The sequence below is a fragment of the Triticum urartu genome, chromosome 6A, assembly GCF_056163025.1.
Source record: "Triticum urartu cultivar PI428250 chromosome 6A, HENAU_Tu73, whole genome shotgun sequence".
Taxonomy (NCBI): Eukaryota; Viridiplantae; Streptophyta; class Magnoliopsida; order Poales; family Poaceae; genus Triticum; species Triticum urartu.
The window spans coordinates 410,008,816-410,080,904 of NC_141878.1; the positions used below are offsets into that span (position 1 = coordinate 410,008,816).

Genomic DNA, 72,089 nt, shown 5'->3' on the forward strand with positions numbered 1-72,089 from the left:
TTGCCTCTAGGGCATATTTCCTTCAGTCTCCCACTTGCACTAGAGTCAATAATCTAGCTCACATCGCCATGTGATATAACACCAATAGTTCACATCACCTTGTGACCAACACCCAAAGGGTTTACTAGAGTCAATAATCTATTTCACATCGTCATGTGATTAACACCCAAAGAGTACTAAGGTGTCACATGTTTTGCTTGTGAGAGAAGTTTAGTCAACGGGTCTGCCACATTCAGATTCGTACGTATTTTGCAAATTTCTATGTCTACAATGCACTGCATGGAGCTACTCTAGCTAATTGCTCCCACTTTCAATATGTATCCAGATTGAGACTCAGAGTCATCCAGATCGGTGTAAAAGCTTGCATCGACGTAACTCTTTACGACGAACTCTTTATCACCTCCATAACCGAGAAATATCTCCTTAGTCTTCTAACGATAATTTTGACCGTTGTCCAGTGATCCACTCCTGGATCAATATCGTACCCCCTTGCCAAACTCATGGCAAGGTACACAATAGGTTTGGTACACTTTCATTCTCTCTCTATTTTCTGTCGTGGTTGTGTTTTCAGTTTTACTCAACTTTACACGTTGCAATACAGGCAAGAACTCCTTTGACTGTTCCATTTTGAACTACTTCAAAATCTTATCAAGGTATGTACTCACTGAAAAAATCCTATCAAGCGTCTTGATCTATCTCTATAGATCTTGATGCTCAATATGTAAGCAGCTTCATCGAGGTCTTTCTTTTAAAAAACTCCTTTATGTTTTCCAGAAAATTCTACATCATTTCCAATCAACAATATGTCATTCACATATACTTATCAGAAAGGCTGTAGTGCTCCCACTCACTTTATTGTAAATACAAACTTCACCGCAAGTCTGTATAAAACTATATGCTTTGATCAACTCATCAAAACGTATATTCCAACTCTGAGATGCCTGCACCAGTCCATAGATGGATCGTTGGAGCTTGCACACTTTGTTAGGACCTTTAGGATTGACAAAACCTTCTCGTTGCATCATATACAACTCTTCTTTAAGAAATCTATTAAGGAATGCAGTTTTGACATCCATTTGCCAGATTTCATAAAATGTGGCAATTGCTAACATGATTTGGACAGACTTAAGCATCGCTACGAGTGAGAAAATCACATCGTAGTCAACACCTTGAACTTGTTGAAAACCTTTTGTGACAATTCGAGCTTTGTAGATAGTAACACTACTATCAGCGTCCGTCTTCCTCTTGAAGATCCATTTAATCTCAATGGCTCGCCAATCATCGGGCAACTCAATCAAAGTCCATACTTTGTTCTTATACATGGATCTCATCTCAGTTTCATGGCCTAAAGCCATTTCGCGGAATCTAGGTTCATCATCGCTTCCTCATAGTTCGTAGGTTCATCATGGTCTAGTAACATGACTTCCAGAAAGGATTACCGTACCACTCTGGTGCGGACCATACTCCAGTTGACCTATGATACGTCCATTTTGCATCACGCTTTTATATCGATATTTATTGCATTATGGGCTGTTATTACACATTATGTCACAATACTTATGCCTATTCTCTCTTATTTTACAAGGTTTACATAAAGAGGGAGAATGCCGGCAGCTGGGATTCTGGGCTGGAAAAGGAGCAAATATTAGAGACCTATTCTGCACAGCTCCAAAAGTCCTGAAACTTCACGGAAGACGTTTTCAGAATATATAAAAAATACTGAGCGCAAGAAGTTCACCAAGGGGGCCACACCTTGCCCACGAGGGTGGGGGCGCGCCCTACCCCCTGGACGCGCCCCCTGCCTCATGGGCCCCCTGGTGCCCTCCGATGGCCATCTTCTGCTATATGGAGTCTTTCGATGAGAAAAAATTAGAAGCCATCTCCTCGGACGAAACTCCGCCGCCACGAGGCGGAACCTTGGTGGATCCAATCTAGGGCTCCGGCAGAACTGTTCTGCCGGGGAAACTTCCCTCCGGGAGGGGTAAATCATCGCCATCGTCATCACCAACGCTCCTCTCATCGGGAGAGGGCAATCTCCATTAACATCTTCACCAGCACCATCTCCTCTCAAAACCCTAGTTCATATCTTGTATCCAATTCTTGTCTCCAAAGTCCGGGATTGGTACTAGTAGGTTGCTAGTAGTGTTAATTACTCCTTGTAGTTGATGCTAACTGGTTTATTTGGTGGAAGATCATATGTTCAAATCCTATATGCATATTAATACCCCTCTGGTTATGAACATGATTATGCTTTGTGAGTAGTTACGTTTGTTCCCGGGGACATGGGAGAAGTCTTGCTATTAGTAGTCATGTGAATTTGGTATTCGTTCGATACTTTGATGAGATGTATGTTGTCTCTCCTCTAGTGGTGTTATGTGAACGTCGACTACATAACACTTCATCATTATTGGGGCCTGGAGGAAGGCCTTGGGAAGTAATAAGTAGATGATGGGTTGCTAGAGTGACAGAATCTTAAACCCTAGTTTATGTGTTGCTTTGTAAGGGGTGGATTTGGATCCATATGTTTCATGCTATGGTTAGGTTTACCTTAATACTTTTGTTGTAGTTGCGGATGCTTGCAATAGAGGTTAATCATAAGTGGGATGAGTAAGGACAGTACCCAAGCACCGGTGCACCCACATACCAAATTATCAAAGTACCGAACATGAATCATATGAATGCGATGAAAACTAGCTTTACGATATTCCCATGTGTCCTCGGGGGCGCTTTTCTCTATATAAGAGTTTGTCCAGGCTTGTCCTTTGCTACAAAAAGGATTGGGCCACCTTGCTGAACTTTATTTCGAGATTAGGATTTGTCACTCCGATTGTCGGAGAGGTATCACTGGGCCCACTCGGTAATACACATCACTTAAGCCTTGCAAGCATTGCAACTAATGAGTTGGTTGCGGGATGATGTGTTACGGAATGAGTAAAGAGACTTGCCGGTAACGAGATTGAACTAGGTATTGAGATATGGACGATCGAATCTCGGGCAAGTAACATACCGATGACAAAGGGAACAACGTATGTTGTTATGCGGTCCGACCGATAAATATCTTCGTAGAATATGTAGGAGCCAATATGGGCATCTAGGTTCCGCTATTGGTTATTGGCCAGAGAGGTGTCTCGGTCATGTTTACATAGTTCTCGAACCCGTAGGGTCCGCACGCTTAACGTTCGTTGATGATATAGTACTATATGAGTTATGTATGTTGGTGACCGAATGTTTTTCGGAGTCCGGGATGAGATCACGGACATGACAAGGAACTACGAAATGGTCCGGAGATAAAGTTTGATATATGGGATAATAGTGTTTGGTCACCGGAAGGGTTCTGGAATTCACCGGAAGGGGTTCCGGATGTTTCCCGAAATGTTTGGGTACGAGAACACTTTATTTGGGCCAAAGGGGAAAGCCCACAAGGTTTTTGGAAAGCGCAAAAGGAAGTTTTGCGAAGTCCAGGGGCCAGACGCCAGGGTCCCTGGCGTCTGGGGCCAGACGCCGGGAACCCTGGCGTCTGGCCCTGGAGTCCGAGAAGGACTCTTGCCTTTCGGGTGAAACCGACTTTGTGGAGGCTTTTACTCCAAGTTTCGACCCCAAGCCTCAACATATAAATAGAGTGGTAGGGCTAACACCCAAGACACATCAAGAAACACCAAGTCGTGTGCCGGCTACCCCGTCCCCTCTAGTTTATCTTCCGTCATAGTTTTCGTAGTGCTTAGGTGAAGCCCCGCGGAGATTGTTCTTCACCAACACCGTCACCACGCCGTCGTGCTGCCGGAACTCATCTACTACTTCGCCCCTCTTGCTGGATCAAGAAGGCGAGGACGTCATCGAGCTGAACGTGTGCTGAATGCGGAAGTGCCGTACGTTCGGTACTTGATCGGGACGGATCGTGAAGGTGTACGACTACATCAACCGCGTTGATAAACGCTTCCGCTTACGGTCTACGAGGGTACGTAGACAACACTCTCCCCTCTCGTTGCTATGCATCACCATGATCCTGTGTGTGCGTAGGAAAATTTTGAAATTACTACGTTCCCCAACACTTTCGCCTATATATACTCTTATACCCTAGATCGATCGCAGGGAGCCACGAAACCACTTTTCCACCGCCGCAACCTTCTGTACCCGTGAGACCCCATCTTGGGGCCTTTTCCGACGATCTACCGGAGCGGGAATTGATCACGGAGGGCTTCTACATCAACACCATTGCCTCTTCGATGAAGCGTGAGTAGTTTACCACAGACCTTCGGGTCCATAGTTATTAGCTAGATGGCTTCTTCTCTCTCTTTGATTCTCAATACAAAGTTCTCCTCGATGTTCTTGGAGATCTATTCGATGTAATACTCTTTTGCAGTGTGTTTGCCGAGATCCGATCAATTGTGGATTTATGAATAAGATTATCTATGAATATTATTTGGTTCTTCTCTGAATTCTTATATGCATGATTTGATATCTTTGCAAGTCTTTTAGAATTATCAGTTTAGTTTGGACTACTAGATTGATCTTTCTTGCAATGGGAGAAGTGCTTAGCTTTGGGTTCAATCTTGCGGTGTCCTTTTCCAGTGACAGTAGGGGCAGCAAGGCACATATTGTATTGTTTCCATCGAGGATAAAAAGATGGGGTTTATATCATATTTTTTGAGTTTATCCCTCTATATCATGTCATCTTGCTTAATGTGTTACTCTGTTCTTTTGAACTTAATACTCTAGATGCATGCTGGATAGCGGTTGATGTGTGGAGTAATAGTAGTAGATGCAGAATCGTTTCGATCTACTTGACACGGACGTGATGCCTATATTCATGATCATTGCCTTAGATATCTTCATAACTATGCGCTTTTCTATCAATTGCTCGGCAGTAATTTATTCACCCACCGCAATACATGCTATCCTGAGAGAAGCCACTAGTGAAACCTATGGCCCCCGGGTCTCTTTCTTATTATGTTGCATCTCTTTTATTTACATCGCATCTCTTTTACTATTTTGTAATCTTTACTTTCAATCTATACAACAAAAATACCAAAAATATTTACTTACTATCTTTATTAGATCTCACTTTTGCGAGTGACCGTGAAGGGATTGACAACCCCTTTAACGTGTTGGTTGCAAGGTTCTTGATTGTTTGTGCAGGTACTAGGTGACTTGTGTGTTGTCTCCTACTGGATTGATACCTTGGTTTTCAAAACTGAGGGAAATACTTATGCTACTTTGCTACATCTCCTTTTCCTCTTTAAGGAAAACCAATGCATGCTCAAGAGGTAGTAGAAGGCGGAGCAACAGGCCATCCTCGATTCCCTTCGGTTGGAGTCGGTTGCGGAGCCCTCCTACCAACCCGTCCAGCTGGCGCCCGACGTCGTTGTCATGGACATTTCCGACGACGAAGAGTAGCTAGGGTAATACGCCGATGTAGTACGTAGGATTTCTTTTTCATGCTTTGTATGGATCTTTTTTTGTGGGAGAAAAGGAGATTCTCATTACTCACAGAGGCTTCTCAACCAATGCCAAGTTTACAACAAAATCTAATCCCGAATGCAACCATACTGCAGTACGGGGAGTGCTACGGCCATACGCGGCAAGTTCATGACTAACTTTATTCTGCGATCGATAACAGCGAGTAAAAGAAATCTCCCTATCTCAGTTGAGGCCAGATTCTGAATCTCCTTAACCAACATGCGATGTATCGATCGATCCTCGGAGTGTGTTGTGATCAGTGACACCGCCTCCGGGCTATCAAGCTCGACCAAAATGGGCAACACCGCACGATGGAGGGCCAGATCCAGCTCCTCCCGACACACCGCTAGCTCAGTGTCCAACGCGTTATCACATATACAAATTTCCCGACAAGCGCTATAGATGATATCACCATGTGCATCCCGTAGGATCATACTACCTCCTGCCATACCTGTGGACAGAATGAAGCTTCCGTCCATATTTAGCTTCGTCCAACCTGACTCAGGAGGCGTCCAGCGCAGCTCTTCCTTAGGCTCGGCGTTGGCCTTATAGGGTGGCGGAAGGGCATTGAGCACCATTTTTCCTTTGACAACATCACCACTGGGGTACTGGTGGAGGCATAAAAGCGAGCTAATATATCCATGTAGGAACCGACGAGAAGATTCAGTAGGCGGAGGCCTTTTCTCATGCGTTATCTCATTCCGCATGTACCAAATCCTCCACATGGTCATCAGTACGACCATACGCGCCGTCTCATCTAGTGGTTCGAGGAGCGTAAAGAGCCAGTCCGGGCCCGAGTTGTAGATTGCTTCGTCCCTCGGGATGTGCCAGTCAAACGCCATTGCATGCCATAGTTCCTTCGCTAGGGGGCACCTGCATAATGCATGGAACACATCCTCTCGTTCCACACCACAAACGGGACATATGTCAGATATCTCAAGGTGATGAGTAAATTTGTTAGCCCAAGTAGCTAGTGAGTTTGTCACAATCCTCCAAGCGAACACGCATACATTCGGGGGAGCAGGGCACCCCCATATGGTCTTCCAGATGGCGCGATGACCATCTGGTGCCCTGCTCGTGGCGGTGGCCAATGGACGCTCGCGCTCGTCCATGGCAATCCGATAGGCGGAACGAACGGTGAAGATACCGTTCTTCTCCGGCGCCCAGGCGATGACGTCATCGGTGACACGAGGTGATGTGCGAATACTGGATATCGCGGCGACATCCGCCGGCAGGAAGTATCGACGGAGGAGGTCCATACGCCAGGACCCGCCCGCCTCCAAGAGTTCGGCCACTCTCCTCAGCCGACATGTGCCCTGCAGTGTGATAGGTTGGCGTGATGGTTCCCTTGGCACCCAACGATCGCGCCAGATACGGATATTTTGTCCATCCCCCACACGCCATATGATACCCTTCTTCAGGAGGTCGAGGCCATATTGTATAGCCTACCAAGTCGGGGACGCGTTCCTCGAAAAGGCCGTATCTTCCAGGCATCCATCTGGATAATACCGAGCTTTTAAAACCTGCACACATAAACTGTTAGGCTTAATTAGCAGGCGCCATGCCTGTCTAGCAAGCAGAGCTTGGTTGAAGATTCGGAAGTCTCTGAACCCCAATCCTTCCTTTGTTTTGTGTGAGTTTTCCTCTTGCCTTTCGCCGAACCCCACCAGATGTTCCGTACCATTCTGTTCAGGTCATCATAAACAGATATAGGTAGCTTGAAGACACCCATGATATAAGTTGGAATGGCTTGAGCAATTGCTTTAATCATGGTTTCCTTCCCTGCGAGAGAGAGGTATCTCCCCCTGCAATGATTCGCTTCATTAACCGAGACTGCAAATTCTGGAATTTCCCACGTGACATACGGCCTTCAGGAGTTGGAAGCCCAAGGTATTTTTCCTTAAATGTTACTGTGCCAATACATAGGATGGCTCGTACCTTCTCCTGTTCTTCCACCGAGCATGAAGGCCCAAACAGTGCGCTGCACTTTGCCGGGTTGATGCATTGCCCAGTAGCTCTCTCGTATGTGTATATCACTCATGATTTTTTCAGCCTGTTCCCCCTACGCCTTAAAGAACAACATAGTGTCATCTGCGAAAAGCAAATGGGACACCCCCGATGCTCTGCGACAAATTTTCAGCGGCGAGTAATCCCCTTTTCCCTCTCCATTTTCAACAATGCAGACAGTCCATCAGCCACAAAAAGGAATAAGAACGGGGATAGCGGATCATCTTATCGTAGTCCACACGACTGTGCAAATGACTCCAAGAGGGTTCCATTAAATTTTATAGTGTATCTCACCGAGGTGACACAAGCCATTATCCAATTCATCCACCGGCGAGCGAAGCCCATCTTTTGCATCATTCGCTTCAAGAAGATCCAGTCCACCCTGTCATAAGCCTTAGACAAATCCAGCTTATACGCACAAAAACTCTTATTAGGATCCTTTTCATGTTGTATATAATGAATGCACTCGAACGCAATAAAAGCATTATCTGCAATCATCCGTCCAGGAACAAAAGCACTATGTTCAGGGGAGATAATATCATCTAAAATAGGTCTCAGTCGATTTATCAGACACTTTGCCACCACCTTATAGATGACGTTACATAAACTAATTGGCCTGAATTCCGTGAGCATTTCCGGGCTGTCCACCTTTGGGATGAGAACAATGACGGTATTGTTCACTCCCTCTGGCATTATCCCCGTCCGGAAGAAATCCTTCACCCCTGCAATAACTTGCTCCCTCATTACCGCCCAGTTCCGCTGAAAAAAAACGTGCAGGAAAACCGTCTAGTCCTGGTGCTTTTAGTGGCCCAGTCTGAAACAAAGCGTCAGCAATCTCTTTGTCTGTGAAATCTGCACAGAGGCCATCGTTCATGCGGTCAGTAACACGACAATTAATTAAGTCAATAACTGGATCCATACTTTGTATGGATCTAGATGATGAAATCTGCGCAGAGGCAATCGTTCATGCTTTGGATGGATCTAGATGATGAAATATGAGAGAGGCGGATACAAAGTCACTAATTTGTGGTGTATCCGGTCAGTGCCCGCAGACGCGTTCAGTCGCGTCCGCGGATGTTTGAGGGGCCGGATTTGGCCAGTCCAGCTATAGATGCTCTTAGCATTCTCTATTGTAGAACCTTCACGCATTGTACAATTCTTTCTGCACAACTGAAACTGAATGTGCTGAGAGAATGCGAGCAGGTTGACAACATAAGAAGATCACCAGAACAACAATCGCTTAGTTGTATTGTGCATAAGAAAATAATTTATGCTAGGAGTTCTTGACGTTCCTTGCTAATTGACTGCAAGGGAAATAAGCCAACAAGTAGAAAGATCAGTAGCTAATTGACGGGGACCCGCACAACACCAGCGTCTGTAAACTAGGGATAAATGAATATAAACAACGCATCTCAAAATGCAACAAGTAACTTGTCCCGCTCGAGCGGTTAGTACGTCCATAGCAGCAGAGCGGCCTATGCGTGAGGTCTCGTGTTCGCGGCCACTTTCCATTTTAGTTTTGTATTTCTTTCTCTATGACACTGACAAGTGAGCCTGTTTCCACCCTGGCGTACCACAAATGCGGGTCATAACGGCCGGAGACGGTGCACCGGAAGAGTTGACGGAACTGCACTGAAATGTTCTGTTAGGAAATTTTGAAGGACCACTTTTGTGGGTCTTTTTTAGTTTTTTATGATTCTGTTCCCATCACTACAAATTTCTGTACTATTATGGTATTAGAGCAACTTTAATGGAATGACCCATTTTGTCTGCTGTCATCCGTTTGGGTCAGCCCGGACACAAAAGGCGGCCCAACGCGCCGACCCAAACGAACGCGCGTCCGCTATTCGTTCGCGGACGACTCATTCCCGGTTCATTTTTTAGCCAAATTTGCGTCGGAGCAGACACGAGACGGACGCGCGCGCTCTCTCCCCTCCCCGGGCCCGTTAGTCGGTGGCACATTGCTCTCTCCCCATCCAACAGCGCACCCTCACCCGCCTCTTTCGTCGGCCGCCGGCCAGTTCAACATAGATAGTACCAAGGATCAACTGTTAAAAGAAAAGATGAACTACTCGCCAGCCAGTTCAACATAGATAGTACCAAGGATCAACTGTTAAAAGAAAAGATGAACCACTCACCAGCCAGTTCAACATAGATAGTACCAAGGATCAACTGTTCAACATAGACTGTTAAAAGAAAAGATCAACTACTCGCTTGTCCTGGAAGTCCCAAGAGGACGCTTCTCCTAGCTTCATTTTTAATTGAGCGGCTGCTTCCACGCACGTTTGTCTTCCCGATAGGCGGCTCGCTCCGTCCTCCTCGCCTCCCTCTCAGTCCTCCTTTGCTTGTAGAACTGGCGCTCGTCGACGATGTCCTGCGGGAAGCGTTCGCACCACACCACCATGGCTTCCACGTCCATCTTGGCGATGGTGAGGCGACGCTGCCGCCTCCGGTGGTCACGACGATCCTTGTCGGTGAAAAGCCGCGGGAGAGGCGCGAGATCCTGCCACCGCTGGCTCGACATGTCGGGAAAATTCATCTCCCGACGAGGCCTCAGGAGGCGCCACGACGCCGCGTCGTGCGCGCGGGCCGCCTTCTCTGCAGTGTCAAAGGTGCCGCGAATGAGGCGTTTCTCGCCAAACCAGATCTCGGAGGAGAAGGCGTGGGAGCGGCGCTCGCGTACGCCGCAAAAATCCGAAGCCCCGGGCGGCGCATCGATATGGTGGCCCAGAGGCGGCGAGGCTAGTGAGAGGGGGCGAGACGAATGGGCGGCGGACAGAGTGTGGAGGAAGCGCCTTCTTAATAACGAGCGTCGGCCATGACGCGCCAAAACCAGCGCACGAACCTTTACCGCGCGCTAGGCCGATTTTTTCCCGCGCGCTGGAGCACCAAAACCAGGTCGGCGACATGGCAGCTGGCATGATCTATGCGCGCGCGGTCATGAAATGGATCGGCGTTGGGCGCACTGCCGATCTAAATCTAAAAGAGGACGGACGTCGGGCGGGCGGCCGATCCAAATAAATAAAAAACAGACAAAAAGGTCGTCCATTTGGATCGGCCCGTTGGAGTTGCTCTTAACTCGTGATTTTTTTTTTTTGCCATGCCCCTGATTCATTTAAGCTTGAGGAAGATTCGTGGAGCACAACCCAGGTTGCTACGACCGAACGAAGCAAGAGAGGAAAGGCTTTCTTGTTTGAAAAACAAAGGTGATCCGTTTGCATGCTACTCTACTCCGGCAGACGGCGGCAAAAACGACAAATTTGACTTGTGAACAAAAAGAATTCATAAAGTAAACTGTTAACGAAAAAATTTCACCCAGCTGACTTTTTTGTGTAGTACCTGACTGTCAGACGTCACACTACACTGTGCAACGCCTGACCGACAGGCGCTACACATCTGACCAGCGTCGCGTTTCAAACTACCTAAAAATTGCTAAGTCAGTGTGCAACGCCTGAGAGTTAGGCGCTACACTACACAGTGTAGCGCCTAAGGCTTAAGCGTTGCACAATCAAGGGTTTGTCTCACTTAGATTCTGTACCATGGAAGAAGGAGCCTGTCAGGGATTAGCTAGCTACCCCATGTTCAAAATATCTGAGCACTGTCTGAATGCATATAAAACTGGGCTGCACTATGCATAGAGATTACTGTTGTGTCAACCGCAATAAATCTGAATTAGCAGGGCAGGTACAAGCACTGTCGTGTCGTGTCTCTCCTAGGCTGCGCTACGGTGAAAGAAGCTCTCTTTGGTCTGTAGAACGCTAAAAAAAGTTACGTCTTAATCTTTCTTGTTTCACTTTTTTTAGAATTAATCATTTTTTGTATTCTCTTCCAGCTGATTGTATGGTTTAGAGACGTGCGTACACATGCACGCACTAATTCTTTCTTTGCAAAAGAACACAGGGCCGCCTTTAGATGCGCTGTGATTTAGCTAGCCAGTTAAAAAAGCAACCGATCCCATCCCACGTTGATTTTGAGATGGATTCATGGGTTCATATCATCATATGGTAAAAATCCTGAACTGAAAGCGCTAGCTCCTGAAAGTGTCAGGAACATGCAATGTCAGTTAGTCAGTCACCCAGGTGCAACCTGCTGGGTTAAACATTTGCCAAATCTTCCGGAATCCAAAGCGATCGATTGGCACCACCGTAGCAAGATCGCATCAAGCTGCAAGTGCAGTATGTCACGAGCTGTACAGTAAGCAGGTGAATATTTGGAAGTGTGGGAAAGGCGTCTGCTTGCGAGCTGACTTTAGTCCAAGAAGATGCAACTACTATGACCGACTAACACTGGCCCTAACGAGACACGAGATTCCATTCCAAAGCCCACTAGTGCAGCGCCTAGCTGTTAGGCGTTGCACACTAACTTAACTATTTTTAGGCAGGAAGATCATCGGTACAGCCTGCGTCGCGATCCTGCCCTGCCCACCCCTTGTGTGTCTTTCCGAATACCGAGAGAAGCTAGGAAGAAAGGGTGCATGCATGCATGACCATCCGGTGCGAACGGCGATCAGCAGGTACACGCCACCCGATGCGAATGATTCGGCGCAGGGCAGGGGCACGGGTGCGGGATGAAGTGCGAGTCCTGGCCCGGTGGTTGCTGGTGCTGCTGGTTGCGGGATAAACAAGCAGAGAACGCAGCCCCAAGGCCCACAAATCAGCCGCGGTGAAACTCGAGATGCCTGAGCGCTCGCCTGATTAGCCACGCTTAAACTTTTTTTTTTGAAAGGACGCAGGAGAGCTGCGCATTTCATTTAGAAGAACGCCACGCTTATGTTGGAAATATGCCCTAGAGGCAATAATAAATTAGTTATTATTATATTTCCTTGTTCATGATAATCGTTTATTATCCATGCTATAATTGTATTGATAGGAAACTCAGATACATGTGTGGATACATAGACAACACCATGTCCCTAGTAAGCCTCTAGTTGACTAGCTCGTTGATCAATAGATGGTTACGGTTTCCTGACCATGGACATTGGATGTCGTTGATAATGGGATCACATCATTAGAAGAATGATGTGATGGACAAGATCCAATCCTAAGCATAGCATAAGATCGTGTAGTTCGTATGCTAAAGCTTTTCTAATGTCAAGTATCATTTCCTTAGACCATGAGATTGTGCAACTCCCGGATACCGTAGGAATGCTTTGGGTGTACCAAACGTCACAACGTAACTGGGTGACTATAAAGGTACACTACAGGTATCTCCGAAAGTGTCTGTTGGGTTGGCACGAATCGAGACTGGGATTTGTCACTCCGTGTAAACGGAGAGGTATCTCTGGGCCCACTCGGTAGGACATCATCATAATGTGCACAATGTGATCAAGGAGTTGATCACGGGATGATGTGTTACGGAACGAGTAAAAGAGACTTGCCGGTAACGAGATTAAACAAGGTATCGGGATACCGACGATCGAATCTCGGGCAAGTATCGTACCGCTAGACAAAGGGAATTGTATACGGGATTGATTAAGTCCTTGACATCGTGGTTCATCCGATGAGATCATCGTGGAACATGTGGGAGCCAACATGGGTATCCAGATCCCGCTGTTGGTTATTGACCGGAGAACGTCTCGGTCATGTCTGCATGTCTCCCGAACCCGTAGGGTCTACACACTTAAGGTTCGATGACGCTAGGGTTATAAAGGAAGCTTGTATGTGGTTACCGAATGTTGTTCGGAGTCTCGGATGAGATCCCAGACGTCACGAGGAGTTCCGGAATGGTCCGGAGGTTAAGATTTATATATAGGAAGTCCTATTTCGGCCATCGGGACAAGTTTCGGGGTCATCGGTATTGTACCGGGACCACCGGAAGGGTCCCGGGGGTCCACCGGGTGGGGCCACCTATCCCGGAGGGTCCCATGGGCTGAAGTGGGAAGGGATCCAGCCCAAAGTAGGCTGGGGCGCCACTTCCCTTATGGCCCATGCGCCTAGGGTGAAGGGGGAACCCTAAGGAAGAGTCCCAAGGAGGGAAGGCACCTCCTAGGTGCCTTGGGGGGGAGGGAAACCTCCCCTGGCCGCCGCCCCCTAGGAGATTGGATCTCCTGGGGCTGGCGCACCCCCCCCCTTGGGCTCCCTATATATAGTGATGGTAGGAGGGCCTCTTGAGACACCCCTTATGCCTTTGGTGCAGCCCCTCCCTCTCTCCTAAGTCCTTCTCCTCTCCCGTGGTGCTTGGCGAAGCCCTGCAGGATTGCCACGCTCCTCCACCACCACCACGCCGTTGTGCTGCTGCTGGATGGAGTCTTCCTCAACCTCTCCCTCTCTCCTTGCTGGATCAAGGCGTGGGAGACGTCACCGGGCTGTACGTGTGTTGAACGCGGAGGTGCCGTCCGTTCGGCACTTGGTCATCGGTGATTTGAATCACGACGAGTACGACTCCATCAACCCCGTTCACTTGAACGCTTCCGCTTAGCGATCTACAAGGGTATGTAGATGCACTCTCCTTCCCCTTGTTGCTGGTCTCTCCATAGATAGATCTTGATGACACGTAGGAAAATTTTGAATTTCTGCTACGTTCCCCACAGTGGCATCATGAGCTAGGTCTATGCGTAGTTTGTATGCACGAGTAGAACACAAAGTAGTTGTGGGCGTTGATTTTGTTCAATATGCTTACCGTTACTAGTCTTATCTTGATTCGGCGGCATCGTGGGATGAAGCGGCCCGGACCAACCTTACACGTACTCTTACGTGAGACCGGTTCCACCGACTGACATGCACTAGTTGCATTAGGTGGCTGGCGGGTGTCTGTCTCTCCCACTTTAGTCGGATCGGATTCGATGAAAAGGGTCCTTATGAAGGGTAAATAGCAATTGGCATATCACGTTGTGGTTTTGCGTAGGTAAGAAACGTTCTTGCTAGAAACCCATAGCAGCCATGTAAAACATGCAAACAACAATTAGAGGACGTCTAACTTGTTTTTGCAGGGTATGCTATGTGATGTGGTATGGCCAAAGGATGTGATGAATGATATATGTGATGTATGAGATTGATCATGTTCTTGTAATAGGAATCACGACTTGCATGTCGATGAGTATGACAACCGGCAGGAGCCATAGGAGTTGTCTTAATTTATTTATGACCTGCGTGTCAACATAAACGTCATGTAATTACTTTACTTTATTGCTAACCGTTAGCTGTAGTAGTAGAAGTAATAGATGACGAGACAACTTCATGAAGACACGATGATGGAGATCATGATGATGGAGATCATGGTGTCATGCCGGTGACGAGATGATCATGGAGCCCCAAGATGGAGATCAAAGGAGCTATATGATATTGGCCATATCATGTCACTACTATTTGATTGCATGTGATGTTTATCATGTTTATACATCTTATTTGCTTAGCACAATGGTAGTAAATAAGATGATCCCTTACAACAATTTCAAGAAGTGTTCTCCCATAACTGTGCACCGTTGCGACAGTTCGTGTTTCGAAGCACCACGTGATGATCGGGTGTTAGATTCTAACGTTCACATACAACGGGTGTAAGACAGATTTACACACGCGAAACACTTAGGGTTAACTTGACGAGCCTAGCATGTACAGACATGGCCTCGGAACACAGAAGACCGAAAGGTCGAGCATGAGTCGTATAGAAGATACGATCAACATGAAGATGTTCACCGATGTTGACTAGTCCGTCTCACGTGATGATCGGACACGGCCTAGTTGACTCGGATCATGTAATCACTTAGATGACTAGAGGGATGTCTATCTGAGTGGGAGTTCATAAGATGAACTTAATTATCCTGAACATAGTCAAAAGATCTTCGCAAATTATGTCGTAGCTCGCGCTTCAGTTCTACTGTTTAGATATGTTCCTAGAGAAAATTTAGTTGAAAGTTGATAGTAGCAACTATGCGGACTAGGTCCGTAAACTGAGGATTGTCCTCATTGCTTCTTAGAAGGCTTATGTCCTTAATGCACCGCTCAGTGTACTGAACCTCGAACGTTGTCTGTGGATGTTGCGAACATCTGGCATACACGTTTTGATAACTACATGATAGCTCAGTTAAACGGTTAGATTTGAGGCACCGAAGACGTTTTTTGAAACGTCGCATATGAGATGTTTTGAGGACTGAAATTGGGATTTCAGGCTTGTGCCCACGTCAAGAGGTATAAGACCTCCGACGATTTTCTTAACCTGCAAACTAAGGGAGAAAAGCTCAATTGTTGAGCTTGTGCTCAGATTGTCTAAGTACAACAGTCGCTTAAATCGAGTGGGAGTTGATCTTCCAGATGAAATAGTGATGGTTCTCCGAAGTCATTACCACCAAGCTGCTAGAGCTTCGTGATGAACTATAATATATCAGGGACATATATGATGATCCTTGAGATACTCGCGATGTTTGACACCGCGAAAGTAGAAATCAAGAAGGAGCATCAATTGTTGATGGTTAGTGAAACCACTAGTTTTAAGAAGGGCAAGGGCAAGAAGGGATACTTCATGAAACGGCAAATCAGCTGCTGCTCTAGTGAAGAAACCCAAGGTTGAACCCAAACCCGAGACTAAGTGCTTCTGTAATAAGGGGAACAGCCACTGGAGCAGAATTACCCTAGATACTTGGTAGATGAGAAGGCTGGCAAGGTCGATAAAAGTATATTGGATATACATTGTGTTGATGTGTACTTTACTAGTACTCCTAGTAGCACCAGGGTATTAGATACCGGTTCGGTTGCTAAGTGTTAGTAACTCGAAATAAAAGCTACGGAATAAACGGAGACTAGCTAAAGGTGAGCTGACGATATGTGTTGAAAGTATTTCCAATGTTGATATGATCAAGCATCGCACACTCCCTCTACCATCGAGATTGGTGTTAAACCTAAATAATTGTTATTTGGTGTTTGCGTTGAGCATAGACGTGATTGGATTATGTCTATCGCAATACGGTTATTCATTTAAGGAGAATAATAGTTACTCTGTTTATTTGAATAATACCTTTAATGGTCTTACACCTAAAATGAATGGTTTATTAAATCTCGATCGTAGTGATACACATGTTCATGCCAAAAGATAGTAATGATAGTACCACCTACTTGTGGCACTGCCACGTAAGTCATATCGGTGTAAAACGCATGAAGAAGCTCCATGTTGATGGATCTTTGGACTCACTCATTTTTGAAAAGTTTGAGACATGCGAACCATGTCTATTGGTGTGTATGCATGAAGAAACTCCATGCAAATGGACCGTTTGGACTCACTTGATTTTGAATCACTTGAGACATGCAAATCATACCACATGGGCAAGATGACTGAAAGCCTCGTTTTTCAGTAAAATGGAACTAGAAAGCAACTTGTTGGAAGTAATACATTTTGATGTGTGTAGTCCAATGAGTGCAGAGGCATGTAGTGGATATCGTTATGTTCTTACTTCACAGATGACTTGAGTAAATGTTGAGTATATTTACTTGATGAATCACGAGTCTGAATTATTGAAAGGTTCAAGTAATTTCAGGGTGAAGTTGAAAGATCATCGTGACAAGAGGATAAAAGATCTATGATATGATCATAGAGATGAATATCTGAATTACGAGTTTGGCACAGAATTAAGACATTGTGGAAATCGTTTCACAACTAATACAGCCTGGAACACCATAGTGTGATGGTGTGTCCGAACATCATAACTGCACCCTATTGGATATGATGCATACCATGATGTCTCTTATCGAATTACCACAATAGTTTATGGGTTAAGCATTAGAGACAACCACATTCACTTTAAATAGGGCACCACGTAATTCCGATGAGATGACACCGTATGAACTATGGTTTAGAGAAACCTAAGCTGTCATTTCTTAAAAGTTTGGGGCTGCGACGCTTATGTGAAAAAGTTTCAGGCTGATAAGCTCGAACCCAAAGCGGATAAATGCATCTTCATAGGACAACCCAAAACGGTTGGGTATACCTCCTGTCTCAGATCCGAAAGCAATAAAGGATTGTTTCTAGAATCGGGTCCTTTCTCGAGGAAAAGTTTCTCTCGAAAAAATTGAGTGGAAGGATGGTGGAGACTTGATGAGGTTATTGAACCATCTCTTCAACTAGTGTGTGGCAGGGCACAGGAAGTTGTTCCTGTGGCACCTACACCAATTTAAGTGGAAGCTTATGATAGTGACCATGAAACTTCAGATCAAGTCACTAGCAAACCTCGTGGGATGACAAGGATGCGTACTACTTCAGAGTGGTACGTAATCCTGTCTTGGAAGTCATGTTGCTAGACAACAATGAACCTACAAGCTATGGAGAAGCGATGGTGGGCCCGGATTCCGATAAATGGCTCGAGACCATATAATCCGAGAGAGGATCCATATATGAAAACAAAGTGTGGACTTTGGAAGAACTACTTGATGGTCGTAAGGCTGTTAGGTACATATGGATTTTAAAAGGAAGACGGACAATGATGGTAAGTATCACCATTAAGAAAGCTCGACTTGTCGTTAAGATGTTTTCCGACAAGTTCAAGGAGTTGACTACGATGAGACTTTCTCACTCGTAGCGATGCTAAGAGTCTGTTGGAATTATATTAGCGATTACTGCATTATTTATGAAATCTTGCAGATAGGATGTCAAAACATTGTTTCCTCGATGATTTTCTTGAGGAAAGGTTGTATGTGATACAACCGGAGGGTTTTGTCGATCCTGAAAGATGCTAATAAGTATGCAGAGCTCCAGCAATCCTTCTAAGGACTGGAGTAAGCATCTCGGAGTTGGAATGTATGCTTTGATGAGATGATCAAAGTTTTTGGGTGTATGCAAAGTTTATGAGAAACTTGTATTTCCAAAAAGGTGAGTGGGAGCACTATAGAATTTCTGATGAGTGTATGTTGTTGACATATTGTTGATCAGAAATGACGTAGAATTTCTGGAAAGCATATAGGGTTATTTGGAAAGTGTTTTTCAATGGAAAACCTGGATTAGGCTGCTTGAGTATTGAGCATTAGGATCTATGAGGATAGATCAAAACGCTTAATAGTACTTTCAAATGAGCACATACCTTGACATGATCTTGAAGGCGTTCAAGATGGATCAGTCAAAGAAGGAGTTCTTGCCTGAGTTGTAAGGTATGAAGTTAAGACTTAAGGCTCAACCACGGCAGAATAGAGAGAAAGGACGAAGGTCGTCCCCTGTGCTTAAGACATAGGCTCTACAGTATGCTATGCTGTGTACCGCACCTGAAATGTGCCTTGCCATGAGTCAGTCAAGGGGTACGAGAGTGATCCAAGAATGGATCACAGGACAGCGGTCAAAATTATCCTTAGTAACTAGTGGACTAAGGAATTTTCTCGATTATGGAGGTGATAAAGAGTTCGACGTAAAGAGTTACGTCGATGCAAGCTTAACACCTATCCGGATAGCTCTGAGTAGAGATACCGGATACGTATAATGGAGCAACAATTTAGAATAGCTCCAAGTAGAACAGTTATTTGGAATAGCTCCAAATGTAGCGTAGTAGTTGCATCTACAAGATGACATAGAAATTTGCGAAGTACATACGGATCTGAATGTTGCAGACCCGTTGACTAAAACCTCTCTCACAAGCAACATGATCAAACCTAGAACTCATTGAGTGTTAATCACATAGTGATGTGAACTAGACTACTGACTCTAGTAAACTCTTGGGTGTTAGTCACATGGCGATGTGACCTGTGAGTGTTAATCACATGGCGATGTGAACTGGATTATTGACTCTAGTGCAAGTGGGAGACTGTTGGAAATATGCCCTAGAGGCAATAATAAATTAGTTATTATTATATTTCCTTGTTCATGATAATCGTTTATTATCCATGCTATAATTGTATTGATAGGAAACTCAGATACATGTGTGGATACATAGACAACACCATGTCCCTAGTAAGCCTCTAGTTGACTAGCTCGTTGATCAATAGATGGTTACGGTTTCCTGACCATGGACATTGGATGTCGTTGATAACGGGATCACATCATTAGGAGAATGATGTGATGGACAAGACCCAATCCTAAGCATAGCACAAGATCGTGTAGTTCGTATGCTAAAGCTTTTCTAATGTCAAGTATCATTTCCTTAGACCATGAGATTGTGCAACTCCCGGATACCGTAGGAATGCTTTGGGTGTACCAAACGTCACAACGTAACTGGGTGACTATAAAGGTACACTACAGGTATCTCCGAAAGTGTCTGTTGGGTTGGCACGAATCGAGACTGGGATTTGTCACTCCGTGTAAACGGAGAGGTATCTCTGGGCCCACTCGGTAGGACATCATCATAATGTGCACAATGTGATCAAGGAGTTGATCACGGGATGATGTGTTACGGAACGAGTAAAAGAGACTTGCCGGTAACGAGATTGAACAAGGTATCGGGATACCGACGATCGAATCTCGGGCAAGTATCGTACCGCTAGACAAAGGGAATTGTATACGGGATTGATTAAGTCCTTGACATCGTGGTTCATCCGATGAGATCATCGTGGAACATGTGGGAGCCAACATGGGTATCCAGATCCCGCTGTTGGTTATTGACCGGAGAACGTCTCGGTCATGTCTGCATGTCTCCCGAACCCGTAGGGTCTACACACTTAAGGTTCGATGACGCTAGGGTTATAAAGGAAGCTTGTATGTGGTTACCGAATGTTGTTCGGAGTCTCGGATGAGATCCCAGACGTCATGAGGAGTTCCGGAATGGTCCGGAGGTTAAGATTTATATATAGGAAGTCCTATTTCAGCCATCGGGACAAGTTTTGGGGTCATCGGTATTGTACCGGGACCACCGGAAGGGTCCCGGGGGTCCACCGGGTGGGGCCACCTATCCCGGAGGGTCCCATGGGCTGAAGTGGGAAGGGATCCAGCCCAAAGTGGGCTGGGGCGCCACTTCCCTTATGGCCCATGCGCCTAGGGTGAAGGGGGAACCCTAAGGAAGAGTCCCAAGGAGGGAAGGCACCTCCTAGGTGCCTTGGGGGGAGGGAAACCTCCCCTGGCCGCCGCCCCCTAGGAGATTGGATCTCCCGGGGCTGGCGCACCCCCCCTTGGGCTCCCTATATATAGTGAGGGTAGGAGGGCCTCTTGAGACACCCCTTATGCCTTTGGTGCAGCCCCTCCCTCTCTCCTAAGTCCTTCTCCTCTCCCGTGGTGCTTGGCGAAGCCCTGCAGGATTGCCACGCTCCTCCACCACCACCACGCCGTTGTGCTGCTGCTGGATGGAGTCTTCCTCAACCTCTCCCTCTCTCCTTGCTGGATCAAGGCGTGGGAGACGTCACCGGGCTGTACGTGTGTTGAACGCAGAGGTGTCGTCCGTTCGGCACTTGGTCATCGGTGATTTGAATCACGACGAGTACGACTCCATCAACCCCGTTCACTTGAACGCTTCCGCTTAGCGATCTACAAGGGTGTGTAGATGCACTCTCCTTCCCCTTGTTGCTGGTCTCTCCATAGATAGATCTTGGTGACACGTAGGAAAATTTTGAATTTCTGCTACGTTCCCCAACAGCTTAAACTTAGAGAGTGGTTTTTTTTGCCATGCTCCTGGTTCGTTTAAGTTTGAGGAAGATTGGTCGAGCAGATCGCAGGTTGCTGGTGCTACGACCGGACGGAAGCAAAGGGAGGAAAGGAAAGGCTTTCTTGTTTGAGAAAAAAACAGGGTGGTCCGTTTCCATGCTACTCTACTCCGGCTGTGCGCGTCATGGCCATGATGGCCTGACCTGGTCATGGCAGGCCGACAGGAGATCACCGGAAAGACCTGCGTCGCGATATCCTGCCCTGCCCACTGCCCCTTCCGTGTCTTTCCGAATCCCAAGAGAAGCCACGAAGAAAGGATGCATGCATGACCATAGCGAATAGCGATCAGGAATGATTTCGCGCAGGGCAGGGGCACGGGTGCGGGGTGCGGGATGCACTGCGAGGGAGACCGGGCCCGGCGGTGGGGGTTGCTGGCTGCTGCGTTCCCGTCCTGTGCTTTACTTGACCGCCAAGACAACTCTCTCCTCTCTCTCTCTCTCATGCCCTTGTCCACTGTCGTCTCTGCGTGCCTCCTAGGGTTGCAACCAGTGTCTGTTGGATTCGTGCCGTCCATCTAGCTAGGTAGCTGCGGTGCGGTGCATGCACCCAAGGACGTGCAGCGGTGCAGATTGTATGCGCAGGCTGTTACGTAACCAATGCTCGTCAAATCATGCGCCCGTGTACGCCACCTCTATCTCTCTCTCTCTCTCTCTCTCTCTCTATCTCACTTCCAGAGATAACTAATTTACGATTAGTAAATTAAAGACCATCGTGGTTAGTGTTGTAATGAATTTTTGTTGTTGTCGCTAAATTGATGGTTATATCAAGAAGTTAGCTTGAAACCATTAGTGTGAACTTCAAATTGCTAAGTATGACATCTGGAAGATAATCTCCGAAAGGGAGTAGATCTCGTAGCATTAGGGAGTATAATATGATGAAATCAGTAGATACTCACTCATAATGTCTTATGTTATGACTTAGTAAAATGCATGAGAGAGCATAATGTTGTGCAATCATAATGTTAAATATGACAAAATATAGGCTTAAACAGTAGTGGTGATAATCTGCAAAGCAGTAGATCTACACACTACCTTGGGATCTCAATACATCAATTTGAAGAAATCACTAAGAATTTTGCATATGTATTTGCAAGAAATTGAAAATCTCAATTGCAAATAAACGTATTAATCTCGACACATGGTGAACATAGAAAAAATATACATCTTAGAAAGATTCCGGAATGCATCGTACTCCGTAGAAAAACAGTACTATAAATGTACTGAATATACTTTGCAAGAGATTAAAAATCTCAATTGCAAATAGTGAAGGTAAATAATTTGAACATGTCATGAACATGGAAATTATTTACATCACAATCTTCTTCTGGAGTACACATTACTCAACAGAGATTACAGTATTTGAAGGCACAAATACTGAAAAAGGTCTAAAACAAATCAATGCTAGTAAATAGCACTGTTAACAGAACCAATTAGCGAAATATTTGAAAGCTGGGCAAATATTGGCCTGGACCATTGGCCGTTGCCACCGCAGGAGGGGGCGTGCCGTGGGCGATGTTGTGACATGCCATGGACGGCCGCGGGTGACCTCAGGCAGCGCTGAGGTGCGCCGAGCGCTCGGGGTCATAGCACCGCCGTATCGCGAGGATGCAAACTATGGTTGCTAGGGCCGCCACCGGGACGTCGAGGACACGGCACCGCGAGCTGAGCACCGGAGGGCGTCGCAGCCTGTGCCGTACCTGTGACTGTTTCCACCGTCAGCCGTATACCGCCTATAGTGGCGCTGGGGGTGTCGGCGGTATCGCGTGCTAGGAGGCACTGCCGGTTGGAGCCGACTGCCGTCGCTCCCTCGCGCCGGTTTACCAGGGGGCGGCACCGCTCCATGCAGACCGTTGGTCGCCGCATGCGCCAGACACGTCACCGCCGGGAGCAGAGGCATTGACGCCAGGGGCCACCACACGCACTGGCGCTAGCCGTGCCTCCAGTGGGTCGGTGCCGTCAAGGTCACCGTCGCGTCAAGGGCATCGTGCGTGCGTGTGCCGGAGGGCAACGCTGACGGGTCAGATGAGGGCCATTTCCTCGAGCCCCGCCGATCTGCGCGGATGCGAGCCGAGGGCCGCGTCGTTCGCTCGGGAGCGTCACCGGCCTCGGTCTTCCATGCCGCATCGTGGTTGGAGGCAGTCCTCACGGTCGCCGAGGCGGCCATCTGCGGCATGCGCAGGGAACTGTGGGAGGGCCAAGCCGACGGCCATGCTCGCGCAACGCCGGTCGGGAGGACCGGTGCGCGTTGCGTTGAGGCCGCCGCTTCCACGACGTGCTTACGGTAGCATCCATCGCGATGGCTCGCCGTACCGGTCGGCAAACAACCAAGACTAGTACTCCCTCTGTTCGAAATTACTCGTCCAAAAAATGAATGTATGTAGATGTATTTTAGTTGTAGTTACATTCATTTTTGTGACAAGTAATTCTGAACGGAGGGAGTACTCCGCAATGGTTAGTTCATCCATTCAAAACTAGTACGTGGTCAAAACCAATCAATTCATGCATTCATTTAGTGAGTGGATATGCAAACCGGGTCCACTTGACGGATCTGATTCCGCATCTCTGTGAGGAGATCGGCCGTGCTTGCCGCCATCGCCGATTCCCAAATCTGGTGTGTAACTGCCGCCTCACCCTTTTTCCTCTTGATGTACGCCGATCGAGTCCGGAGCCGTGCCTGAGTCGCCGCCGCAGCGCACCGGCCGCGTCCGGGAGGGATCGCGCCCAGCGCGTCGCACGCCGATGTCGATGCATCCGTGCTGCTGCGTGCGATGCAATGGCGAGAGCCAAAAGTATACTAATTCCATTGCTAACCGCCGCTGGCCGCAAAGGGCCTGTGCATGAACGAGTACCTGTTCACTTCGCGTCGAGGATCGCGCAGCGCCGGGCTTCTTGTCGAGGGCTGTGCCGTTTCCAGTTCTTTCATCTTCGCCGAGTCGCTCAGGGAAGAGCGTGCTGATAATGTGTTGAAAAAAAACTAAAGATAAGGAGACACACAAGTAAAAGTGAATAGTTGTTCTCATTGATGATGACATTTACACACACATATATATAGCCCCCGAATAGGTACGACCAGAGGGATGGGAGGCAACCGCCTCGGTTAGAAAAAGCAGGGATTAATAGAATTAATTAAATCCTAACAGACTCATTGTCCTCTTTCCATTCACCATTGTCATCCAACAGTCTACGAATATAGTTCCTTTTCTTCTTCTTTTTTCGAACTTTAGTTCCTTTTCTTCTTGATACAATAAGGAGGAATTTTACAACGCTTGGAAATATTGACAGCCGTTCATTGGTTCGGATCCAATGGTTAAATATTCAAAAATAACTGTTACACGGAACCTAAATAGTGGGCCAGGAACTGATTTTGAAAATTAGTCCGGGGATATTATGATGAAAAAAAATGCATGTAAAGGTTGAAGTGCTATCCAGCGAGGGAAAGCTGATCACAAACCTAAGGAAATCAGAGTTTAGACCAGATTAGCGAAAACGAAATCAGTGACTATGGATAGTCGCTAAATTAGCTCCCAAATCAAATCAAAATGCAGCGGTATGCTGTCCAACTATGAGCTTTAGGTGCACTTAGCCAACACCATTTCTAACAACGTTGCCTGATTGCTACTCACTCCGTTTTTATTTACTTCGCATTTAGGGTTTTGTTAAAGTCAAAATTTGTCATGTTTGACCAAAAATAGAGGAAAATATATAGCCATTAATTAAGGACTCTTGATTGCTGAGTAATGGTAGCATGCAGTTTCACAATTATTTTCTCTAAAATTAATTGCAATGGCTTATTAGAATTACTAATCACAGTACATTGCCGAATATAAATATTCACTAATGAATACGAAAGACTCTTTTACTATTCTTGGTTTCCCACTCACCCAAGTTCAGTTCAAATAAAATGGCATGAATAGATCAAACACAAGGAAATAGATAATATGATCTGGCAAACATAGACAAAGTTCCACATGTGGCACATGCCTTCCTTCACTTATTTCGCTTCTAGCTCCTTTCTTAGACGAATTTTTCTAGGATCTAGAAGAATTTTTCTAGGACCCAGATGACCTTCACTTCAACTTGATCACCATCGAATTCTCTTTTTTGAGTCCTAATTCTACGGGGTAACTCTAGACGTTCTTCATTCCTAATTCTACGGCTGCAGTCTAGACAGAATTTCAAATTCTTGTCCTCTTCTTGGCTGTCACAGGTTGTGATTACTCTTAGGTCCACCTCTATGTGGAGTTTGTACTTGCTACGATCAGGCAATGCAATCATGTGTGGTCCCAGTGGAAGAATGCACGTGGAACCACAGGGCAGGGACAAGCTACTGCCTCGTTCAAAACTGAAGAGATTGACACTTTTGCTCCCATAGTCAATGGCAATTGCCTTGACGCTACCATACACAGAGCGGCTTCTCGAACCGAAGTCTTTGAGGTTCAACCTGACCTCAATATAGGTCTCAACTGCTTCCGGAATCACCAAGTATGTGATCTCCAACTTGCGGCCAAGGCCTCCATAGATGGTTTGTGTGAATTCCTCAACTTCATCAGGCTCAGTAACATCCCAGCCTCGGCGGAAATGACCGCCACAAGACCCCTCATCATCAGTAGAAGACCCCTCATCGTCTTCTGTGAAAACCTCCAAGCAAAAGGCACCGTAAGCCTGTAGTATCCCACATGGTTCAGTGAGTGCCAAATCCATTCCTTCCTACACATGAAAGCATGAATGTGAAGGATTTTATGATACCATCTGTGCTCCTTGCATGAATTCACATTCTTTTATGATACCATCTGTGCTTATTATTTAGTTTCACCATGGCAAAAAATAGAGTGAATATTGTCATGGCAAATCCAAATTAAAATTTGCCATGTGCATGAAAGTATTTTTGCCATGGAAGAATATAGTAAACTTTGGCATGGCAAATTAAACTAAAACAAGCCATGTGAATAAAAGTATTTTTTTTTGCCATGGAAGGCCATGACAATTTTTATAAATTTGACGTGGAAATTTTCTGAAATTTGTGTTAGCTAGAACATGCAGCCTGTTTGATTTTTGTGTTTTTTGTATTGTTTCAGCAATCACAATCCGGAAAACAACTTTGTTCTACAACATGGAAAGAATGTATGTCAGTAGCTTTCCAATCAACTCATCTTTTTTTTTTGAGACAAAGCTCATCTTTTTTCTTGTGCTTGTATGCATGATAGGAGCTTCTTCAACCAAATAAGTTGGTTGTGCTCAATATACTTGCATGAATTCGCATTCTTTTATGATACCATCTGTGCTTATTAAATAGTTTCACCATGGCAAAAAATAGAGTGAATATTGTCATGGCAAATCCAAAGTAAAATTTGCCATGTGCATAAAAGTATTTTTGCCATGGAAGAATATAGGAAACTTTGGCATGGCAAATTAAACTAAAACAAGCCATGTGAATAAAAGTATTTTTTTTGCCATGGAAGGCCATGGCAATTTTTATAAATTTGACATGGCAATTTTCTGAAATTTGTGTTAGCTAGAATATGCAGCCTGTTTGATTTTTGTGTTTTTTGTATTGTTTCAGCAATCACAATTTGGAAAACAACTTTGTTCTACAACATGGAAAGAATGTATGTCAGTAGCTTTCCATTCAACTCATCTTTTTTTTGAGACAAAGCTCATCTTTTTTCTTGTGCTTGTATGCATGACAAGAGCTTCTTCAACCAAACAAGTTGGTTGTGCTCAACATACTTGCATGAATTTGCATTCTTTTATGATACCATCTGTGCTTATTAAATAGTTTCACCATGGCAAAAAATAGAGTGAATATTGTCATGGCAAATCCAAAGTAAAATTTGCCATGTGCATAAAAGTATTTTTGCCATGGAAGAATATAGTAAACTTTGGCATGGCAAATTAAACTAAAACAAGCCATGTGAATAAAAGTATTTTTTTTGCCATGGAAGAAATAGAGTAAATTTTGCCAGGGCAAATTAAACTAAAATTTGCCATGTGAACAAAAGTATTTTTTTGCCAGGGAAAAATAGAGTAAATTATGCCATGGCAAATTAAACTAAAATTTGCCATGTGAATAAAAGTATTTCTTTGCTATTTTTGCCATGTGAATAAAAGTATTATTTTGCCATGGAAAATGCAAAAATAGAGTAAAAGTTTCCATGTGAATAAAAGTATTTTTGCGATGGCAAAAATACAGTAATTGTTACCATGGCAAATTAAACTTAAAGTTGGCATGTGAATAAAAGTATTTTTTGCCATGGAAAATTAAACTAAAGTTTCCCATGTGAACAAAAGTATTTTTGGCATGGCAAAAATAAAATAGTTTTTGCCATGGCAAATTAAACTAAAAGTTGCCATGTGAATAAAAATATTATTTGCCATGGCAAACATAGAGTAAAGTTTGGCATGACAAATTAAATTAAAATTTGCCATGTGAATAAAAGTATTTTTGCCATGGCAATTTTTCTATTTTTGATTTGCCAGTCTGTGTGCAATTGCTAGCTTTTTAATCCCTGGGGTCTTTGTGGGTTTTTATGTGCGTACGCTGGGCCTTTTTTTGCCCATTTTCTTTAACCCGGATGTATCAACAAGGTTGCTCGTGAAGGGATTCTAAAAAAAAAAGCTTTCTCGCGAAGGAGGTGTTCGGGCCGGAGCGTTTCCGCACCCAACAAACTCTGTTCGGTAGATCGACCTCCCAGATCGAACGTTTTGTTCGGTCTGCCACCTGTCCAGACCGAACGTTCGGTCCTATTAAAACCATGCCCACGGAACGCTAATCAAGGTCCTAAATTTATTACTAGTAGAGTGTCCGTGCGTTGCCATGGGCTCTTGAAATAGTTTGCAAGAGTTATATGTTAAATTTCACACGTACAAACAATATAACACAAACACAATTATTAAATAATTGAAGTCCTTTTTGGCAATATAAATTGATAAAAGAAAAAGATTAACGACATGTCCATGTAATAAATTGAGCGATGTTCGACCTTCACATCCATTACAAAACTATTAATATCTAGATGATGCGCCTAAGAAATTCTTTCACAATATTAGGAAAGTTGCATTTAACTTCACTCGCACGATGTTTTAACAAGTATAATAAAAACTGCTTCCTCAACTCATACCCATCCTGCACAAACAATATATGTAGTTAGTATGAAAATTTTACGCTGAAGGTCTTAAAACATATAACGGACAATACTCACCGCGCAAACCGGCTTGACCAATTCTTTACCGTTCCATCAGAGCATAAAATGAAAAACAAAATAGCCAGACACATTCCTGCAATTTTTTAAATTAATAATATAAAGAATATAATGATAACAAAAATAAATATTTTTATTATGAATTCATTACCCCTCTATACTCGTTGGAATACCAAATGGAAATAAACGTTGTCATTTAGATATATCGGAATTCCAACCAGGCAGCTTTATTTCGAGTGCTTCTTTGAAATCCCTTGCAAAACTTTTAAATTTTAGTGCATGACTCAAATTTTTGTCCTCTGACGATTGGGATGTTTGAATAGGGTCCATAATATATAAACGACATGCCTCTTTGTCGATGAATGCATAGGAAAGATAAATTTACAAGTGGAGCTATTAGAAATAACAATAAACCATGATAACATTAGACAAAATACTTACCATGTTGCACGATGAAATGTCTTTGTCTATCCCAGGCCAGCTATCAAATAATGTTGCCAACGTCTGGATAGTTTCCTTCTCCCAAAACTTCTGACCTCGTGTAGACTCTAGTATCATGAACTATGTAAAAAGAAATAGTGTTTCAACATGTTGATACTAATGCCACATAGAAAGAGTTACGATAACTTACACAAAATCTTAGATCCATGTAATGTATAGGAGGGTCTGTGAACAATACTCCCTCGTCACATGGCAGTATACGCACAGCGGTGTTGAAGCAATCATTGTCCACTTCTCTCTCCCACCCTCGCTCGTTCTCTCTTTCCCACCCTCTCTCTCACACCCCTCCCCTCTCCCTCTCTTTCTCACCCTCTCTCCTCTCCCTCAACTGTGGACCAACTTAATTTGCTCAGTGTTACTATACTATAGTATCCTGGAAGCCTAAACATTAAAGAGAAAATTTAACCTTTATAGGGGCTAAGACAACTTTTTGAACTTCATCGTGGCTCATTTACTCCACCCCTCTAGAGCACAAAAAAATTGGTTATACTCCGTACAGCAAACAAAAATGACTTCATATGGTAATTTTTTTAATCCAGTGCTAGACTTGACATGGGCGCCATGGCATTAGTTCTGATACTTATTCCTGCCTATACCGTAATTTGCTCAATAACAAGTCAAATTGACACTAAGATGAATACAAAAGGATGTATGTAAGATCTCACATCCATAAATATCCAATGGATTTTGTGCATCTACACTCTACCGGCATTACGAAAGATGAGCAACTCTAGTTGAGAGTTGAAAACCAAAGTGCTCATATTCAAATGTAAGTCATATCAGTGCACAAGCACATTACCTCCAAACTGAAGTTTGAATTTGGACAACACCGAAAGAGATATTAGTGGCAACATTCACCATGTAGATGACAATATCACATTGTCCTATTCTCTACTATCACAGTAAAGCTACAAGAGACATTGCTGAAGATTAAGCTTCCAACTTGATCTGACAACAATGGTTACAACTAATAAGTAACTATTTTATAAAATCACTACATCATGAAAATGACATACACAGATGAACCATGAAAAAATAGTACTGAAAGACATGTATGCAAGAATTTCTTAAAAGCTTGATCATTGCATTGCAAGAGCTAACTTCTCCTAGTTCGGCAAGAGAGTCAAAGCAAGAAGCCCTAGTTGATTGGTTCGTGCCTAACACCTTCCCTGCTCTGACCGACACAAAACAATTGTAGGTTGATGCCGCCACCCATCATCCAAGCTCGCTTTCTTCTGCTTTACTTTGTTCATGCCACCTCCCAATCATATCAACAGATGAGTCGATTACCCCTACAATTCAAAGTTTTAGTCTGAAAATACACCGCATGTTGTAAGACTGCTTTTCTAAAATTCATCCATAAAAAGGAATGATCAACCGGTTTTAATATTGCACCAACCTCCGATGCGCAACCATGTATGCATATGTCTAAAAAACATGGGAGGAAATATCGCTTTGGACTAAAAACAAAAACTTATATATAACATTCCATGGTAGATGATTGGTAAAAAGGAACAAACAAACCATTTAATGAGAAGGAATAAACTAACAACCATTTCTAAATTGTAAAAGAAACTAAGACTCCCCTTCTACTTGGCTAGTTAAATATAAATTCCTGCGACCCGTGCTCCACCCTCTTATAGACCAACCGACACCCTTTAGCACCACAGTAAGTTTCTCTCTCTACCTCAACCCCTCTCTCTCTCATAATCAACATGGGGTGTCTCTCCCTCCGTCTTCAAATTCAATTCACTGTTTTTTTCAATAGTGAGTTTGATGAAATTATGAAAAAAATCCTTACTTTCTAGACATGCATACACCATGGGATGTGTAGGAGCAAATTAATTGAATAGGAGAAATATCATGATTTTATTTCAACTTGATCAAGTTGACCACTTCGCCGCCGCCGGATTGGGGCCACACCGTCCAAGTTGACCACTCCGCCACCACCGCAACACTTCGCCACCGTAACCGAGATGTCATGGTCCACCCAAGACCTGCACATGCAAAAGCACATAACCCATCTACCAGCATCCCCACGGCTTAGAGCATACCGAGCTCACTCCATGCCTGACCAAGGGGCGTCAGAACCGCACATCGCAGCCGTCAGGCCACTCCCAGCAGATGCCTGTGCCATGGCCATGCGACCCAGATCGGGACCATCCAGCCCACGCCTCCGCCTCCATCACCTGGCCGAGCTCCACCACGCCGCCATGGCCTAGCCGCTATGTTGCCGCCTTGTCCCGCACAGTCGCCTCCAGGAGGAGCCACCGCGCCAAGACGTTCTCCTTCCACGAGCCCCAGCCGCGCACCTCCTCTCCGCTGCGAATCCCCGCCGTGTGCCGTTACACCAACTCCAAATTCCGTCAAGAGCAGCTCCACGAGCCACACCACCGTGAGGGTCACTCCCAACCAACGCGAGTGTGCGCGAACCAGATCCCGCCGCCACCAGCCGCCAATGGGCTCTGCCCACCGATGGCGGCGATGGGGGAGGAGGGAGAGGGGGGCAGCGTGTGACGGCAGTTAGTGTTTCCGCCCAAGCCACCCCTAGAGAGCGACGCAGCGGAGAGAAAGGGCTTGCGGCCACACCATAAAACCCCCAACCTTATTTTTTATGTTATTTGGGGAAGGTAGATACCGCAATTTTGGAGCGTATACACCACTGATACAAGCTCCTTGTTGTTTAATTGTATTTCAATGTACAGAGAAATATATATCACTCAAGGATGCTTGAATAGCTAGATTCACAAATCTTAAGATTTTTTAAGCATGCACACATACCTTCTTTGTACCATGTTAACAACAGGAATCTAAAAGCAAATGCACCATTGCAGCATTTATGTAATTAATTTATCCACACTTATACATTTTCAAACGGGCACACAGTCAAAACTTATGACCTTTTCTAATCTATTGGATAATGAAGATGCCGAGATGCTGGAATTCTAACCTTCAAAAAACTCCCAATCGCCAATCTGTATGCACCAATACATGGGCATTCTAGCTACTTCTTCTTGGAGTAACCTGCGACCAAACAGCCATTCGTGCACATCTTCTCTGAAGTTTGAGGCAGCAGGTGCTCTACTACAGGGACTGTGACATTAGAAGGATTAAGATTCTCTATTGTTCTTGTCTAAAACCAGAGAGGAATAAGAATAATAATATTGGACCAAGGCTGTTACAAACTAATGGTAGGATAAAATTTACGTCTCGGGCTTCGATCTGGATGCGGCTCGGGCGCTTCGACCTGGATGCTCAGGGTAGTCACAACGCTAGGGCCTGACTGCTGCATTTTATCATCGTGACTTAGTATTTTACCCCGCATTAATCAGAAAACCATTGGTTACAGTCAGCAGAAGAATTTGAGTTATGAAAATAACTTTTCCATCAAGGGCATGGCCAGAGAGGGGTGAGGCATTCACCATCAGCTGTTTATTTTCTGTTTCCATGGTTTTGCAGTCCTTAAGCTGGCCGAGTTCTGATCTAAGCGTGCCGTTCGCTGCGGTCAGCTCACTTACCTTCTGGGCTAGCTCTTCGCATTCTTGCTAGGTAGCATAAGAAGAAATCGAGATCAATTAGTATACTGTTTCAATGGTGAAATTTAATTTATACCATCAAATAATCTTAAGTTAATTCATTTGCTGGCCTAGAAAATCGATACAGTGTTGTCTTACTTGCCTAAACTGGATATGTTTCGCTGTTCAGCTGAGTTCAGAATGTCAAATATATTCTCCCCAGAAGATAATTTTAGCAACATGCAGGTAATAGCTCATAGGAACACTTGACTAAACATCCCTACTGTAATCAAGTCCAGTTAAAACAAATCAAGTATATTAGGCAGCATTGCTCAAGAACCAGTAGAAAGTATATTCTAATTAAAATTCTGGAAGCCTGAGATGATCCCAGATGGCCAAAACTTTTAGTGATTGCATACTTCCCTATGAAGCCATCGCTTTAAATTTCTGAAACAACAAAAATGGGGATTGTTTCAGACATTATGTCCAGCATAACCTATCTGGAGCACTCTCATGCGGAGAGATCGTTGTGCGGACCTAACTTAACAGTCAAACGTCCATAACGTTGAACCTAAATTTTATAACTATCATTTCTCTACTTCTAGTGCCAGTGTGCCACACACTCACCGGGAAATAAACAAGTGCGGGAAAGTATGGTTGTTATAATCATATAAGATGCAATCTGAAAAACATTTACATGCTATTTGTCACCACATTTTTATAAAAGAGGGCTAAAGTAAAACCAAGTTGCAAGTAAATGCACTATTTGTATTTTCCAAAATGAGAGGAAAACTACTATTCATTCATGACAATTACCAATTTTACCACGCTCTCAAAAATCATGACAGTGCAGAGGCTGGAGGTCTGGAAGAAACAGAGACCTTCCTTTGAAGAAAAGAATTCATAACGGAAAACTATACCATCTGAGACAGTGAAGCGTTACTCTGGGAAGAAGCTGCGGCATTCACCTCCCCCTGTACTATGGAGGATGGAGAAGCGCTCAAGGGATCCATCCCAATATTCAAGTTCGGTGCAGCACTGGTGAGTGCCGCCCTCCCAGGTGCCAAAACCAACAGTTTGGATGTAGACCTCTCCTTGTCTTCCAATGGCGGCTCGGTTACAGCATTCTGCACTGTGGCAGCCTGAGATGGCTCACCTGAAAATGCCAACTGTCATTCTCACATACTACCAACATAGACAAACTACTCCATTACAGAACTCTCATGGTGCCCACACAAGGATGCGAACCGACACAATGACACAAATCCAAGCCCACTTCTTCCTTTTTACCAAGTGTAACGGGTACTGTCATTGTCTTTCCAAACTAACCCATCATACCTTGTATCCAGGAATTATGGTTTGTGATAACTGATAACCCATCTTCTGTATTTGCAGCGCCGGACTTCCTCCTCTTCGCGGATGATGATGAGCCCTGGACAGAATACATAAGCATACGTGAAATTGTGGATCAACCAAAACTAACAATCAAATATTGCTAGAAAAAGCATAATCCAGACAATGCCAAACGAGGCACCTTCTGATTGGCGCCCGTATCTCCCTTCTCCGATGACCCCTGGCTCCCGGCATCGCCGCTGTGCAAGCCATATCAGTTGATTTCAGTTCAGCCTACCCGGCCAACAGACAAACAAGAGCACACCGCACACATGCAAGCACAGAAACCACGCCATACCTCCCGGAGCTGAAATTGATCTCGCCAGAAGGGACACATCGTGTCTTCCCCACCCTCTTCCCTTTCCCTGCCGCCGAGACAGACTCGCCGGCCATGTAAGGCACCCCCTGCACAGAGCAGAATGCAGCAGACAATTTCACAACACGGACGCACAACGTACGGTCAGGTCCAATGCGCTAGAATATAAACGAGGGAGGGGAGCTCGGCATTTACCGCGACCATGGAGGCGTGCGCGTGCGCGTAGTACGCCGCCGCAGGGTGGTGGTACATGAGGAACGACACCGGCGCGCCATACGCGGCCCCCGGCCCGGCCGCCACCAGGCCGTGCTGCTGCGTCCTGCCGCGAAAGAGGAAAGAAAACTGATCAGAACTCAAAGCCCGCCATCAACAAGGCAACGCCACCACTAGCGCCGCGCCGCGGGTCTGCGGCTCCGGAGCGGCTCTAGGAGAGGAGGATCGCATCGCGTACCTGGGCCTGCGGCGGCAGCGGCCACGCGGCATAGGGGATCCCGGCGGCGGAGGCGGCGGCCGCGTAGTAGGCGTGCATCGAGGCGGCCCACTCCGTGTGGGTTGGGGGTGGCTGGCGGCGGGGCTCGCCGAGCCTGGAGACGAAGGGCGCACGCAGCAGCGGCCACAGCTGAGCCCATCGCGGCTCGGGCCCGAGCTGTGCGTGGCAGTGGATCCGCGGTGGCGTCGGCGTCCTGGGGATCCTGATCCGCAACGGGCGACGTATCCGAGGCACCGGTGGTGGCGGTGTCCTCGTGATCCACGACGGCCGCGTCTGCCTGGATCGGCATCGGCGGATCCAGCTGCGTATCCTCGGGAAACGAGGAGGAGCGGATCGGAGGGCGACGGCAGCGAGATCGCACGAGAGGACGGCGGCTCTGTGTCCTCGACGGATCGATAGGAGCGGTTTTTTGCGGGGTGTTTTTTCGCTGCGTGCGTGGGGTGGGGTGGGGTGGGTACAAAAAAACCGAGTAAGGTGAGACGAAAATAAAACTCGAAACGTGACCAACTGAGACATTAGGAGTAGAGACTAATAGAATGCCCGTGCGTTGTCACGAGCTTCTGAAATAGTTTGTTAAAGACTGAAATCGTATAAAGATAATGCATGCTAAATTTCACAGGTAAAGACAATATAACACGGTCACAATTGCATAATAATTAAACTCCACTTCACTTGTAATGTAAAACTGATCACGAGATAGCAAATTGACAATGAGTATATATAAACTGATGATCCAACCAAAAATCTATTATAAATTATTGAGATTTACTTGATACGCTTAAGAAATAATGTGTCATATATAAATATTATGTCATCTGACAAACCTATTAAAAAAAATGTTGCATTTCTTTCGAAGCAAACAACCAACTATAATGTTGGTATATAAATAATATGTCATCTGAAATTTCTTAAATTATTTTATTATTTTAATATTTTTTGAGAATTTTTAATTTATTTATATAGGGTAAGGAAATTTGTCCGACAGAAGATAAAAACATGGAAGCGGTTGAACATAAATCAAGTATATTCGGTTTCTTCTCTCAAGATTTTGATTTTTTTTGTGATACTCTAAACATATCTAATAAATATAAAAAAATATATACTTTAATATTTTTTTCCTTCTGAGACCAGAGACAAAACGTCATTGATGCAATCCAAGGCCCAAATCGGCTATCCAGCACGGTCCAACCAGCACCCAAGCTAACCCGCCCCTTCCCCAAAAAACAACATCAGTATCCCTCACACTCACTCTCTTCTAGATCTCGGCGGATTCACCACTCCATTCCCCCCGCTCTTGCCCCCACAGTCGACAACCTCATCTCCCACCGCGCCCCTCTCATCCCATCCCCTCCACTCATCCGACGGCGATCAGATGCGGGCACAACCGGCTCCCTCGTCTCCCGCCACCACCCCTCCCATCCCCTTCCCTCCACTCATCCAACGGCGGGCAACACCCTCGATGTCCTCACCGATGGCCTCGCCATCGCCGTACTAAGGAAGATCCCGCAGGGCGACCACTACGTGCGCGCCAGCTTGTCGAAGGCCAAGGAGGACGACACACTCACCACGCAGGTTGGTTTTGGCGACCAACATCACACAAAGGTCGCCATCGCCGTCATTGATGGACAGTCATCTTCCACCTCGACGGACGAGCTCACACGCTAGGAGAGGAGTAGGGGTCCTGTGCTTCTTCCACGCTCAGCGCCCCTGTCGCCACGCCATGGATGGACCTCCCTCTGCTCCCACCCACGCCATGGACAAAGCTCGCTCCCCTCCTCAAGCTCATCTCTTCACCCCTCTCATCATCTGGCTTGCTGCACCGCTAGCCCTCACCTTCTCTCCCTCCCTTTCCTCCCAGATCGAGACCCGGTGCTTCTTTCCGGCCGCTAGTACATAATAAAGATAAAAGTGAAACTAACACAACTGTTTTTATTTGTAAACATAAAATCTGTTTTTTCTTTTTTTCACCTAACTTTTTTTAAAAGGTTTTCACCTAACCTATTATCACTATACGACCAGTCCATAGTCTTCTCACTCTAAGGGGTTGTTTGGATGGATAGAATATACAAAACGCAATCTCTACAAATTAGAAAAACCGTCTAACCGAATAAAATCTTGTTTGGCTGTTCCAACTAATCCATAGATATAAAAAACGTGGTTCTCAGAAACCCATAATTTCAAGTTTATGGAAAAACGAGAATTAGTAGTTTTCCTATAAACCCGTTTTGTAAATACTGGATCCTAACGGACTCAGGCCATCCCGTTCTTTTCTGGCAGCCTGCTCCTTCCTCATCTCACGGGATCTCACCGGAGAGATACATATCCAAACAAGAAACAAGAGAAGCTAGCGTTAACTTCTCTTACTCCAAACGTGATTGCTCATAAACTGATTAGTCAAAAACAAACTAGTAAAACTGATTTTACATAAAATCGGCTAAAAACCTATTTTCTATAAACTCATGGCTAATCATCGCTATCCAAACAACCACTAAACGTCATCCACTCCCCTCCCCGTGTCGCTCTCTTCCTCTTCCCCGCATCCCTGGTGGCCATAAGATGACCTGCATATTACGGAATTTAAATACTCACTTCGATCCAAATTAATTGCCGCTAAAGTTGTACTTAATGAGAGTTAATTATTTTGAATCTAAGTGAGTATATTCAATAAAAAGTTATCAATTTTTATATAAAGTTATTATTTATATAAAAAAATTAAAAATCATCCAATGATATTACCGTAACAAGTCCCGACGATAAAAAAAATCACACTCACGCTGCTGAATCGGACGCCGTAGAAAAGAATGAACTTTTTTAGATTTTGTTTTTGACTTGAACAACGTTGCACTCACTCACTATCTCTTTGGTAACTGTCTAATACGTGTATATTGAAAAAAGAACGTCACAGTCATCCTCCCCACCGCCCCCACACATTCTGGTCACTTCCCACCGCCCCTCACATCTCCCCTCTGTTACCTATTCTCCCATGGTCGCCCCTGCTCTTCATCCCGTTCATGGTCGAATCCGGTCGCGGGAGCATCTGTCGGAGGCAGACGCGGAGGCGCGGGACTTGCAAGCCCATGCTCTTCCCTGCTCCTTCCTCAAATCCGGTCGCCGAAGTGACCGAGGAGGCGCTCGAGCTCGGTATGCTCGTTCGGGGACGCCGCCCCCTCCCTCTCCTCCTGATGCCGCTACCGTCACCGTCGCCGCAATGAGTCTCTCCACCATCTCCCGCGTGCTCGCTTGCTTGTCCCGGTACAGATTAGTCTCCCTCTCCGACCCCACCGCCTGCTCTTCCCTGTCAATTCGGTTCATCGGCATGTGCATCACCTCACTCTGTGCAATATTCAGTCCTCTAGGATTATCTGCTCAGGGTCCATGGCATGTCCGCGGCCGTCGCTGCTGCCCGGCTGTGAGTTCGCCGGGATGTGTCTCATGCGTTGCTACCTGACGTCTACTCTTGGGAGCCGGGCTTCGTCGGCCAATGGGGCCGGCAAGGTCCGAGACTGGAGATTCCTGCTCGCCAACTCGCAGTCCCGGCGGCTGTTCTCTTACCAGTCGAAAAAGAGTAAGCTTTCTTCCTGGTTTTGGGTTTCCTTTGATCCACTTTAGTTGGTGGCTGTGTTGACATTTGGCCCTTACTGTTTCAGATTTCCTGAAGGAGAAGAAGGAGGTCCTGAAAGGGGATGGGAGCAACAAGTCTGAATCAAAGGGTATGTTTTGATTCTGGGTTGCGTTGCACATTATTTTTATAGTTTGGGAAATCCTTGGAGTTGTCTATGGAACCTTTCCTTGATGTGATGGCCGGGCATATTTGTTTACTAAATCAATGTTCCAGGTTACCTTCATCGGCAATTCTAAATATTTCTTTGATGTCTTACCATAAGCATTATATCTCAAAAACATATAATATAGCTAAATACCCGTGCATTGCTACGTGATTGAACAATATTTAAAGAGTGATGGCGTGTGACCGATTGTCCTCGGTCCTCACCGTCATCTTTGAAGGCGCGGTTAGAGCCTTCGACTATCAACGCTTGGTCGTCCTCGAGGGAATGATCGCCAACCTCGTCCTATTGCGCCCTTGCGTATGTTTTGGCGACCGTTAGCCTGTGGACGTCCTCCAGAGCACGGTAGTCATCCATCTTGGCAAATGCTTGGTCACCCATATCGCGAGTGCGTTGTGGCCATTGTCCATGTTGGTAAGCGTTTGTCAGCCATTTCGTTGAGAGCCTACTGCCGCGGAAAAAACTAATTTATATGTACAAATATTGATCAAAACAACTTTATAATTTACAAGCATCGACGTAGCATGCGGCTTATGACTGTGTTGGGAAAAATATTGCCTTACACTTGTCTCCTCTACACAAGCAATCACATCACCCCACTCAAGCTTTTTTCTTCACATATTTTAATTATATTTATCTTAGTCGCACCAAATATTATCATACATTAATTATTCCAAAGCTATACTTTTGCCGACCTTACTTTTTAGCCAGGTTGTACTATGAAGCATCACTCAGATCAGCCATCATAGCAATACGTATCAATAGCAACCAATAATCAGCAGTCAATTCCTGTTTTTTTTAAATTACAAATCAATATCCTAGAATAAATATTAGCAATCAGACTTCTTTAAAAGTTCATCTCTATCGATCAAAGATTATCAAATACAATGACAATTGATGCTCTTCCCCTGTCTTTTCTATATGTTGTCAATAGCAAAGAACAATGTAGTCAATAGCACTATTTCTTCTTCCACTGACGGGTACATTACATATTACAATATGCGCGCGGATGACCAAACCCCTGAATAATGTCATCATCAGTCATCCAAGCATAATTTTACGTACAATGTACCTGGCATGAGATTCAAAACAAAATTGTACATGCAACTAAGTTTACATACCCCTGATGTATTACTTACTTTGCATGTTAAAAGTCTCCCAAGTAAGCAATAATATACAAAACAACTTCCACTCTTTATCAATTATCATTTGTCAAGAAATGTAGAGGCAGCACATCCAACACACAAATCATCCGGTGCTTTTCAAGCTCCACTACCAGCTAGTTTTGGGAGGAAATGGCTTTCTGTGATAATATAGAGAAGAGTGCTCTCTGCATTGAGAATTCGCATATCTTCTATTATCAATGTCAGATTATATTCACGCATGCCTCTACAATAATCTAAAGATTAAACCCAATAATTAGTTAAGCCGTGTCCTTTACATAAATTCTAAAAACAGATTCTATCCAGTGGTAGTAGCTCATTCCGTTGACATGATTTATTCTTACTTCTTCTCTCTTTAGATGCAAGGTCCCTAGGTTGGTGAGTTTCTTACTGAACTTTCACACACACTTATGTCCCTGGTGACTATCTTGAGAATAGGCACTGACTTGAAACTTGACAAAAAGTGGTCTGCAACACATACATCACTTTGACGAGAATACGAGATGCCGCCAAGCTTATTTCGTGGTGACTTGTATTTACGCGCCCCTGTTGTCTTAAGATAAAGAAAATAGAGTGAAAAGGAAAAAGGGGGCAAAAACTATCTCTTTAAATTATATCAATGAAGTGCAACAATGAAAAAAATTCTAATCAAGGAAGAAAACACGAATAGAACCTGATTTGTTGAAGTGGTTGTATGTGTACTATGGAATATTTGGAAACATAGAAGAAATTGGCTGGTCTTTGAGGGGAAGGTGCCTTCCATTGCACATTGAAAGGTTATGTTTAAGAAGGATCTTTATTTTATCTCTTTTAGATTTGAAGAATAACACATAGATTCTCTTGTCCTGTAATTGACCTCTTTGTAATTCTTCTTCCCTCTTCTTGTATATTAGCATGCAAACCCTTCTGATCAATATATTTACTTCTTTCAAAATAAATATATAATCTTATAAGAGTTCTCTATATGAAACTTCTGGTCAATATAGTTACATCTTTCAAAATAAATATATAAAATGGGTATTGTTGAATTTCCAGACAAATACCTTCAGAGTTCAGAAATACTATTATCTTTTTTCCCTTTTGTATTTTACTTCAACAGGCCACATAACTATTCATTATTGTTTTTCAGCCTTTTATATTTTGGCATTGATGGATGAATAAAGCCCAACAAATGTTATGTTACTTTTTTTAGTTGACAATAAGACTATAGAAACCACCAAGAGTACCACCAGCATGTAAACACCACGCTGCAAAACTTTCTTCCAAAGCTATCTCTGCATCAGGAACTTCCTTGATCCATCGCATCCTCGTCAGACAGAAGCTGAGGAAACAACTAAGCCAGAATTAGAAGAATTTAATTGAATATGTGGCAAGGCATGGATTATTGGGAATGGCAGAAAAGGTAATACGATCAAAAAATACATGAAACACACCTGTGTTGTTGCAGAAACACTGATCCCTGTCTTATATTTTATTCACAACACTGCACTTTTCTTCTTGCAAATTTCTCAAACAAATGAAAGATGTCTGCATAAGTCGTATTAGTGCATTCTTGACAGATATTCTGTATAGGCAATTGGCCTATTAAATAGGCTGGCAGGTCTAGAATCTGCACCCAAGGGCATATGTTGGACAAATAAGCAGGCTACATGTTCTTAAGACTGAAAAGGGCATGCACATTAGAGGTAATTAAACTTTGTCACATTTTGATGAAAAAGAACACGAGCAACGAATCCATGTAGTACTTGTTTTCTCATGGCGCTCATGGATGGATACTTGACATCTGACTCAAATTCAATAGTACACCACCATCCAAAACGTGTGAAAATATCTTAACTCGATACTCAATTTGTCATTCATACATGAGAACAGAAAAATGGATGTTGCTAGTGTTGTCTCATCTTCTTCTCCACAGCGGCGCTCCTTCTCCACCACGTGCTCTTCCTACCCCATCCCACCCCTCCATGCTCGGACCATCACGGTGCTGTCCTTCTCGTTCGTCCCGGCACGGTGTCACCGTTGCCCCTCCTCCACCCACGCCATGACGCCTCAGCCACTCCACTTACTCAGCGATGCAGCCGCCTGGCTCCAATCCTCACCGCACGCAGCACCATGACGCCGTCAACCCTGTGTCTCCTCACACATGGCTTCGGCTCGAGTCTGGGTTCCTATTCTCCACACTGATCCGCCCATGCCCATGGGATCCGGCGAGGAAACCACACCATAGTCTGGGCGGCGTCGCGACAAAGGAAGGGAGACGAGGAGAGCAACGCAATCACGATCGCCGTAAGCAGTAACCTGAACAGTGCCAGCTACAACAGCATGCTGCAATCTGTCGATGCGAACACCGCCAACCACAACATCAATTAGAGCACACCCAGCCGCCCCGCCTCACCTCTTTCCTACTTCCTCCGCCCCACTGTAGCCACCTCCGCCACCTGCTCCGTTACGCAGCGGCGAGGCATCGTAGTTCCTGCCGGCCCAACAGCCAATTGACGGCAATAGAGTGTTATGACTCCTGAGATCGATCGTAGTCCAGAACTCCAAATCGATCGCATGCCCTTCGAACTCGTCGGCTCCATGGTGGATCGGTAGTAGGTTTAGGTCTAGAACGCCCATGACTCCATGGGGAAGATGAAGAGAGGCAAGAGTGTAGAGAGAGAGGGAGCACTCCACCGACGGTAATTTCTGGAGGAAGAGATTGATTAGATGGGGTCGTAAGCAGATAACTGGCATCCTGTAATTGTGCGATTTTCCATCTATCCATCTACAAATATTGCATGATCGGCTGGTATGGCGAAAAAAGGCAACAAAAACCAGATACGGCAAGGGATCTCGGTACGGTAAAAAATCGGTGGGTGGCTCATATGATTTGATTGGCGTCGTATATGGAAGGGAAGGATGGAAGGATTGGTGTTTTATATGGAAGGGTTGATTTGGTTTTTCTGGGCATGAATTAAAACCGGTCTTGGTTTTCGGAGGGAGCACAAAAATCTGTGGGAGGGAGATCGCATGGGGGGAGGGGGAGATCGATGGAAGGGTGGAACGAACGGAACGAACGAACGACTTACGAACTGAGACATTAGGAGTAGAGATAGTTGTGGCGATATAAAAGTTAGACGATCCGCTAGGGTTTGCTCTCCTCTAGTCCTCTCCGCGGCCGCTAGGGTTTGCTCTCCTCTCTGCCGCCCGCAGCTGTTTACCTTCCGGCGTCGGGCTCGTCGCCGTCTGGTAAGTGCTTCTCCTCGTACTTTTTTTTGTCTCTGCTGTTTCGCCCTCCGGTCCTCATCGGTACCTCGAGCAGGGAAACTCGAAGTCGGCGTCCTGCCGTATCAACTCCGCCGATCCCCATAGTCTTTCCGCCCGCCGCCGCCAGGTCGGGTTAGGCCCTTCGCCGTCTCAGATCCCCCTCTCCTCACATTCGCTTTTCCTCGTCTCCGCCCCCGCGAGGTCGGATTAGGCACGCCCATCGACGTCTCCTTTGGCATATCTTATTAGTCACTAACAGAATGATTTATTTTGTCTTTTTATTAAGAAAACCACGCCACCTGAATTCATTCGTTTCTATTAAATGAAATTTATTTATTTTATCTACTATTATGCAGGAGACGATGATATCCAAAATGCATGATATGCTTTTGCCAGTGTTCTCTCTGTTCAAGTTTCGTTTGGATGCTCCACGTATCCACAGTATGTTCCTACTCATTTTGATGGGTCCAATTGTGCGGAGCTTGTTATTATGCATCTGTCTTTTTTCAGAACTATTCTAGACCAGATTTTATCTTCAGGATACTATGGCTGGAGTAAAAATGTGGTGACTAAAAAATATTAGATTGACCTCTTGTACACTCCATAATGATCTTTTAGCAATTGATTTTTTTGGTAGGCTCCTCACCGCTGTCTTGTCCACCTCATTGTGGAATGTTGTAGTAATTCTCAAAAGTTTGCACGGCAAGTAGCATATGAAGTATCAATGCTAAAGCAGATTTCAATATTTTATCAACAGTTACGTGGCATGGAAATAGTTTCTTGTTGACTTCTTTCCTTTGATTACTATTCATTGTGTACAGTTAAGTGGCATGGAACTGAAACCGTACTTTGTTGTTGACTTGTTTCATTGTGGACAGATTTTCCTTGTTAAGTTGAGATATTACTTACTAGATCTTGATTACTATTCATGTTATGGTGTCTTTTGATTTATCTTAGCTCAGCAGGACAAAGTCATGAAGGGTTCATCCTTACACTAGTTTGATGCCAGCTGCCTACATTTACCAATATTTTTTTAATATGGTTTAAGTTCATGCATATCTGATTTTATGAGTTTCAGTAGGCGTCATCAAGTCATGGGCTGTGGCTTCAATCCCCGGATTTTTTGTTTGCATGTGCTGTGCTGCTATGAAGCATTGTTTAGCAAACAATGTTTTGGGAATTTCTTCCCGTATCCAGGTTTGTTTTTATTAGTTATATTGTGTATTTCTAAGAATTATGAGCAGCACTTTCTGGGTGGTGTTCACATCAGTTATGGTCAGGGTAGCTAAATTTTTTATGCTCCAATAAATGTCATAGATCTTTTTAGTGAACTTTTGGTGATAATATTGTCAGTGGGTTCGTTTTTAGTTTAATAGTTCAACTAATCTGATATGCATTGTTATGCACAGCACGTGTTCCCACCCGAAGATGCTTCCTCCATGCTTTTCATTGCTGACACTGCAATATCTGGTTAGTAATAGAATATTGTTTGTGCCAAATTACATTTGCGGTTTGTTCTTCTGAAACTTGCAATGATTATAGATATGTGGTTAGTAATAGAATAAAAGTAACATCAGCTTCACTATGACTTGTGCATGTCAACTTCATTTGGCATAATCACCTGTATTTATAGTGAGACCTCAGTAAATTTTTTGCATCATTGCAGCTCTTTCTCTTGTTGGTCTATGAGGACGAAATAGTATTTATCAGCATTTTCTTATTCTTGTTGATCTAAGAGAACATTCTATCTTTTGTTTATTCTTTAGTATTAGTACTAGGGAAAAGTGCAGATTTGAAACTAGAACGTTTCCAATTCTTGTTCAGATGCGCCCTGCTTGCTTGTCTGTTTTACTTGCTCGGTTGCTCTATATGGGATCCATGCCACTCTTTTGCTGTTGCCGGTATGATTAAAAAAAAATTGTGGCCCAAGGGGCCGAGACAGTATGCAGAGAAAAACAAATTATTTTGAAGTTTGAACTTCCTCTTGGATTAACTATTGTATTAAATTCTGCATATTGGAGCAGTTGCTGCATCACTCAGCACATAATATAGATTTCTGCTTTTTGGTTCCAGGTATATGTGTTGCACTTGCCCTCTGTATCGCTGTGCCAAGAGCTAGCAAGAACCATTTCTTTAATTACGCATTTTTGCGATACACTGTAATTATCATCATACTGAACTGGTTTCAATCCACACAGGTGAGTTATGCTACTTGAGTTGCACCTGATATTATCTTGAAAATAAAATGCCCTGTTATATATGCTCATCTCATCTTTTTTTTTTCAGGGTGGGGGGCAGCCTGCTCTACAATACGTTGCTTGTGGCGTGATTAGTTTTGTTGCTGTTCACTGTTTGTGGAATGTAGAAGTAAAACAGGTAAGTTTGGTCCATATTGTTGTTTGTACTATAGATATGCCTATTGCCAGTCCCAATTGTGTGGTGGTTGATGACATTCTGTAGTGACATATCCTATTTGCTAATATCTCTTTTTTCCCCTCGCTTGAGGGTGACAACAATCAGCCGATGAGTGAAGTGTGGGATTGGAACATGTATGGAACCAAACTGAAGTTTCATGGATGGTTTATTAACACTGCCAATGAGGATGGTGACGGAGGTGAGGATGGTGACGGAGGTGAGGATGATGCTTCATTTGCCTCGGAGCATTCCGATGATGAAGATTTGACGGAGGTGTCAATTTTACGTGCGGTGCAAGTGTTGGCCATTCGTGCAAACTTTCGTATTAGCCGTATGGACGCCCATGACTGGTACCAAAGTTTTGTCATCTATGTGGCGCTCGAGGGGGAAGTACAAGAGGTATACACTAGCTACCGTATGTTATATCTACTACATGCTTTATGCCTCTTTACATGCATTATATATTGTAATAAATTAAAATCCTTCACATTCATGCTTTCATGTGTAGGAAGGAAAGGGTTTGGTACTCGCTGGACCATGTGGGATACTACAGGCTTACGGTGCCTTTTGCTTGGAGGTTTTCACAGAAGACCTGGTTTTCACAGAAGACGATGAGGGGTCTTCTACTGATGATGAGGGGTCTTGGAGCGGTCATTTCCGCCGAGGCTGGGATGTTACTGAGCCTGATGAAGTTGAGGAATTCACACAAACCATCTATGGAGGCCTTGGCCGCAAGTTGGAGATCACATACTTGGTGATTCCGGAAGCAGTTGAGACCTATGTTGAGGTCAGGTTGAACCTCAAAGACTTCGGTTCGAGAAGCCGCTCTGTGTATGGTAGCGTCAAGGCAATTGCCATTGACTATGGGAGCAAAAGCGTCAATCTCTTCAGTTTTGAACGAGGCAGTAGCTTGTCCCTGCCCTGTGGTTCCACGTGCATTCTTCCACTGGGACCACACATGATTGCATTGCCTGATCGTAGCAAGTACAAACTCCACATAGAGGTGGACCTAAGAGTAATCACAACCTGTGACAGCCAAGAAGAGGACAAGAATTTGAAATTCTGTCTAGACTGCAGCCGTAGAATTAGGAGTGAAGAAAGTCTAGAGTTACCCCGTAGAATTAGGACTCAAAAAAGAGAATTTGATGGTGATCAAGTTGAAGTGAAGGTCATCTGGGTCCTAGAAAAATTCTTCTAGATCCTAGAAAAATTCGTCTAAGAAAGGAGCTAGAAGCGAAATAAGTGAAGGAAGGCATGTGCCACATGTGGAACTTTGTCTATGTTTGCCAGATCATATTATCTATTTCCTTGTGTTTGATCTATTCATGCCATTTTATTTGAACTGAACTTGGGTGAGTGGGAAACCAAGAATAGTACTCCTTCCATTCCTTTATACAAGGCTATTATGAAAAATACATTTTGCATCTATACAAGGTCACTAACAATAATTGAGGCAAAAGTTAATGATGTTTTCTTGTACTACTCTCTCCTTTTCGGTTTATAGGGATTATCTTGTTTTTCATCACATGTTCAGATTTCAAGGCGCAATAAATCATTGCATACAAGTATTAAGAGAAAAATGACCAATGCATGTACTTTATGATGCATGCATTGCAATTAATGCATTGATAAACATAGTTTTTAGAAAAACAAGTGCATTAATTGAGTGGTTTTGCAAACTACAAAAATTGTTCTACCGTTCACCATCTACCTTGATTGATGAGATTTTCAAATTGAGCCCTATAAACTGGAAAAGAGGTAGTACCAACTTGTTTAATATTGAGCTACTTCTTTCTCATTCCTTCCTTGCATGCATGCGGGTCTTATAAAACTAAAATAAACCAGACCAGTAGACAGGGATCCAAGGAACCCAATACCTCAATTTTAGCATCATTTTCCTGCTGTTATAAAACTAAAATAATTGTAAAACTGCATGCTACCATTACTCAACAATCAAGAGTCCTTAATTAATGGCTATATATTTTTCTCTATTTTTGGTCAAACTTGACAAATTTTGACTTTAACAAAACCCCAAACGCGAAGTAAATAAAAATGAGAAATGGTGTTGGCTAAGTGCACCTAAAGCTCATAGTTGGACAGCATACCGCTGCATTTTGATTTGATTTGGGAGCTAATTTAGCAATTATCCATATAGTCACTCTGATTTCGTTTTCGCTAATCTGGTCTAAACTCTGATTTTCTTAGCTTTGTGATCAGCTTTCCCTTGCTGGATAGCACTTCAACCTTTACATACATTTTTTTTCATCATAATATCCCCGAACTAATTTTCAAAATCAGTTCCTGGCCCACTATTTAGGTTCTGTGTAACAGTTATCTTTCAATATTTAACCATTGGATCCGAATCAATGAACGTCTGTCAATTTTTCCAAAGGATGTAAAATTCCTTCTTTCTTTCCCTAATAATAATAATAATAATAATAAAGCACATCTTGATTTTATCGGGTTCACCGTCGCGTCTTTTTTACACAAAGGTTCATGTGCTTTTTAGGAATTAAAACCGCCATCCTACTTTAGTGAATCCAAAAACGTTTCGTTTTATTATCTCTTTTTAATCTTAATAATAATAAAGCACGGATGGACTTTGTCGGGTTCACCGTCACAATATGCTTCTTCCCGTAATTTTACGCTTTCAGTTTGAATTTGTATTTGAATTAAATTGAAAAAGGGGAAGAAAGTGGTGGGCGCTGGGATTTGATCCGTGGTCTACCAGGTGTACTACAACATAGCAGACCAATCCGCCTAGCCCATGAGTGTACTAATATTGTCGTCTGCCCTTTTAAGAATATAAGATGAGGCGTAGACGGGCTGAGGCAATGAGCACGGGCGCGCTGGGCCAGTCGGACTGCTGCGGCCCAGTGGACGAACAGGCTGGAGACTGTTTTTCATAAATAGTCCCACCTTGCTATTTTACATAAATTTTTACCAGTTTATATACGTTCTTAGGTTGTCAAGCATCAAGGAGCTGCTTCAGAAATTAAGCAAAGAATATGGCATGAATAAGATTTGTCCTTAACGGAACAAATGAGGGGCAGAGCAATATGAGAGAGAGGTGGGAAATAGACATTGCATATGAGAAATAAAAAAAGCAAACAAATATAATAGACACTAATTGCATGAGAAATAAAGAAGGAAGGAGAAAGGAAAAAGAGGGAAAGTAAATATACGATAATTACAAATTTTTAAAGGGTGTGGGCCCTCATTCATATCTTATCTTACGAATAAAGATGAAGTGACATTCTTTTCCTACATGATCCTCACTAATTCAAGCCATTTTTTTCTTTCGTTGCAACAGACAACCTGTCATTTTTTCCTTGCACTTATAATCCTTACTAAGCTTGCACCAAGTTCATAACACATTGAACATTATGTTTGTGCATACAGTCCTCACTAAATTTATGTCAATTGTTTCTACCATTGTAACTCACGGACATATAGACATTGCATGAGAAATAAAGAAGGAAGGAGAAAAGAAAGAGAAAGGAAGGCAATAGAAGGTAATTATTGTGGACACCATATTAATCGCAGGAGTAATTAATAGGCCGACAAATGGGATTCGTCACATGGATGATATAAGGAAAGAAAAAGAAATAAAATAGACACTAATTGCATGAGAAATAAAGAAGGAAGGAGAAAGAAAAGAGAGTGGAAGTAAATATACGATAATTACAGATTTTTAATGGACGTGGGCTCTCATTCATATCTTATCTTACGAATAAAAATGAAGTGCCATTCTTTTCCTACATGATCCTCACTAATTCAAGCCATTTTTTTTCTTTCATTGCAACAAACAACCTGGCATTTTTTCCTTGCACTTATAATCCTTACTAAGCTTGCACCAAGTTTATAACACATTGAACATTATGTTTGCGCATACAGTCCTCACTAAATTTATGTCAATTGTTTCTACCGTTGTAACTCACGGGCATATAGACATTTCATGAGAAATAAAGAAGGAAGGAGAAAGGAAAGAGAAATGAAGGCAATAGACGGTAATTATTGTGGACGCCATATTAATCGCAGGAGTAATTAATAGGCTGACAAATGGGATTCGTCACATGGATGATATAAGAAAATAAAAAGAAATAAAATAGACACTAATTGCATGAGAAATAAAGAAGGAAAGAGAAAGGAAAGAGAGGGGAAGTAAACATACGGTAATTACAGATTTTTTTGAAGGACATGGGCCCTCATTCATATCTTATCTTACGAATAAAGATAAAGTGCCATTCTTTTTCCTACATGATCCTCACTAATTCAAGCCATTTTTTCTTTCGTTGAAACAGACAACCTGACATTTTTTTCTTGCACTTGTAATCCTTACTAAGCTTGCACCAAATTTGTAACACATTGAATATTATGTTTGGGCATACAGTCCTCACTAAATTTATGTAAATTGTTTATAGCATTATAACTCACAGGCATATATATACTATTTTTACATAAATGGAGGTTAATATTATTGGTCCTCCCATTTCATATGTCCATGGCGTTTCTTCATACTGAGCTAGGCTATTCCCAATCGTTTGTCCTGGGCCACTTGGCCCCTACCCCGTTCACCAGCGCAACAATCCACCAATAAAAAATAGTGCCCTCCCAACCTGTCCGTGCGACCCAGCCCAACAAATCAAACCCACCACCCCGTTTAGGAGATGAGGCAAAAATAGTTTTTTTTGCTAATCAAACTTGCAACATCCACTGTTTTGGTGCTGATCGTGTTATCCGCAAAAAAGGTGTTGATCGTTTTCAACTAAAGTTGAATTTGGTGGTTGTTTGTGTCCTTCACGGACTGGTACTAAACTACCACGATGTAAAATCCGGATCACACAAACACAAGGCGCAAGCATTAGATTATGTAAATTTGACCGGGGTCTCAAACACGACCGTTCGCTTATCTGTCCATGCAGGCAATGCAATTCTTTATTGGTTCCAAGTTTAGGTGGAACGTTCAGCGTGTAGTGGACAATGATGACAAAGAAAAGAAGAGGCAACATGGATGGGGGCGCTAGGGGTGATAATTTGTTTCTCCCGTTGCAACGCACGGTCACTTTTGCTAGTATAGGCTAAAAAAGGAAAACGCCATGCTTGATTTCCTTGCGTTCGGTCTGTGTCACCAACCAGCTCACATGATCTCTTCATTGGGCCTTCACCCGGCCCACTGGTGCGTTAAATTAGGCCTTGCTCCAGTCCAATACGACTCAAAGTCCTAACTCCTTCTGTTTTCTTTTCCTTTTTAAGTCCTCCACGAGAGTCGGATCCAAAAGAGAGGGGAGGGGTGCTACGTCTCCAACGTATCTATAATTTTTGATTGCTCCATGCTATATTATCTACTGTTTTGGGCAATATTGGGCTTTATTATCCACTTTTATATTATTTTTGGGACTAACCTATTAACTGGAGGCCCAACCCAGATTTGCTATTTTTTTGCCTATTTCAGTGTTTCGAAGAAAAGGAATATCAAACGGAGTCGAAACGGAATGAAATCAACTGGAGAAGTTATTTTTGGAAGGAAACCTACCGGATGGACTTGGACCCCACGTCAGGAGCAAAGGGAGGTGCTCACGAGGGTGGGGGGCGCGCCCACCCCCCTAGGGCGCGCCCCCTGCCTCGTGGGCCCCCCGAAGCTCCACCGACGTACTTCCTGCACCCATATATACCTACGTACCCTAAAACTTCCAGAACAGAGAATATATCGGGAGTTCCACCGCCGCAAGCCTCTGTAGCCACCAAAAACTAATCGGGACCCTGTTCCGGCACCCTACCAGAGGGGGAACCCTCACCGGTGGCCATCTTCATCATCCCAGCGCTCTCCATGACGAGGAGGGAGTAGTTCACCCTCGGGGCTGAGGGTATGTACCAGTAGCTATGTGTTTGATCTCTCTCTCTCTCTCTCTCGTGTTCTTGATTTGGCACAATCTTGATGTATCGCGAGCTTTGCTATTATAGTTGGATCTTATGTTTCTTCTCCCCCTCTTCTCTCTTGTAGTGGATTGAGTTTTCCCTTTGAAGTAGTCTTATCGGATTGAGTCTTTAAAGATTTGAGAACACTTGATGTATGTCTTGTCGTGCGTATCTGTGGTGACAATGAGATATCACGTGATTCACTTGATGTATGTTTTGGTGATCAACTTGCGGGTTGCGCCCATGAACCTATGCATAGGGGTTGGCACACGTTTTCGTCGTGATTCTCCGGTAGAAACTTTGGGCGCTCTTTGAGGTTCTATGTGTTGGTTTGAGTAGATGAATTGAGATTGTGTGATGCATATCGTATAATCATACCCACGGATACTTGAGGTGACATTGGAGTATCTAGGTGACATTAGGGTTTTGGTTGATTTGTGTCTTAAGGTGTTATTCTAGTACGAACTCTAGGGCTGTTTGTGACACTTATAGGAATAGCCCAACGGATTGATTGGAAAGAATAACTTTGAGGTGGTTTCGTACCCACCATAATCTCTTCGTTTATTCTCCGCTATTAGTGACTTTGGAGTGACTCTTTGTTGCATGTTGAGGGATAGTTATATGATCCATTTTGTTATTATTGTTGAGAGAACTTGCACTAGTGAAAGTATGAACCCTAGGCCTTGTTTCCTAGCATTGCAATACCATTTACGTTCACTTTACCGCTTGTTACCTTGCTGTTTTTATATTTTCAGATTACAAAAACCTATATCTACCATCCATATTAATTGCACTTGTATCACCATCTCTTCGCCGAACTAGTGCATCTATACAATTTACCATTGTATTGGGTGTGTTGGGGACACAAGAGACTCTCTGTTATTTGGTTGCAGGGTTGTTTGAGAGAGACCATCTTGAACCTACGCCTCCCACGGATTGATAAACCTTAGGTCATCCACTTGAGGGAAATTTGCTACTGTCCTACAAACCTCTGCACTTGGAGGCCCAACAACGTCTACAAGAAGAAGGTTGCGTAGTAGACATCAAGCAGTTTCTGGCGCCGTTGCCGGGGAGGCTAGGTAAGTGAAGGTATATCTTTAGATCTTGCAATCGAATCTTTTTGTTTCTTGTTTTAGCACTAGTCTAGTTTATAAAAGAAAACTATAAAAAAATGGAATTGAGTTTGTCTCATACGCTTCATCTTTTTAATATCTTTCGTGAGTATGATGGAAAGGAAAATTGTGCCAAAGTGTTAGAAGAAGAATGCATTAAAACGTTTGGCACTGAATGATGAGCATGATTGCAATGTTGTTAGTATGAACTCCTTGAATATCCATAGTACTAATGATGATTGCACTAGTTATGATGAAAATGCCTCCTATAAACATGTCAATTTTTGTGGAGTGCATTGGGTTTGTAAGTTGTAACGCCAGGATAATCTTGCTACAGTAATCCCACGCTAATCTTGCCATGTCATCCCGATTACTGTTGCTAAACGTCCGTTAGTTCAAGCCGCGTCAAATTCAAATTTAAAATTAATGTCGGCAATAAAAGTTTTCAAAAATTGAAACAAAAATGTTCGGTTTGTACTAAATATTACATAGATAAATATGGTGTAGAAGATACAGTTTTATAAAATGCATAAATATTTTAAATTGAATTAAAACAGAAAACAAAAGGAAAAGGAAAACAAAAGGAAAAGGAGAAAACCCTCCCCCCCGCGCTGGGCCTTTTGGCCCAGCTGGCCGTCCACACTACCCCGGCCGCCTGAATGGGCCGGCCCACCCCGTTGCCTTAACCCCCCCACTCCCCGAGTCCAACACCACCGACACCCACTCCCCCCCCCATGAAAATATCTCCTCTCTCCCCGACTAGATCGAGATCGGGAGAGGAGGTCGCTGCCCCGCGCCAGGACGCCGCCGTCGCCCGGATCGACCTTCCCGGAGCGCTTCCCCGCCGGCCTGCGCCTCCTCGACGCCATCGTCCCCGTCAACCGCCCCACCCCCCGTTGCCATTTCCCTACCACACCCCGTGAGCTGCGCCCCTCCTCTCTCTCCCCTAGCCCCGCGCTCACACCGCGCCCTGCGGTCGTCCCGCCGAGCTCCCCCGCTGCACCCCCGTTGCTCGCCCTGCTGCTGCTTGTTGCTGCTTGCCCGCCCCCCAACCGTCCCCTGTCGACAGCGCCCGCCGCGCCCCGACCGCCCGCCGCGGCCGCCGGCGCCCCGTCGCCCGTGCACACCCACGCCACTGCCATCGCGCCAGCAGCTCCACTGCTCCGGCTCGGCTGCTTCGCGCGCGCCCACAGTGCCCGCCGCACGCTCCTCCTCTGCCCACCGCGTGCACCACCGCGGCCAGCGCCCCGCCAGGGCATCGGTCGTCTCCCGGGTCCGCCCCGACGGGTACCCCGCCCGTGCCCGTTACGCCCAAACCCGCAAAGACCCCCCTGCCAATGACACAGGGGGCCCACGCCCTAGAACGTTAAAGAGAAGGTTAAAAAAATGAATAATAAGTAAATTAATTAATTAGTTAATTAACTTAATTAATATTAATTAGTTAATTAAAGAATTAATTAAACTAATTAAACTGGATTAGATTAACCTAATCAATTAACTAAACCCTAGTTAACCTAACAGTGTATGACAGGTGGGTCCCACCCAGTCAACACCGGTTGACTGCTAACGTCAGCATGACATCATGCTGATGTCATAAATCCAGATTTCGAATTAATTTAAATAATTAATTAAATTCTAGAAAATTAATAAAATCTTTAGAGAATCATATCTTTTAATCCGTAACTCGGATTAAAATATTTTCAACATGAAAGTTGCTCAGAACGACGAGACAAATCCGGATACGCAGCCCGTTTATCCACCACACATCCCTAGCATAGCGAACACGCAACTTTCCCCCTTCGTTTCATCTGTCCGAAAACGCGAAACACCGGGGATACTTTCCCGGATGTCATCCCCCTTCACCGGTATCACCTACTACCGCGTTAGGGCACCTCTAACGCCGTTACTTGTCATGTCATGCATCACTATGCATATGCTTGCATTATATTTATTGTTTCTTCCCCCTCTTCTCTCGCTAGACACCGAGACCGACGCCGCTGCTACCCAGTACGACTACGGAGTTGACGACCCCTCTCTCTTGCCAGAGCAACCAGGCAAGCCCCCCTTTGATCACCAGATATCGCCTACTCTTCTCTATACTGCTTGCATTAGAGTAGTGTAGCATGTTACTGCTTTCCGTTATTCCTATCCTGATGCATAGCCTGTCCTTGCTACTACTGTTGTTACCCTTAGCTGCTATCCTACTGCTTAGTATAGGATGCTAGTGTTCCATCAGTGGCCCTACACTCTTGTCCGTCTGCCATGCTATACTACTGGGCCGTGATCACTTCGGGAGGTGATCACGGGCATATACTATATACTCTACATTGATACATTACCTGTGATACTGTTCGGACATGGGGGCTGAAGGGGCAGGTGGCTCCATCCCGGTAGAGGTGGGCCTGGGTTCCCAACGGCCCCCGACTGTTACTTTGAGGCGGAGCGACAGGGCAGGTTGAGACCACCTAGGAGAGAGGTGGGCCTGGCCCTGGGCGGCGTTCGTAGATACTTAACACGTTTAACGAGATCTTGGTATTTGATCTGAGTCTGGCTACTGGCCTATACGCACTAACCATCTACGCGGGGACAGTTATGGGCACTCGGCGTCGTGGTATCAGCCGAAGCCTTCGTGACGTCAGCAACGGAGCGGCGCGCGCTGGATTGGACTGGAACGCCACTAGGCTAGGTCTGCTTCCGGCCGCCCACACAACGTGCAGGTGTGCTAAGGGCGATGGGCCCAGACCCCTGGGCGCTTAGGTTTAGACCGGCGTGCTGACCTCTCTGTTGGTCTAGGTGGGGCTGCGATGTGTTGATCTTCCGAGGCCGGGCATGACCCAGGAAAGTGTGTCCGGCCAAATGGGATCGAGCGTGTTGGGTTATGTGGTGCACCCCTGCAGGGAAGTTAATCTATTCAAATAGCCGTGATCTTCGGTAACATGACGACTTGGAGTTGTACCTTGACCTTATGACAACTAGAACCGGATACTTAATAAAACACACCCTTCCAAGTGCCAGATACTACCGGTGGTCGCTCTCTCACAGGGCGACGAGGGGAGGATCATCGGTTAGGATTATGCTATACGATGCTACTTGGAGGACTTCAGTCTACTCTCTTCTACCTGTTGCAAGACGGAGGCTGCCAGAAGCGTAGTCTTCGAAAGGATTAGTTATCCCCCTCTTATTCTGGCATTCTGCAGTTCAGTCCACATATGATAGCCTTAATCCAGTTGATACCAATGCATACATATGTAGTGTAGGTCCTTGCTTGCGAGTACTTTGGATGAGTACTCACGGTTTCTTTCTTCTTCTTTTCCCTCTATCCTTTCTACCTGGTTGTCGCAACCAGATGCTGGAGCCCAGGAGCCAGACGCCACCTTCGACGACGACTCCTACTACACCGGAGGTGCCTACTACTACGTGATGCCCGCTGACGACGACCAGGAGTAGTTAGGAGGATCCCAGGCAGGAGGCCTACGCCTCTTTCGATCTGTATCCCAGTTTGTGCTAGCCTTCTTAAGGCAAACTTGTTTAACTTATGTCTGTACTCAGATATTGTTGCTTCCGCTGACTCGTCTACGATCGAGCTCTTGTATTCGAGCCTTCGAGGCCCCTGGCTTGTAATATGATGCTTGTATGACTTATTTTATTTGTAGAGTTGTGTTGTGATATCTTCCCGTGAGTCCCTGATCTTGATCGTACACGTTTGCGTGTATGATTAGTGTACGATTAAATCGGGGGCGTCACATAAGTACACACAAAATAGGGAAGATAGATATTGCAAGAGGCATAAGTACTTAGAAACCAAATTGTTGCAAGAAGAGCTAGATGAATGTGCTGAAAATTCATCTTTTCTTAGCCCTACTTGTCACTAGTAGAAAAAGGGTCAAACGTGAAGCACATTAGTGCTGGTTTGTATTTGAGCCGGCACTAATGTATACATTAGTGCCGGTTCCAACGGCTAGCCGGGCCACTTTCATTAGTACCGGTTCGTGGCGAACCTTTAGCACCGGTTCGTGCCACGAACCGGTACTAATGAGAGTGGTGGCAGGATGTTGTCAGACTGGGGCCCCTCCAGCCCCTTTAGTACCGGTTCTTGGCACGAACCGGTACTAAAGGTCATCCTACATAAACCCTTCGTCCACCCGAGCTCGCTCTATTCTTCCCCTTTCCCCTCTCCTCTCTCTGTTCTTCCCCTCTTCCTCTCGAGCTCATCACACATTTTGCCCAAAAATTGTCAAGATTTGAAGGCCCCCATCCATTCAAATGATCACAAAGGTTAGCAACTTTGTCCTTTCATCTCTCATTGCTAGATTAGCTCTTGCAATGCTTTATATAGTGATTAATTTGTGAGTTTAGTAATTTGGGAGGATATATATATATATATGTGCTAGTATTTGATTTATATGCAATTTGAGGTCAAAAATAACACTTAGTTTGCATATGTAGGTGTGGTTTACTTAGTGCCTTCTAAATCTCCGTCGTAACCACCGTCGATCGCCCGCACCGTCCCGTCGCCGGCACCACCTTGTGGTGAGCCTCTTGTTCATGAAATTTTATATAAAAATTGATGTTTGTGTGATTTGGATATATAGTTACTCGTATAATTATCTTACCCGTACGTTGTTTGTTGTACATATAGTGCCATGGTTTTGATATCCGTCCCCGTCGGCCCTCGTCCTTGTTATGATTCGGATGTGGTATATATATTCTCTTTTAAAACTAGTTGCATTTCGTGTTTATGACAAATTATGCCCATCAAGTTGACATAGAAATTTTTTCTAGGAGGTATGTGAATCAGAAATTCCAACCGACCCTATTGTCGAGAGGTTAAATTTAGTTGAAAGAGAAAACGAGTACTTGAAAGAAAAATTGAAAAGAATTGAGGGGGAGAAGATGGAATTGGAGTTGCATGTTGCCGATGTCGTCGATGATCACAAGATCAAGATGGAGAAAATGCGCTTGAAGATTAGAAAGATTAGAAAATATGCCATCGATAGTGAGGCTTGGTATCATTATGCTGTTGGATCCATTGTTACCTTAGTTGCGATCTTGATCGCATTTGTTGTTGCATTTAAATGCTTTAGCTAGAGAGTTATTTGTTTGTTGCATTTAACTGTTGTATGAACTTGTATTAATTTGGTCTATTCGGTGTTGTGTAATGAAGATGAGCCAGCAATGGATGTACGATGACCGATGCTCTCCCCAGTTCGTTGAGGGCGTGCATACTTTTCTGCTTGCGGCTGAGGCAAACAAGCGGGCGGATGGTTTTATGCCTTGTCCATGTGCTGGCTGTAAGAATGGTCACAATTACTCTACGTCAAGAACCATTCACGTCCACCTGTTTAAGTCTGGTTTCATGCCCCACTATAATGTTTGGACCAAGCACGAAGAAAGAGGGGTTATGATGGAAGACAGTGAAGAAGAAGAGGACGACGACAGCTATCCTGGCCATGGGTTCCCTGAATACGATGATACAACAATGGGGGAAGAAGCTGAGCCGGTAATGTGGGAAGAAGCTGAGCCGGCAATGCGGGAAGAAGCTGAAGAAGAGGCATCAGATGAGCCCATTGATGATCTAGGTCGGGCCATTGCCGATGCAAAGAGAAACTGCGCAAGTGATTTGGAGAAGAAGAAGTTGCAACTCATGTTAGAGGATCACAAAAAATTGTTGTACCCGAATTGCGTAGGTGACAAGAAAAAGCTGGGCACCACACTGGAATTGCTGCAATGGAAGGCAGAGAATGGTGTATCTGACAAGGGATTTGGAAAGTTGCTGGTAATGATAAAGGATATGCTTCCAAAGGACAACGAATTGCCCGAGAGTACGTACGAAGCAAAGAAGGCTGTCTGCCCTCTAGGGTTAGAGGTGCAGAAGATACATGCATGCCCTAATGATTGCATCCTCTACCGCGGTGAGTACGGGGATTTGAACGCTTGCCTGGTATGTGGTGCATTGCGCTATAAGATCAGCCGCGATGACCCTGGTGATGTCGAGGGCGAGCGCCCCAGGAAGAAGATTCCTGCCAAGGTGATGTGGTATGCTCCTATAATACCACGGTTGAAACGTTTGTTCCAAAACAAAGAGCATGCCAAGGCGATGCGATGGCACAGAGAAGACCGTAAGAAAGACGGAAAGTTGAGAGTACCCGCTGACGGGTCGCAGTGGAGAAAAATCGAAAGAAAGTACGGGAAGGAGTTTGCAGATGATGCAAGGAGCGTATGGTTTGGTCTAAGCGCAGATGGCATTAATCCTTTTGGGGAGCAGAGCAGCAACCATAGCACCTGGCCTGTGACTCTATGTTTGTATAACCTTCCTCCTTGGTTGTGCATGAAGCGGAAGTTCATTATGATGCCAGTGCTCATCCAAGGCCCTAAGCAACCCGGCAACGACATTGATGTGTACCTAAGGCCATTAGTTGAAGAACTCTTACAACTGTGGAATGGAACAGGTGTACGTGCGTGGGATGAGGACATGGGGGAAGAATTTGACCTAAAGGCGTTGCTGTTCGTGACCATCAATGATTGGCCTGCTCTTAGTAACCTTTTAGGACAGACAAACAAGGGATACCGCGCATGCATGCACTGTTTGGACGATACTGACAGTATATATTTGGCTAATTGTAAGAAGAATGTGTACCTGGGACATCGTCGATTTCTTCCGAGCAGGCATCCCGTAAGAAATAAAGGCAAGCATTTCAAAGGTGAGGCGGATCACCGGACGAAGCCTCGCCACCGTACTGGTGCTGATGTACATGATATGGTCAAGGATTTGAAGGTGGTCTTTGGAAAGGGTCTTGGTGGACAACCTGTTCTGAATGACGCTGACGGACGCGCACCCATGTGGAAGAAGAAATATATATTTTGGGACCTGCCCTATTGGAAAGACCTAGAGGTCCGCTCCGCAATCGACGTGATGCACGTGACGAAGAATCTTTGTGTGACCCTGCTTGGCTTCTTGGGCGTGTATGGGAAGACAAAAGATACACCTGAGGCACGAGAGGACCAGCAATGTATGCACGGAAAAGACGACATACATCAGGGTCATGCAAGCTACGCTCTTACCAAAGAAGAGAAGGAAATCTTCTTTGAATGCCTGCTCAGTATTAAGGTACCGTCTGGCTTCTCGTCGAATATAAAGGGAATAATAAACATGGCAGAGAAAAAGTTCCAGAACCTAAAGTCTCATGACTACCACGTGATTATGACGCAACTGCTTCCGGTTGCATTGAGGGGACTTCTACCGGAAAACGTTCGATTAGCCATTGTGAAGCTATGTGCATTTCTCAATGCAATCTCTCAGAAGGTAATCGATCCCGAAATCATACCAGAGAATGATTTGGTGCAATGTCTTGTCAGTTTCGAGTTGGTGTTCCCACCATCCTTCTTCAACATCATGACACACGTCCTAGTTCACCTATGCGAAGAGATTAACGTTTTGGGTCCTGTATTTCTACACAATATGTTCCCCTTTGAGAGGTTCATGGGAGTCTTAAAGAAATATGTTCATAACCGTGCTAGGCCAGAAGGAAGCACCTCCAAGGTCCGTCAAAATGAGGAGGTCATTGAGTTTTGGATTGACTTTATTCCTGACCTTAAGCCGATTGGTGTTCCTGAATCGCGGCATAAGGGCAGACTGGATGGAAAAGGCATGCTAGGAGGGGAACAAATAATATGTATGGACGGACATTCTCTCACTGAAGCACACTACACAGTTCTACAGAATTCCGCCTTGGTGGCTCCGTATATGGATGAACACAAGAATTTTCTACGCTCCAAACACCCGGAGCGGTCTGATGACTGGATTACACGTGAACAAACCAGGAGTTTCGCCAGCTGGTTGCAGACACGTACCATGCATGACACCTCTATTGAAGATGACCTGTACTTGCTGTCCCAGTTACCATCTTCGAATATAATGACTTTCAAAGGGTATGAGATAAATGGTAATACATTTTACACGATCGCCCAAGATAAGAAGAGCACCAACCAAAACAGTGGTGTCCGCTTTGATGCAGAAACCAAGACGGGAAAGGAAACATATTATGGTTATATACATGACATATGGGAACTTGACTATCGACGTGGTTTGAAGGTCCCTTTGTTTCGGTGCAAATGGGTCAATGTGACACGAGGCGGGGTAACGAAAGACCCGCAGTACGGAATGACAACATTGGATCTCAACAATCTTGCGTATGCGGACGAACCATTCGTCCTAGCCAATGATGTGGCACAGGTTTTCTATGTGAAGGACATGTCTACCAAGCCAAGAAAAAGAAAAGGTAAGGAAGCGAATGCATCGTACGATGAGCCAAAGCGGCACATAGTTCTTTCTGGGAAGAGAAACATCATGGGAGTGGATGACAAGACAGACAAGTCAGAAGATTATGAAAAGTTTGATGAAATTGCTCCATTCACAGTGAATATTGACCCGAGCATCCCGTTAAATGATGAAGATTTTCCATGGTTACGGCACAAAGGGACACACGCGAAGAAAAAGTTTCACACCCAAAGATCTGGGATGTGATCGGCTTCACTATCATCACTTTCTTCTGTGTTTCACACCCAGAAGGGAATCTCTGTAATAGTTAGGGTAGTTAATTATGTGTTTTGGCATTTGAAACGCGAAGAAATTTTATGTGCAAACAAATTCTTTCATGCCTTTACTGATTTTTAAAGTTAAGTTATTCACAAACTAGGGATTCACACTAATTTCAAATAATTCAAAATTTAAACTATTCAAATTTGAAAACTACGGGCACTAACAGAAAGTTTGTAATTTTTTGTACCTAAAGCAAAAATATTCACAAAGAAACTCTAAATACACAAAAAAAACAACTCAAAAATAAATAAAGCAAAAAAATAAAAAAGCCCGCCTACTAGGCCAGAGCGGCCTGCATACGACTAGAAATCCAACCTGTTGTTGGGCCAGGATGCAGGCCCGCAAAGGCCCAGTAGGCCAACAGGGCAGCACAGAACATGTAGGCCCAGTAGGCCTGCTTTGGAGAGGAGCTCGAGAGAGCTACCGCACGGGGGTTTATAAACCAGTGCGGTCGCCCCTCGGCTAGCGAGGTGGGACTAAACTTGCGCACCGCACCTGCGCCAGCGCACCCCCTTTAGTACCGGTTCGTGGCACCAACCGGTACTAAAGGGGGGCCTTTAGTACCGGTTGGAGCCACCAACCGATACTAAAGGGGGTGCGGTTCCCGCCGCTTGGCCTGGCCAAAACAGGCCTTTAGTACTGGTTGGTGGCTCCAACCGGTACTAAAGGTGCCTTCTATATATACAACACTTACGAAAATTTCATTCTCCCTCTGTTTCTTCCTCTGTTTCCCCATTGAAGCACCACCCGCGCGCCCCGATCGATCGACGTCGTCGCCGTCGCCGCCCCCGTCCCCGTCGCCGCCCCCGTCTCCGTCGCCGCCCCGGGCCCGTCCCCGTCGCGCCGTCCCTGCGTCGCCGCCCCCGCGTCACGCCCCGGCCCGTCGCCGCCCTCGGCCGTCGGCTCGCCGTCGCCCCGCTGTGAGCTCTCCCCCTCTAACCCCTCCCCCTCGCCCCCGGCGGCCACCATGGGCGCTGCCCCTCCCCGAGCCCCCCCCCACACACGTACATATGTATGAATTAATGCATGTATATATTAGTATATACGTATTTTGTATGTTTAATTAGTTTAGATTTTTTAGATTATTATTTTTTCACTAGTATATATGTATGAATGCATGTTAGATGGATATAATTAGTGTTTAATTAGTATGGAAATTTTTTATATAATGTTGTTTTTCAGTTTTTTAATGGATGTATAAAAGTTGTGTTTTCTGTTTTTAGTGTTAGATGCTTAATTAGTATGAAATAGCATATAGAATTTTGACATATGCAATGATAGCATAATTAGTGTTATATAGAAATGTTAGAAATTTTAGTTATCAAAATCCAATCATTAAAAAAATGTTACTTTTTGCGGGCATATAGCTAGTATTTGTTCTCGACGATGCCCGGCCCGCATCCTCGCCGTCGACCCGTCCGCGACGACGTCCGACTGACCCATGTCCGGGACTGGGCTCCGCCGGGCTGGCACTGGGAGGTGCTGCCTGGAGGGGTGCGCCGCTTGATGAGGAACCCGGCCCCGGGTCCCGTCGTCGACCCTGATCTCGTTTGGTGGCGTTCGCGTGGGCCAGTTTCGGTGCGGAGGGAGCCGGCCCCGCCGGAGGTGGTACGTCGCCGTGTCAGGGAGGAGGACGAGCACGTCCATCGCTACATGGTTGCGTTAGAGGGCGGCAGGTTCTCCAATACCTGGCAGTTTCTTCAGGGATCTCACTTCAGCTATGATCCTGTGAGGGTTCCTTCTCTTTGGGTGTCCACCGCCCGCGCCGCAGGAACCGCGAGTGTCCTAGATTCTTCTGTAGTATTCGATCTTTAATTAGCTACCTAGCCAGCGATGTACTATTCAATATTATATATTATTCGAGACGATGTATTCGAGATTATATCTATTATTCGAGAAGATGTATTCGAGATTATATCTATTATTCGAGACGATGTATTCGAGATTATATCTATTATTCGAGATGATGTAATTTGAATATTAAATTGTTTTATATTTCTTTTGGCATAGTTAAATAAAAGCTATGGAGGACAATACCAACAGAGAGGGAGAATAGACCATGTTCGATATCATACGCGGGCCAGATGATGGTCAGAATGAAGAAGATTATGACGGCTCCGAATTTCTAAACAACACCGGAGAGGGTGATATGATATTCGATCGCGACGACCGAATTGATGAAGTCATGACCGGCAAGGTATATATATTTATATAAGCAGGCATCTGGTGATCATCACATGTTTTAAATGAGTTGAAGATATATTAACGAATCGATCTTTCTTCTTTTAGCCATCCGGATCGAGCAAATCTTCAGGCAACAGGACGAAACGAGGTCCGAACAAAAAGTTGAAGGAGGGCGTAAAGTATAATATCGAGGCAATCAAACCTAACGGCGAACCATTAGCGCCTAAGAAGATTGCGGACAAGTTCGTTCGTCAGTGCGGAGTTCTTGTGAAGGACCAACTCCCGATCTCCCTTCAAGAATGGAGAGAGCCAGCAAAGCAGCCACGTCCAGATCTTACTTTTGTCGACGACAGACAAAAAAGTCTGCTTTGGGATACTCTCATGGAACATTTCACCCTACCAGATCATTTCACAGAAGCAGATGTGCATAAAGTCAAGGACGCTGCTCTTAGGAAGATGGCGGTTGCATTCAAGAACCACAAGAATCATGAATGGGACAAGTACGTCAAGGGAGGAAGGAAGACTCCAGTATTCGAGGGAACACTAGAGAATCAAAGTGCTCATTGGGATGATTTCGTGAAATTCAAGGATTCAGAATTAGCTAAGGAACGGTCGAGAATAAACAAGAAGAATGCCGAAAAAAAGGATAAGTTCCATAAGCTGGGGCCAGGTGGCTACGCGGTGGCAATGCCTAAGTGGGATAAGTCTGAGAAAGAGATGGAGGATGCAGGTGTCACTCCGGTTACTAAGAGCTGGCCCCCCAGGTGCAGGACTTGGTTCTATGCGCATGGGGGGAGTTGGACCTGAAGACAGGCAAGGTTTTGACGAAGGCATGTCTGAACGGAGCCAACGATAATATACTTGTTGCAATAGAAGAGGCTCGAACGGGGGTGTTCCAGCCCAACAGAGAGAACGACAAGCTTACGCGTGCCCTGGGAAATCCTGAACACCCGGGAAGAATACGAGGCAAGGGCGCTATTCCGTGGTATGAGGGGTTTTTGGACTGGAACGCCGACTACAGAACCCGTGCGAGAAGGAAGATTGCGGAGGAGAAGCAGAGGAAGATGGAGAAGGAGAAGAGGAAGCTGGACTATGAACGCCTTCAAGGCCTAGAATCAGCGCACGAGGACTTGGTAGTCAAATTCCAGCGGCAGCAGGAGCAGATCGACTCACTTAGCCAGCAAAGGGGGTCTCAGCAGCTGTAGCAGCTAGCGGATGATCCAGCATTGGATACCACCGCCCCATCCATGCCATGAAGCAGCATGGGTTCCGCCCCGTTTGACGCAATGCTGGATAGATACCCCGTGGATGACATCGCGGAGAACACTAACTGCGAGCTACACTTCAAAATTAAGAACATATCCTTGAAGGTGGCGGACGGCGTTGCTTATACAAATTCCCCCGATGCAACCTTCCATTGCAACCCGATTCCAGCAGGCTATGCTCGTGTCGTGGTTGATGAGGTGGTGGACCAATATTCGGGGCTAGAGCTTGACATTCCTGGAGGTGACGAGGAGCACACACTCGGAGATGCCAAACATCGTATCATCCTATGGAGAAAGGATTGCATCATCTTTCGAAGGCCACCGACACCGCGTCACCCGACTCCTCGTCGAAGTCCGCCACCGAGTCAGCAGACTCCCGCTCCTCCAAGTCCACCAACGCGTGAGGCCACTCCTCCTCCTCCAAGTCCGGCAAAGTGTCAGGCCACTCCTCCTCCAAGTCCGACACAGCGCCAGACGTCCACTCCTCCTCCAAGTCCGGCACAACCTCAGGCCACTCCTCCTCCAAGTCCGGCACAGCTTCAGGCCACTCCTCCTCGTCCAACTCAGCCCCATCAGCCGTCTCCGCCACCTCAGCAATCGCAGAAGAGACACCCCGCAGCTATGGTGCATAGCGGTACGAGTCGAGGTCATAGTACAGGAAGTACAGGCGGAGGCAAGCGATATAAATATGGTCCAAACCTCACTACTCCTCTTCCTGAGAGGGCTTACGACAGGACCGAGGAGCAAACCAATGCCATAGTGCGGGCAGAAGTCGACGCCCATTTTGGACTGAAACCGCCACCGCTGCCAAGGGAGAAAGTGCCTATGGAAGTAGTTGACCACTTCATTCGTATGGCTCAACCACCAGCTCCTAAGCCTGTTAACACAGACTATGAGCGCCACATCAGGAAGTTACATCGACAACGTCTACAGAAGGAGGCGAGCTCGAGCTCGAGCAAACAACAAGCAGCTGTCAAAAAATGCGGGAAAACCATTGCCCAGCTGGGAGAACAGGCGGCGCAATCGATCCCCCCGTTTATTGTGCCGCCAACAACACGTGACAGTACGCGCGCCCAATATTATTGTGGGCAAACAGTTTACGTTCCCGAGGTGGGCGATGTGGTAATAACCCAGGAGCATATAATGCAGGCTGAAACTCTCAACATCACTGTTGGACAACTCCTCGAGATCGAGGACATGCCTGTGCTTACAGAGGAGGAAATAAAACGGAAATATGCCCGGGGCCAACCTTTGGTCAAGCCAGAAGAGGTCAAGAAGCTCCCAACGAGAATGTATGAATTGCATCAATGGTACATGGACATTACCAAGAGATCCGATCGAGAGTCCCTCATGGTGCAAGTCAAGAAGGATCATTACTACCATCAGAAACCTGTGACCATTGAGTATTCTGAACTGTTTCAGTTATACAATCAAGACGCACTCAACAAATCTATCGTCAGTTGCTATTGTCTGTAAGTGATTTCTTTCTGTAATTTAAGTCACAAGCTAGCTGTAGTGATCCTTTTGATCAATCATTACCTATAATTATCCTCACTATATTCTTTTCTATGGTATTATGCAGGATGAAGATGTATGAAATGAGAAAAGGTGGACGCTATGGCATTGGGTTCATTGACCCAAACACCGTTAATGAATACACATGGAAAATAAACAAGCATCATGAAAAGCAGGTAGAGGACAGCATGCTAGAGTTCTTGAAGCGCCTCAAATATAATGAAGATATACTACTTCCTTACAACTTCCAGCGAGTCACACTTTCTTGTACTACAAATTCTCTGTTTTTGCCTACTAGCTAGCTACATGTTTTTGCTTACATATGCCCGCTTAATTAAGACATGCAAACGTGTGTGCATGCAGATTTTACTGGATCTTGTGTATCATTAAAGTTGACGCCGGAACAGTTGAAATACTGGACTCACTACTCAAAGCAAATAGTGAGTATAACATCTTGTTTGGGATAGTCAATAGGTAATTTCAATCATTATTAACTATATATCTCGGCCTATTTAGTTCGTCATTTTATGATATGAACTATTTAATAACCCCTTTATTCATTTTCTTTGTCGGAGGGCAGGGCTTGGGCAAGGTTCATCAGCGTCACAGAAGGCGAATGGAAACGACAGCTGAAATGGTTTCTACCCAAGGTAAGCAATTAAGTAGTACTAGCTAGCTAGCTAGCTGCCATCTCTTTAATTATCATGCTTGATTAATTATTATCTGATCAAATTAAATTCCATTCTCGTAATAAAGGCCCTGAAGCAGGCGCAGGGGACTGATCCGTGTGCATTCTGCGTTTGCGAGAACATTCGCATGATGGCGTCCGAAAGGAGCAGATCTCAAAGACAGGAATGGGTACGCTTGTCAGAACACTATTCACAATTTTTACACCATTATCGATATCTAGTCACACAACTAATACACATGCATATTGATCTCCTTCTTAACAGTTCACAGAGGTGCGGGACAAGCTCCTAGAAACGGAGCACGTAGAAGCACTTCAAGAGGAAATAGCGGGATTTTTGCTCGACCAGGTCATAAATCCGAAGGGAGAATACTATTACCCGCTACCGCCCCCATCGACCAGGTCATGAACCACTTCCAATTGTCATCGTGCTCCGAAGGCACCAATTAGGCTAATGCCACTGGCTCCGAAGGCAACATGCATATGTAGGAGAAATTGTATATAGCTATACATGTGTGTATGTGTGAATTAATATGGTGGTTTGTGAGACATTGATGATATATATATGATTGATTCTACTAGAAATTCTCTCTCTCTCTATATATGCATAACGTGTACAATGTGTAGTATCGTAAAATACCAGCAAACAAAAAAGAATTAAAATGGAAAACACAAAATTAAATGAAAAAGAAATCATAAAAACCAAAAACCCCCCAAACATTTTAGTATCGGTTAGTGTTACCAACCGGTACTAAAGGGCTCCCGGCCCCCGGAGCTGGCTCGTGCCACGTGGTTGCCCTTTAGCACCGGTTCATGCTAAAGCGGTACTAAAGGGGGGGGGCCTTTAGTGACCACACTTTAGTGCCGGTTATGGAACCGGCACTAAAGGGCCTTACGAACCGGTGCTATTGCCCAGTTCTGCACTAGTGTGTGAACTTTGCAATGGACGTGATCATTTTAGTACCCAATGCAAATTGTTTCATGATCGTATCGTGTCCAAAAATTGTGATGACTTGATTTCCCTTGCAAATCATAATGAACTTAGTTTGCTCTTGGGTTATGAAGAAATTAAACATAGAACTAAGGATATTCCAAAATTTGCCCTTGATAAAGTTCTTCATTTTGATCTAGAGAAAATTTATATGTATTGTGCGGTGAATTGCATTGATAATCCATATATTGCCAATTACATAAAGAAAAGAAAACAAATAGAGGATGAAGAGAATACTAATGAAAGGGAAGAGACTTCCCAATATCCTCCTATTATTTCTTATGATGAATCAGGTAACGAGGAGGAGCCTTCTATTCAACCAATCTCATTAATAAGGAGCTCCAAAAAGAGGATTGAACCCACACATGATGTGGTGAAGAAGAAGAAAAGAAAAAGGAAGAGAGGTAAAAAGGTATCTCTCCCAAATAAAGTTGCTCCTATTATTGTCGTGCCTCATGAAAATGAAGATGATACACTTGATGACGATCTCATTATGCCTATTGCTTGTTGTGATGATTATGATTGGGAAGATAATGATACTTCTTATGATCTTGAAAATATTTTTGGCACTTGCTTGGAAGAATATAATAATTGCTATACTATTGGTGCTATCCATACTATTAATGATGAGAGTGATTATGCTTATGATATGAAAAGACCCAAGCTTGGGGAAGCTATGTTTGATGAGGATGAAATATTTGAGAATATATTTGCTGCAATTAATGTGTGTCCCAAGCTTGGGGATGCTATGTTTAATAATGAAGATATTTTTAGCCTCTCAAGTTTTGATATGCAAAGTTGTTATGATGATAGCATGCCTTCTACCTATGATGATTATATTTATGAAAGTGGGGTTGGAAGAGTGTCAACTTTAGGAAGTAATGATCCCACTATTTTGGAGTATGTTTAATCTTATAATATTTATGAAAGTGGATTTGGAGAGGTCATGACTTTATTTAGTGATGTATCCACTATTTCGGAAGAGGTTTCAATCGATTATGATGAGAACAAAGTTGCTACTTATGATGATTATTGTGATAAAACTTATGCTATAAAGAGTAGTGATGATTATATTTATAAAACTTGTCATGATTATGAGTACCCTTTCTCTGAACATTACTCCTTTAATGTGGAAACAATTTATAGTATTCAAGTCTCTTATGATACTCCCACTATTCCGAATGAGAAGAATTTTGCTTATGTGGAGAGTAATAAAATTTCTATGCTAGTAGATCATGAAAAGAATGCTTTAGGTGCTGGTTATATTGTTGAATTAATTCATGATGCTACTGAAAATTATTATGAGGGAGGAATATATGCTTGTAGGAATTGCAATAGTATTAAGTTTCCTCTCTATGTGCTTAAAGTTTTAAAATTATGCTTGTTTTGCCTTCCTATGCTAGTTGATTATTGTTCCCATAAGTTGTTTTCTCACAAAATCCCTATGCATAGGAAGTGGGTTAGACTTAAATGTGCTAGCCATATTTTTCATGATGCTCTCTTTATGTTTCAATTCTTATCTTTTATGCGAGCATCATTGAAATCATCGTGCCTAGCTAGGGGCGTTAAATGTTAGCGCTTGTTGGGAGGCAACCAATTTTATTTTAGTTTCTTGCTTTTTGGTTCTGGTTAGGAATAAATAACCCATCTAGCTTCTGTTTAGATGTGTTTTTGTGTTTTAATTAGTGTTTGTGCCAAGTAGAACCTTTGGGAAGACTTGGGTGAAGTCTTTATGATCATGCTGTAAAAAACAGAAACTTTAGCTCTCACGAGATTAGCTTCACCTTTTTACCGGAGAGTGCTATTTAGTTGATTCTTTTTGCAGATGGTTATTAAACAAATTCCTCAGGTACACCAGTTTATTTTAGAATTTTTGGAGTTCCAGAAGTTTGCGTTAGTTACAGATTACTACAAACTGTTCTGTTTTTGACAGATTCTGTTTTTCGTGTGTTGTCTGCTTATTTTGATGACTCTATGGCTATTAAAATAGTTTATAAACCATAGAGAAGTTGGAATACAGTAGGCTTAACACCAATATAAATAAAGTATGAGTTCATTACAGTACCTTGAAGCTAACGAAATAGTTCATTACTGCTTGTTTTTCGTGGTGTTTTGTTTTCTTTCGCTAACGGAGCTCACGAGATTTTCTGTTAAGTTTTGTGCTGTGAAGTTTTCAAGTTTTGGGTAAAAATTCGATGGACTATGGAATAAGGAGTGGCAAGAGCCTAAGCTTGGGGATGCCTAGGGCACCCCAAGGTAATATTCAAGGATAACCAAGCATCTGAGATTGGGGATGCCCCGGGAGGCATCCCCTTTTTCGTCTTTGTTCATCGGTAACTTTACTTGGAGCTATATTTTTATTCACCACATGATATGTGTTTTGCTTGGAGCGTCATTTTATTTTCTTTAGCTTTGCTTGCTGTTTGAATAAAGTTTCAATATCTTAAATTCTTAAATGTTAGAGAGTCTTCACATAGTTACATAATTATCCGACTACTCATTGATCTTCACTTATATCTTTCGTAGTTTGTCGTTTGCTCTAGTGCTTCACTTATATCTTTTAGAGCATGGTGGTAGTTTTATTTTAAAGAAATATATGAACTGTCATGCTTCACTTATATTATTTTGAGAGTCTTAAATAGCATGGTAATTTGCTTAAAATCCTAATATGCTAAGCATAAAAGATTTGTAAGAATTCTTATGAGTGTGTTGAATACTAAGAGAAGTTTGATGATTGATGATTGTTTTGAGATATGGAGGTAGTGATATCAAAGTCGTGCTAGTTGAGTAGTTGTGAATTTGATAAATGCTTGTGTTGAAGTTTGCAAGTCCCGTAGCATGCACGTATGGTAAACGTTATGTAACAAATTTGAAACATGAGGTGTTATTGGATTATCCTCCTTATGATGGCGGTCGGGGATGAGCGATGGTCTTTTCCTACCAATCTATCCCCCTAGAAGCATGCGCGTAGTGCTTTTGTTTTTGATGGCTTTTAGATTTTTGCAATAAGTATATGAGTTCTTTATGACTAATGTTGAGTCCATGGATTATACGCACTCTCATCCTTCCATCATTGCTAGCCTCTTTGGTACCGTGCATTGCCCTTTATCACATTGAGAGTTGGTGCAAACTTCGCCGGTGCATCCAAACCCTGTGATATGATACGCTCTTTCACACATAAACCTCCTTATATCTTCCTCAAAACAGCCACCATACCTACCTATTATGGCATTTCCATAGCCATTCCGAGATATAATTCCTTGCAACTTTCCACCATACCGTTCATCATGACACATCATCATTGTCATATTGCTTAGCATGATCATGTAGTTGACATCGTATTCGTGGCAAAGCCACCGTTCATAATTCTTTCATACATGTCACTCTTGATTCATTGCATATCCCGGTACACCGCCGGAGGCATTCATATAGAGTCATACTTTGTTCTAGTATTGAGTTGTAAATAAATAGAAGTGTGATGATCATCATTCAATAGAGCATTGTCCCAAAAAAAGAGAAAGGCCAAAGAAAAAAAAGAAGGCCCAAAAAAAAGAAAAAAAAGAAAAAAAGGGGCAATGCTACTATCCTTTTACCACACTTGTGCTTCAAAGTAGCACCATAATCCTCATGATAGAGAGTCTCTTGTTTTGTCACTTTCATATACTAGTGGGAACTTTTCATTATAGAACTTGGCTTGTATATTCCAACGATGGGCCTCCTCAAGTGCCCTAGGTCTTCGTGAGCAAGCAAGTTGGATGTACACCCACTTAGTTTGTTTTGATGAGCTTTCATACATTTATAGATCTAGTGCATCCGTTGCATGGCAATCCCTATTCCTTGCATCAACATCAATCGATGGGCATCTCCATAGCTCATTGATTAGCCTCGTTGGTGTGAGACTTTCTCCTTTTTGTATTCTCCACATAACCCCCATCATCATATTCTATTCCACCCATAGTGCTATATCCATGGCTCACGCTCATGTATTGCGTGAAGGTTTATAAGTTTGAGATTACTAAAGTATGAAACAATTGCTTGGCTTGTCATCGGGGTTGTGCATGATGAGAGCATTCTTGTGTGACGAAAATGGAGCATGACTAAACTATATGATTTTGTAGGGATGAACTTTCTTTGGCCATGTTATTTTGAGAAGACATAATTGTTTAGTTAGTATGCTTGAAGTATTATTATTTTTATGTCAATATGAACTTTTATCTTGAATCTTATGGATCTGAATATTCATATCACAAGTAAGAAGAATTACATTGAAATTATGCCAACTAGCATTCCACATCAAAAATTATCTTTTTTATCATTTACCTACTCGAGGACGAGCAGGAATTAAGCTTGGGGATGCTTGATATGTCTCCAACGTATCTATAATTTTTGATTGCTCCATGCTATATTATCTACTATTTTGGGCAATATTGGGCTTTATTATCCACTTTTATATTAGGAAAAAGTGCAAAATAAACCTTGAACTCGTAGGCACTAGCTAAATCGAACCCCCAACTCACAATCCCCGAAATTGGCACTCAGAACTCATTAATGCTGGTCTAAATCGAACCTGAGAGCGTTTTAGTGGGAAAAATGCTGACGTGGCATTAGTCAACCAGGATTGACCTGACTTGTGGGCCAGCCAGTGGTTTACCCTTGACTTAAGTGGTGAGCTCGATTGGGGAATTTGGGGAGGGAGAAGCTAGGGTTAGCGGCGGCAGGGGCGACGGGGCGCAGAGCACGACGGCGGCAGGGGCGCAGAGCAGTGGCGCCGCGATGTCGTGGACTTCTGGGG

At 44.3% G+C, this 72,089-nt stretch overlaps 3 protein-coding genes across 7 annotated transcripts in view; 2 read left to right on the top strand and 1 right to left on the bottom strand.

Annotated features, from left to right (window-relative positions):
• Nucleotides 1-29,664: 29,664 nt before the first annotated feature.
• On the bottom strand, nucleotides 29,665-34,855 carry LOC125519730 (DNA-binding protein EMBP-1-like). Its single transcript, XM_048684477.2, has 10 exons — nucleotides 34,374-34,855; nucleotides 34,118-34,241; nucleotides 33,905-34,011; nucleotides 33,749-33,806; nucleotides 33,553-33,646; nucleotides 33,135-33,370; nucleotides 32,122-32,244; nucleotides 31,907-31,985; nucleotides 31,650-31,792; nucleotides 29,665-29,991 (listed from the first exon to the last, which is right to left on the bottom strand). The coding sequence occupies exons 1-9, from the start codon at nucleotides 34,403-34,405 to the stop codon at nucleotides 31,704-31,706; spliced, it is 942 nt and encodes a 313-aa protein (XP_048540434.2). The 5' UTR covers nucleotides 34,406-34,855; the 3' UTR covers nucleotides 29,665-29,991; nucleotides 31,650-31,703.
• A 7,608-nt stretch (nucleotides 34,856-42,463) lies between these two features.
• On the top strand, nucleotides 42,464-46,346 carry LOC125513582 (uncharacterized). 5 transcript variants are annotated; one of them, XM_087528146.1, is made up of 8 exons: nucleotides 42,464-42,591; nucleotides 42,966-43,050; nucleotides 43,688-43,806; nucleotides 44,019-44,079; nucleotides 44,683-44,807; nucleotides 44,896-44,985; nucleotides 45,115-45,423; nucleotides 45,533-46,346. In XM_087528146.1, exons 2-8 carry the CDS (start codon nucleotides 42,972-42,974, stop codon nucleotides 46,220-46,222), a joined length of 1,473 nt encoding a protein of 490 aa, XP_087384272.1. In that variant the 5' UTR covers nucleotides 42,464-42,591; nucleotides 42,966-42,971; the 3' UTR covers nucleotides 46,223-46,346. The 5 variants fall into 5 exon arrangements, with proteins under 5 accessions (XP_087384272.1, XP_087384274.1, XP_087384273.1 ...); XM_087528148.1 differs by having other exon boundaries at nucleotides 43,691-43,806; XM_087528147.1 differs by lacking the exon at nucleotides 42,464-42,591 and adding an exon at nucleotides 42,719-42,736.
• A 25,724-nt stretch (nucleotides 46,347-72,070) lies between these two features.
• The window catches only part of LOC147965456 (uncharacterized), a 625-nt gene continuing 606 nt past the window's right edge, over nucleotides 72,071-72,089 (top strand). Inside the window, exon 1 of the mRNA XM_087530468.1 lies at nucleotides 72,071-72,089. This exon is cut by the window's right edge and continues 200 nt beyond it. Within this exon, the coding sequence (XP_087386594.1) occupies nucleotides 72,071-72,089 (19 nt within the window).

What these genes read in the sequence shown, in the direction of transcription:
- LOC125519730 (XM_048684477.2), bottom strand. Translation starts at nt 34,405, where the DNA reads ATGCCGCGTGGCCGCTGCCGCCGCAGGCCCAG. An exon ending in CGCTGCCGCCGCAGGCCCAG is followed by an intron (nt 34,242 to 34,373) that starts GTACGCGATGCG and finishes CTTTCGCGGCAG; the next exon opens with GACGCAGCAGCACGGCCTGG. An exon ending in ATCAATTTCAGCTCCGGGAG is followed by an intron (nt 33,807 to 33,904) that starts GTATGGCGTGGT and finishes TGGCTTGCACAG; the next exon opens with CGGCGATGCCGGGAGCCAGG.
- LOC125513582 (XM_087528146.1), top strand. Translation starts at nt 42,972, where the DNA reads ATGATATCCAAAATGCATGATATGCTTTTGCCAGTGTTCTCTCTGTTC. An exon ending in GAATTTCTTCCCGTATCCAG is followed by an intron (nt 43,807 to 44,018) that starts GTTTGTTTTTAT and finishes TGTTATGCACAG; the next exon opens with CACGTGTTCCCACCCGAAGA. An exon ending in ACTGGTTTCAATCCACACAG is followed by an intron (nt 44,808 to 44,895) that starts GTGAGTTATGCT and finishes TTTTTTTTTCAG; the next exon opens with GGTGGGGGGCAGCCTGCTCT.